At 39.1% G+C, this 72,089-nt stretch overlaps 2 protein-coding genes across 4 annotated transcripts; one reads left to right on the top strand and one right to left on the bottom strand.

Moving 5' to 3' along the window:
• BBS12 (Bardet-Biedl syndrome 12) lies at positions 38,466-50,275 on the bottom strand. Of its 3 annotated transcripts, none has more exons than XM_005691281.3 (3): positions 50,124-50,275; positions 42,850-42,912; positions 38,466-40,684 (listed from the first exon to the last, which is right to left on the bottom strand). In XM_005691281.3, exon 3 carries the CDS (start codon positions 40,666-40,668, stop codon positions 38,539-38,541), a length of 2,130 nt encoding a protein of 709 aa, XP_005691338.1. In that variant the 5' UTR covers positions 40,669-40,684; positions 42,850-42,912; positions 50,124-50,275; the 3' UTR covers positions 38,466-38,538. The 3 variants fall into 3 exon arrangements, with proteins under 3 accessions (XP_005691338.1, XP_005691339.1, XP_013825988.1); XM_005691282.3 differs by having other exon boundaries at positions 50,152-50,275; XM_013970534.2 differs by lacking the exon at positions 42,850-42,912.
• LOC102182334 (centrin-4) lies at positions 50,454-54,326 on the top strand. The gene is made up of 5 exons (XM_005691283.3): positions 50,454-50,590; positions 51,738-51,878; positions 52,749-52,877; positions 53,485-53,622; positions 53,803-54,326. Exons 1-5 carry the CDS (start codon positions 50,588-50,590, stop codon positions 53,890-53,892), a joined length of 501 nt encoding a protein of 166 aa, XP_005691340.1. The 5' UTR covers positions 50,454-50,587; the 3' UTR covers positions 53,893-54,326.

Raw genomic sequence — 72,089 nt, 5'->3', positions numbered from 1 at the left:
CGGAAGAGGCCGTTTTTCCTCCTGTATATTCTTGCCTTCTTTTTCATTAATCAATTGCCCATAAAAGCATGGGTTCACTTCTAGGCTTTCTTTTCTGTTCCATTGATTTATGTGTCTATTTTTGTGAAAGGTTGCTCTTACGAATAACAGAATTAGCCCCAAACTGGTGGGGAATTTTTTCTTGACACTTTGCTCTATCTAGCAGGGGACTTTTTGAGTCCTTCCTTCTGGTCAAGAGTGAGGGCTGGGGGTTGACAGTTTGTGTTCTTTGTTTTGCCCTTTGACTATGGATAAAACAGCCATTTTCTTTCTTTGTTGTTAAACTGTGCATCAGACTTGATGTGTGCATCAAGGCAAGAGTGCATCAAACTCAATGGAGAGAACACTGGAGCTCTGGTCTGTTCTCCCACCAGGAGATCCTGAGGGAATAGTATCTTTGAGATTATGAGATTATTGATCCTAACCAATGTAGGCAGGTTACTCCCTCCCAGCCTACAGGAAAAAGGAGCAAAGTGCAATCTTAGTGTCCCGGCTTAGGCCAAAAACTAACTGTTGTGAAGAAGAGAGTTCCTTATCGGATGTCTTATCCTCTCCAACGCCCATGCCACAGATAATTAAAGACAGTTTCAATCTCTTTCCCATCCTTTAATAATATTTATTTTAGTCCTATCTAAGCTTTTGGTTATTTCTTTATAAGTGTTCTTAGCAAGAAATGGACATTTATTTTGGTACAAACAGTACAAATTTAATCAGGAAAATACTGGTTAAGCAGAAAGAGAAGAAAATTTCCCCATCTGATACTTGGTCTGCTTATCTTTAGGAAATTTGGTTACAAAAGTCTTGAAAAGCAACATATGAATTGAGTGCTTTTTATTCCAAAAGTATAAAGGAGGTCAAATATTATGATTCAGTTTCTTATATTACTGAATTTCATTTATACCAAACTTACCCCATTATTATCCATAATAATAATAAAATATTAAAGATGGCCAACATATAAGCACTTCCTATGTGTCAAGCACTTAAGCATGACATAATGGCTAAATATATTCCTTGAAGCCTGACACATAATGGCTATACTGTGCATAAGGCTCTGTGCTCCAGCAGAGATGGCTTATAAATCTGTGTCAGAGCTTCCTATTGGCCAATATAAAAGTGGAAAGATGATCAGTTATATCACAGAGACTAAAAGATAAAAATAAGCCAATTCACTAGGAGGAGTGTGGAAAATTCCTGTTTATGTGAGCCAAGAGGAAATTCTGCCATGGTTATTCAAAAAAATGCAATACGTAGGTCACACCAATGTCAACCTTAACTAATAATTAGGTCTATAAACTAGTTCTTTATAATTCTCTGCAATGTAGGCAGAGAGCTTAACACCCAAGTTTACTTAAGTAAAAGCAACTTTATAAGAGGCCAACATGCTATGCTGTACAGAGAAACTTTTTTGTAATCTGTCTTGTTGAAGGTATGAAATTTAGTTTAATTTGAGGGATGATAATTCATTAGGAAATCCTCTGCAAATACAGTTTTCCAAAATGAGATTTTATGAGGCAGCACAGAATTCACAGGTACACTCTTTTAGGTAACTAATAGGCAGACATTCCATGTTATTATTTGAGGAAAAAATCATAAGCTTCAATCGTCAGCCAGCTGTTGCTGCTGCTGCTGCTGCTGCTGCTGCCAAGTCGCTTCAGTTGTGTCTGACTCTGTGCGACCCCATAGGCGGCAGCCCATGAGGCTCCCCCGTCCCTGGGATTCTCCAGGCAAGAATACTGGAGTGGGTTGCCATTTCCTTCTCCAATGCATGAAAGTGAAAAGTGAAAGTGAAGTCACTGAGTCGTGTCCAACTCTCAGCGACACCATGGACTGCAGCCTACCAGGCTCCTCTGTCCATGGGATTTTCCAGGCAAGAATACTGGAGTGAGGTGCCATTGCCTTCTCCGCGTCAGCCAGCTGGGGGATTTTAAACCTACTGAGAAAGCATGAGAAGCCTAACAGGGATCCATGCCTCTTTAAGGAGGTAGGATTAGGGAGTGTCTGCCAGCAGGCCAAGATTCTATAATCATTATTATGGTAGATTCTATTATTGTCTTCAAATCCTCATTCTGTACTGTAGCTTGGAGCTGGCTCTGCGACACAGTAGTTCCTCCTGTTATAAAGGTAAATTTACCTATTCTACTGGCTTGGGCAGAAGTGTTTCCCAGGTGGTGCTAGTGGTAAAGAACACACCTGCCAATGCAGGAAATGTATTGATCCCTGGGTCTTGATCCTTGGTTCAGGAAGATTCCCTGGAAGAGGGCATGGCAACCCACTCCAGTATTCTTGCCTGGAAAATCCCATGGACAGAGGAGCCTGGTGGGCTACAGTCCATAGGTTCGCAAAGCGCTGGACACGACTGAAGCAAATTAGCAAGCATGGTCAGAAGTGACAGGATGCCAATTCCAAACCTAGACCTGAAGAGATGCTGCATATTTTTGCTTGTTCTCTTGCACTTGCACTATCACCCTGAGACAACCTTACTTTGGGTAGTTACAGCCCTGTTAGTCTAGGTCTAAGAATAAACATGCTGGTAAGAGCTGTCCCAAACTATGGATAGTCTGGCAGAAGGGAAGAACAGCCAGGGGCTGCAAGCAGAGGCAGAACTACCCCAGCCACTTCACAGATCCACGGGCAAAATATATGCTTTTGTTAAACACCATGTGTGTGATTACACAGTAATAACTGACTGTTGCAATAGTGTTAGGTCAGTTTCCAGCAGATGAACAAATAGAAAAAGAAGGTTCTAAATTCTTACCCCATGGAATAGGGTAATGATAAATTTAGCTTGGAACATTTTTATCGTAAGTTTATCAAGTATCACTTCAGCCAGAAAAATATATAAGAAAGTGCTAACAAAATGTTTAATTATCATTAAACCATGCAAATTCTTGGTAAAGCCTTGAATAAAATAATAGTAGCAATCATTTTTTAGAGGCAAAGATAAGCCAGTTATTATACTAGACATATTATATCAATCATCTTTAAAATGTACAGAACATGACAGCTATAGTAGAGAAAATAAAAAATAGTAACTATACAATTAAATAGGAATTATATGTTTTACCAGTTTTGGTTTAAGTAATTTCCTGGCTGATCTGCATGAGTTCTTTATATAGTAGAGATACTGTTTTGTTATATTTGTTGAATACATGTTTTCCCAGTTTGTTTACTTTGGGGGCTTTATGATATCCAGATTTCTACATTTTCATGTAACCAAATCCATAAATCTTTCATTCAGCACTTCCTTTATCTTCTCTAACTTAAAAAGTTATCCCCACAACAAAGTCTTGATAAATATCTCCTTTTATTTTCTATGACAAAATAATTAGTTCTTTACTCCTTCCAGAATTTGTTTCAGTAGATAGCACAAGGTCAGCCTCTTAAAGGTTTTCTCCTAACTAGCTAATGAATTTTCCTAGCACCATTTATATCTTAAACCTTAATTTCTCCACTGAATTTAATTTTAAAAATTTACTATCAAATTTACATACAGTATAATTCACTCTTTTAGTGTGCAGTTTGACAAATACATAGAATTATGTAATCACTACCAGGATCAAGTTTCATCATCCTATGAAAAACTTCCCTCAGTGATCAAACTTTTCCTCCACTTCTTAATAACAGTCTTCATGAGATATAATTTACATACCATGCAACTCACCACTTAAAAGTGTATAATTCAGTGTTTTTCTTTTCACTATAATTAGAGCTGTGTAATCATCATCACAATTAATTAATTATGTTGTTATGAGTATTCTCAGTACAGCATGTGATTTACAAATATTTTTCCAAGTCTGTGACTTGTCTTTTCATTCTCTTAACAAAGCTCTCAGAACAAAAGCCTTTGTTTGAAAGTCCAATTTATCAGTTTTTTTTCTTAATGATACCACCTTTGGTATCATATCTAAGAATTCTTTGCATAACCCAAGGACACAAAGATTAATGTTTTCTTCTAAAGGTTTTACAGTTTTATGTTTTACATTTAGGTCTATGATCCATTTTAAGTTAATTTCTATAAAAGGTATGAAATATAGATCAAGGTTCATTTTTAGAATATGAATATTCAATTTCTGTTGAATTTTAATGCATCATCATGTCAGATTTTTATAATATAATAGGGTCTATTATTAAGCTATTTTTCTGAACTATCAGTATCATATTTTTTAATTACTATAACTTTATAAACTTTATACACACACACACACTATAAGATGAATCTCTGCTTCTTACCTATCTCAATCTCATCTTCAATAATGAACATGTGGAATCAACACCTCAATCATTTGTCATCCATGTCCCTAATCAACCTTTATAAGTTTATCTGTACCATCAATAAATGCATCTCAATACATGAGAAACCTGTGCTCTAGATAGATAGACTGGGTTGGCTCAGATGTAAAAATACAGTGATTTCACTGTGTAATTGCTCCCTTCCAATTTTTGTAATTCTAGCACTTAGCACAGAACAACAGTCAACAAATATTTATTGAATGAATAGTGAACATTAATACAGTCATGGTGAAGATAAGAATAATTCTTCAGAGAAAAAAATATGCCTTTATAAACGGCACAGAGGTATAAGTTTTTAAATGCCAATTACATTTATGGCTATGGATACAAACTCTCTTACGCATGGGTCACAGGAGTCCAGAAACTTGTTTTTATTCATAAAGGTAAAAGAAAGGTGTGGACTTATAAATAATGGGGACAAGGTTCACATGGCTTTGTATCAGTCTACGAGAGGTAAAAAGCAAGAGGTAAACCTTAGTATTCATGATTCACCTAAGGCATTAGAGCGCTAGTTTTTTCCTAATACAAGCTTGGGAAAAAAAGTGCTTAAATGGCTCTAAAAAGTTATACTGGCAAAGACTGGGCTAAAGCTTCTGGGACCATAATGAATGCACAGGACTTTCTTTGGAAGGGTAAAATTAGACTGGTGTGCTATGAGTCAATAGGAATCCAGGAACAACTTCAAGGGATAAGTAAGGAGGAGGTAGAAACAAGAACTCCAACATTATGGAAATAACGCTGGACTTGGAGTTATAAGATCTGAAGTAAAGTCTGCTTATCCTTTCTTTTAATGCTGGCATAGGCTAGTCATAACTTCTCTGTGCTTGCAAGCTTCCACATCAGAAGGAAGGAAATAAAGTATCTCTGAGACTTCCAGTTATTTGGTAGCTTGGGCCAATAATGGAGATCTACTCATTCCAGAAAGTTTTAGAACAGAAAGGGAGATCTCCAAATAATGAAATAAAGGGGAAACAAGAAGCCAAGATGTAGCGAGTGAGGGAGAGCTAAAAGCACTCACAGGGGCATTTGAACAAGACATACAACTAATGGGCTGGGAATTTTTAATAACAGGAGAAAACAGTTAAGGTATGTATTATAGCCTCATGCATGTTAGGTGATAGACAGAAGTTTCTTCATAAACCTAGGGGCTCAAAAGGCTCAGAAATGGCCTTTCAGCCATAAAATGGGTACCAGAAAACTCCAAGATCTATCCAGGGATAGGTACGGAGGAAGACCAATTGCATACTAAAGATCTTTGTTTGGTAGAAGGGTTGTATGTTGGTTAAACTTTATTAAATTAAATATGCATATTAAAATTTGAGTAATCACTCAACAAATAGAAATAATATGGTAACCTTCCTCTTATAGATTGATAACAAACAGTAAAAAAGAAAACAAGATTAGTATCATTAAAATGACCATACTACCTAAGGAAATCTACAGATTCAATGCAACCCCTTATCAAATTAAGGCTATACATACCTTAATTAGTTTCCTCCTGTTATTAGAAACCCCCAGCCTGTTAGTTGTATATATTGTTCTAATGCCCCTGTGAACAATTTTCACAAAATCAGAACAAATAATTTTGAAGTTTGTATGGAAACACAAAAAACCCCAAATAGCCAAAAGGTCTTGAGAAAGAAAAACAGAACTGGAGGGATCACACTCCCAGACTTAGACTATGTACAAAACTACAGTAATTTTGTGCTGCTGGCACAAAAACAGACACATAGATCAATGGAACAGAAGAGAGAGCCCAGAAACAAATCTTCATACTTATGGTCAATTAATCTATGAGAAAGGAGGCAAAACTATACAATGAAGAAAAGACAGTCTCTTCAAAAAGTGGTGCTAGGAAAACTGGACAGCTACATGTAAGAGAATGGAATTAGAACATTCTCTAATACCATATACAAAAATAAACTCAGTATGGAGTAAACATCTAAATGTAAGGCTGGAAACCACAAAACTCCTAGAAGAAAACATGCACAGAACACTCTTTGACATAAATCATAGCAACATTTTTTAGATCTGTCTCCTAAAGCAAAAGTTAAAAAAAAAAAGGAACCTAATTAAACATAAAAGGCTTTTGTAACACATAGAAAACTGTTAACAAAGTGAAAAGACCACCTACTGAATATGAGAAAACATATGCAAATGATATGATCAATAAAGGGTTAATATCCAAAATATATAAACTCATACAACTCGACATCAAAAAAATAAACAACTTGATTAAAAAGAGGGCAGAAAACCTGAACAGACATTCTTCCAAATAACACACACGGACGGCCAACAGACACATGAAAAGATGCTCAACATCACTGATCATCAGAGAAATGCAAATCAAAACCACAATGAGGTATCACCTCACACCTGTTAGAATGGCTATCATCGAAAATAACACAAATAACAAATGTTGTGAAGATGTGGAGAAAAGGGAACATTTTTACACTGTTGGTGAGACTATAAATTGGTGCAGCCATTATGGAAAACTGTATAGAGGTTTCTCAAAAAAATAAAAATATAATTATCATATGACACAGCAATTCCACTCCTGGAAATATTTCCAAATAGCCCTGAAAACACTGATTTGAAAAGATACATGCACCCTAACGTTCACTGCAGTATTATTTACAAGTGCTAAGATATGGAAGCAAGTTAAGTATCCATCAATAGATGACTGGATAAAGAACATGGGAAATATATACACACACACACACACACACAGAAACAATGGAATACTATTCAATCATGAAAATAATTAAATTTTGCCATTTGTAATAACATGGATAGACACGCAGGGTATTATGCTTAGTGAAATAAGTTAGAGAAATATAAATACTATATGATACTACTTATACATAGAATCTAAAAAATAAAACTAGTGAGCATAACAAAAAAGAAAGAGATTTACATATATAGAGAAAAAACTAGTGATTATCAGTGGAAAGAAGGAAGGGGAAGGGGAACATCGGGGTAGGGGAGTAAGAGATAAAAACTACTGTGTATAAAATAAACAAGCTACAAGATACACAGTACAACACAGGGAATATAGCCAATATTTTATAATAAGTAAAAATGGAATGTAACCTTTAGAAATTATGAATCACTATGTTGTACAAATGAAACATATATAATGTTGTATATAAACTATACCTGTTTTAAAAAGGAGAATAAAGAAAACAAGAAGTAAAGAAAATTCATGGTAAATAAAACACAGAAAAGGTGGTAATCATAAGTTCAAATGTATTACTAATCACAATAAAACTAAATATATTAAACTTATTAGCATGAATTGATGACAATAATGTATTAATGTGTGGGTGTGTGCTAAGTCACTTCAGTCATGTCTGATTATTTGCAACACTATGGACTGTAGCCCATCAGGCTCCTCTGTCCATTCTCCAGGCAAGAATGCTGGAGTGGGTTGCCATTTCCTTCTTGAAGGGATCTTCACAACCGGTGTCTCTTAAATCTCCTGTATAGGCAGGTAGGTTCTTTACCACTAGTGCCCCCTGGGAAGTCCCAACAAATTAATATTTGGATAATAAAGTAAGATTTATGAAACTTAAGATTTATGAAATGAAATTAGATGCTATATAAATTTTTATTGTTACAAAACAAAATGTTGTTCACTCTCAATCCAAGTTCAGATTTTATTAACAACTTTTTTAAAGACAAACTATCTGGAAGATACTTCCCAAGGCATTTAGAAAGTTCAGGACTCAGCTTTGCGTAACTGCTTCTCATTTCATGACTTCTTTTTCTCCCAGTGGGCTAAGAATGGCAGCCTCCTGACTAGATAAAGCACCCATGTCACTGAAGATTTCTGGACTTGTTAACTACTCACCATCTGTTTGGTGTTACTGGACTTAAGTTGGAAAAGGAGAAGGAAAATGACAAATCTGTCTTCCAATTTACTTTGTTATTTGTTCCATCCCTTTAAGAGTTCAACTCCAATCTGTTTTACAATGTAAAGGTCATGTTACAAAGTAAAACACTGAATCAAACAAAGTTTCTAACATTAAATAACATTTGGGGTGATAATAACTGTTAAAAAATACTTCAATACTGATTTCGGAACATAGCGTTTTAGAGCCTGAGAGGACTGCGGAGACTGTGTACGGTGAGTTTTCCGGTAAATTGTGAGATCCTGGGGCTGCTCTCCAGAGTCACTGGGTCCTGCAGGGCTCTTGGGGGCCACACCAGGGAGGGCAAAGGAGGATTCTGAGCAGAGGGGCCCTGGGTGCCTTCCCATAGCTTCCACAACCTGTTAAGGCTTCAACCGGGCTTCCTGGGGAGATTTTATTTGAAAAGAGTGCCACATTCTTTGTTCAACATATAATGAAACAGAGGTTCAGAGAAGGTAAGTGACTTACCCACTGTTGACAAAGCAAATAAAACACCAGGGACTAGAAATCAGCCTTTTTCTCTAATACTGTCTCTACATTAGAGACATGATTTGGTTTTTTCTTCTAACAAAGGAAACTCAGGCATTGTGTTAAGTGTTGGAACTAAAAATACAAATAAGTTATGGTCTCAGCCCTCAGGAGCCTTTAGCTCTATGGGATCAGCCAGGAGAAAGTCTTTTTAAAGAGGGATTGGAGCTATCAAAAATTTTTAACACAGTCAAAGGAACCAGAAAGATAACAAAATAACCCAAGGAGATTAAAAAAAGAAAGAAACAGACACACTTTTAGAACAGGTAAATTTTGACATTTACTGGTTATTGCTGTGAGTGACTACATTTACAACACCATCATAATATAGATCACTGAACAAATCTATGAATAGACCTTTAAGAAGAAAATAGATAATCATTTGCAAATATTGCCTAGACTAATGGGCTCCAAACTTTTCTGATCACATGTTTTGGGGTCACCAAGACCCTCATTTCTGACAATAACTGCAACTTCATGTGGTCCCAAAGATCACTCTCACTAAATAATTCACTAGAATGACTTACAGCTCTCGTTGAAAGGTGTGATAGTCACAGTTATGATTTGTTACAGTAAAAGGATACAGATTAAAATCAGCCAAGGGAAGAGGCTTATAGGGCAGAATCCAGCAGGGGTCCATGCAGAGTTTCATGCAGAGTTTCCAGTTGTCCTCTCCCAGTAGGGTCATAAATAGCGCTAACTTTTGGGACCGGTGTGTGACATTACACGTGGAGTATTGCCAATTAAGGAAGCTCACCTGAGGTGTGGTGTCCAGGGCTTTTACTGGGGCCTGGTCATGCCTTTACTGTTCAGATTCTTTGAAGGTCAAGTTGATGCTGTGTGTGCATGTGCTCAGTCCCTCAGTTGTGTCCAATTCTTGGCTACCCCATGGACTGTAGCCCAACCGGCTCCTGTGTCCATGGGATTTCCCAGGCAAGAACACTGGAGTGGTGGTAAAGAATCTGCCTGCCAATGCAGGAGACGCGGGTTCAATCCCTGGGTGGGGAAGAGCTCCTGAAGAAGGAAATGGCAACCCATTCCAGTATTCTTGCCTGGGAAATCCCATGGACACAGGAGCCTGGTGGGCTACAGGTCATGGGATTGCAGAGTTGGGCACAACTGAGCGACTAAGCATGCATGCATGTAGGCTGATGCTACTTGGCAGAAAGCCCTACTGTAAGTCACATCAGTAAACTATCTAGTGTAGCCTGAGATCACCAGGTAATAAAAACACTCTTATCAGACAGGACATTGCAAGGGCTCAGAGATGTCTCCTGGGAGCTGAGGGAAAAGGACAGGCCTCTCTTTAGATGAGGATAATTCTTACCTTTATAAATTTAGAAATTATACACAAGCACTACAGGTAAATACATCATGAACATTATGAAATACATAAAAGCAGAATTATTAAAGGGATGCACACAGAGCTAAATACTAGATTTGGAATAAGGAAGCCTAAGAGCATCCCACTCTGCCTGTCTTTGTGCCTTAGTTATTCTGTCAGTAAAAATGGGATCAACACTGTCCAGTGAACAACAGAGTCCACTATCTGTCAACTGTTATTATTAATCAACAGGTCTCTAAAAAAGAAAATAAGAGTATGAGAATGTCAGGGATGGATCTTTTCTTGGAATGGTTGTATTTGAAAAATTCAGTAAGGGTGGAGGAAAAAACACACGTGAAAAACCAACAACAAAGAAAAATACTTTGCTCTAAGGAAGTTTTTAAAGTTGTGCTAATACATATAATAACGTATTAAATGGAGCTGAAGTAGTTAGGCTAACATCTGTTACTGAAAGGGAGCTAAATGATTTACCAGAAAGTTTTAAAGAACTTAAACAAGAGAAAAATCCAAAATGGCTCAGTGTACTCACATGTTAAAATTTTATGTTGAAAATAAGATTAAATTAAGTACAATGAAATAGGAAAGACTTGTGGAAGAAAAATGACTTTATTAACAATTAACTATATGGATTTCTCTGGGCCTCAATTTCTTTGTCTATAAAATCATGAGACTGGAAGAGAGAATCTATAAAATTCCCTCCAGCTAGAAAATATTCCATAGCTAATACAGGGACTTGTTCCTCAATAAAGGGGAATACATACACACATAACCATACACACAAACACATACACACACACATATATATACACACACACAAATATATATACACATATAGGTATATATATATATTCTTAAATATGTTTTACATACATTTGCTTAATATATAAGAAGAAAAATGTGCTCTTCTGTAATTTTGTTTTTCTTACATGAAAACAAATAACATCATTAATAAAAGAGTTGACATAAGATTTGTCAATAAGTGAAGAAACAATTGGAAAAACTAAGATTTGAAAAAAAAATACTCATTATCCCTGAATCTGGCTAATATTATGAGTGCTTATAGGATAGTGATGTCCTCAGAGAAATGAGAACAATTAAGAACAAAGTAAGTTTGAAATGATGTTTGTTTCCTTTGAAAATAAATAAAACCTTAGATGTAAGACTATAAAAGCACAGTTTACAAGTGGCTAACGAAATAAGCAAGACTTCTGGAAATTCATGAAAAGATTTCAAAGGAAGTAGACTGCATGCAAAACACAGCTTATGAAACCAGTGGCAATGCTAAACTGACTCAATTTTAAAGATGTAATCCTGGAGCCAGAGGAGCGAGTGTTGAAACATATTGTTTTAGCCCACAAACATTATTGCAAAAGGAACTGACCATTTTCTAGAACCTCACAATACTGTAGTTATTCCTGGAAACGAAAGGTCTTAGAAATACAAGTAGTGCTAAAGAAATATAAAAAGAGATATGAAACTCTGGAGCATATGAACAAAGAAAGCGGGAAACAACCAGATTCACAAAGCCTGGAAAAGCAATAAGCAAAAAAGAAAGGAAGGAGAATCTAGAATTGTCAGTGTATCGGTAGCAATTAACAAAAAAAAATAGACAATAGAAAATTAAATTGAGCTTAGGGAAACACAGTTAGATACTAATTGGTAAAACAGATTGCCATAAGGTTTGCTGTAACTAAAAATACTTGAATTAGCTAATTCTCTTTGGCAAGTATTGTTACAGGAATTCAAATTTCCAAGAATAAAAAGCAAACATAAACTAAAGGTAGTTTCAAAGAGTTGGATTAAGTCTCAAAACATTATTTAGCCAATTATCACAAGATACCATTCCCAAACAGAACTGATTCTTCAGCAAGGCTGTTCAGAGAGTTCTGAAGACAGAGATTCTATAGTCTTCTTTGGTAACAAGTTAATATTAGATGACCTTTATTGTCTAACATTATCTTTATGTCTCAACAGACATGCTTTTCTCATAGGTTAAGACAGATTCTTAGTCAGTCTTTCCTGGATTCTTAAGTGGAGGAGCCTGAATATCATTTAACCTACTCTTGACAACTCACTTTTCCCAAAGCACAACTCATAAATATACAGCTCAAAAGTGAAAGGTCACAAAGTGAATTCTCCCATCACTCAGGCCATGAAATAAGAACCCTGCCAGCAGCACCCAAGACCCCTCCTTGTTTTCCTTGCCAACAACCATCCCTCCTGCCTCCTCAAAGATAACCATCGACCTGATTTCTAATGCTTTGGTTTACACGTGCCGGTTTTATAAATTTATAAAAGTGATTAAACTGTATGTTCTTTCTTTCTTAGTAAGTGTGTGCATGGCCAGTTATGTCCGACTCTTTTGTGACCCCATGGACTATAGCCCACAAGGCTCCTCTGTCCATGGAATTTCCCAGGCAAGAATACTGGGGTGGGTTGCCATTTCATTTTCCAGGGAATCTTGCCGACTCAGGGATCAAACGCATGTCTCCTGAATTTGAGGTGGATTCTTTACCACTGAGCCACCTGGGAATTCCATCTCTTTCTTAGTAGCATTCTTATTTGAGATATACTTCACACAACATAAAATCCCCCGCTTTAAAGTGTATATATGTCAGTGGGTTTGGTTTGTTTTTTAACTATATTCTCTATGTTGTGCTACAGTCATTACTATCTAGTTCCAGAACATTTCCACCACCATCCCTCCCTTCTACCCTCCTGTACCTATTAGTAGCCTTTTGTTCACTGTTAGGCTTGTGAGATCCATATGCTGTGTTTAGTAGCCAGTATTTTTTTTTTTTTTAATAGAGCCTAAGGAGTAAAACACAGGTTTTTCTAATTATTTCTGTTTCCAGGCACAAGACTAGTGGTTTCAACCCTGATTGCACACTAGTATCAATCTCAAGAGTTAAAAATCACTGATGTGTAGGCCCCATCCAAAATACATAAATGACAATTTGATGGTGTAGAAGGGGGTAGGGCTGGAGCCTTAGTGGTTTTAAATGTTTTCTAGATGATTCTGTCGGATAGCCAGGGTTAAAAACTACTGCAAACAACCAATCAGAAGACTTAACCTGACCAGAAGTGGGCTCTAGTTAACAAGACAGATTCTCTTGGGCCCTGGGGCATACTTGAATCTTGAGAGGGTGGGCCAGGGAATCTGCATTTTGACAAGGGGTCCATGTGCTTCTTGTCAAGAAGACAGCTTTAAAAATGCTGCGGGAAACCAATAATTATTTCTAAGAAAATAAATGACTTCATCAACAGAGGTTTCCATTGCCTTTGAAAAAGAAAACACAAATACAAGTTTAAAACATTTTAATACACTAAAAAGAAATTATTTTAATGTATAATTTAGCATGATGAGGAGAAAACTGTATTCCATCTGCCTTGTTTCTTTTGTTTTGCTACTAGTCTGAAATGGAAACCTGTTGGGAAGTAGCCTTTTCCACCTCCTACTCTGAGGTTAACACCGGAAAACAGGTTTACTTTTTTTAGACATCACACCAGTCTCAATGTTGTCAACAGACTGTGCAGTTCCCAGTTGCTTTTCATTCATAGTGGACAATGTACAAAGAATCTTCTTCACATCACCACATAAACACATCAGAAAATTTTAAAAACGCAACTGCCAAGAAAAATGGCAAACAAAATGGGAAAGGAGAAAAAAATTAAGAAGAGAAATCTTCCAACAATTTGAAATAGATTTCCTTACATATTGTAATATAATAGTAACAACTTCACATACAGATTAAGTAAGAACATATTGTTAGAAGCTAGAGTCAGTACTCCTGTTGGAGAGGGCTTATTTTTACTAGGGACAAGGAAAATGTTCCACATAGTACTTTCACATCCTCAGCTCTTAAAAATGTATCATTCTCTTTATTGAAGGGTATCTTCCGTTACTAAAGTGTTTTCTTATTCTACTGCCGGATTATAGACATGACCTTGTAACTGTTCACCTTACCAGCTGGACACTAACAGTAAACTAGATTCTATTATTTAATGCATTAGTCGAGTACATGAGATGGTATTTAATTGTCTGAATGTACTAAGACATTCTTAAATAAAAATTTAATATTAGTATAGTTTGGACATACAGAAAAATTGTGAAAAAACTCAGAGAATTCCCATAATCCCTAGTTTAAAGTTTTCCTTTATTATTAACATCTTATTTTAGTGTGGTATACTTATTACAATTAATGAGTCAGTACTGATACATAATTATTCATTAGAGTCCATTACTCTGATTTCCTGAGTTTTCACGCAATGTCCTCTTTCTGTTCCAGTATCCCAGCCAGGACAACACATTACTTTCAGACATCATGTCTCCTTACGTCCCTCTGTGCCTATTTCTCAGACTTTCCTTGTTTTGACATCACCTTGACAGTTCTGAGCAGTGCTGGTCATTTTTTAGAATGTCACACACTAACAAACTTTCAAAGATACCTAATTTATTCCTATATTCAATTAATGCACTAGAAAAATTTGACTCACAGCAATATTAAAAGGAAAAAATCTTTGGGAGGTCATTTACACTATTAGAATCAATTCAAATAAAACTTGAATAATTGGTCTTAGCATATATAGAGATATAATACAAGACAGAATAAAATCATGACTCATAAAATTATTGTCATTTCTGAAAACTGGACCTTAACTTTACAAATTAATAAGCATTGAAATTATTTACATTCTTCTGAGTTCCAAACATTGTTACTATTTTCACATAGCCATAGAATTAATATTACCTTAGTTCTGATTTTTAATTTGTCACCATTTATAACCTTGTTTATGTGTTAAAGCAAAATGCATAGTTGATATTTTAAAAAGCAGTATAGTACTCATTCCATCATATTAATATAAATACTCTCCCACTGTGGAATATTTTGCTTGTTTTCACTTTGTATAATACTACTATTAACATATTTGAACAAGAACAATTTAGAATTGAACCAATCTGCGTTTTTTCCAGCAAGGTAGATAAGTGCATGCTTTCCCACACGTACAAAAACACAGAGTTTTATCTTTCATATATTTTCTACTCGAGTGTACAGTGCTGCTTTAAAGTATACACTGCATTACAGAAGCAAGCTGTGCGTTTTCCAAGTCTTCTGTAAATTGCTTCTCCTTTTTAAAGTGGAATTAAATGCCAACCCTATAGATATCAGATGAAGAAAATTTTACTTACTAATATCTCTCTTAGGAGAACTGTCCTTTGGGGACATTGGGTGTTTGCAGCCAAGGGTGAATGTAAGAAAAACTCATCCTGAAACTAGGGATGATTCTATTGATTAAGGAAGACGAGAGGGTGAGAGAGAAAAATCAGGAAAGGAGGGTGTAATGAAGGAAACTGTGAAAGGTTAGCACTCCACACTCTGAAACCTGCTCTCTCTGTAACTTCCTCAGATCTTTTATAAAGTACTTTAAAAAACCCATAAAGTGTGTACAATGAATGGATAGATTAGATGTAGACACTAAGAGACACTGGAGAAGTCAAGGGCAGTGAGAAGAAAGGAAAAATTGAAGCAAAAGAATTGTGTGTGTGTGTGCGTGTTTTGGGGGGCAGAATAAAATTCTCAGAAGGCCTTTTTGCTATCAGAGTTACTAAATTTAAGCTATGGTGATCCCAACTGCTGCCCAGATTATACATATTCATACATTTAAAATAGTAAGCTTTTAATGGCCTGTCACATTTAGTTCTTCCTGTCACTTGAAAATGTTTTTATTCTTGCAGTAAAGTAAAATGTGGGCTTCCCTGGTGGCTCAGATGGTAAAGAACCTGTATGCAATGCACAAGACTGGGGTTTGATCCCTGGGTTGGGAAGATCCCTTGGAGGAGGGCTTGGCAACCCACACCAGTATTCTTGCCTAGAGAATCCCCATGGACAGGGGAGCCTGGCAGGCTACAGTCCACGGGGCTGAAAACAGTTGGACATGATTGAGTGACTAAGCACAGCAGAGCAAACAAGAATATATATTGTGTTAATACCTTCTTCTTTTTAACATCCATGAATTTAACTCTCATCCACAAAAGTGATACATATTCTATTCTTGCTTCTACGTTTTATGCTCTGGTTTCTTGCTGCTTTATATTTTATGTTTTACTTGTGAACCCATTATTACTAACTTGGCTGAAGTGACAACAGATCTATGTTAATTCTCTTTCCTATCACTGAAAAAATTCATCTCACTCTATTGTATTACTCTTCCTTTGCAATATGGTCATAATAGTGGTTTGAATCTATAATTGGCCAGTTTTTGAACACTTAATGTTCTATACATCATGTACTATAGTTTTTTGTAATCAATTTTAAAGGTGGTCCTTATCACTATCATCTTTAAAGAAGCAATTTGGGGCATTTTGGCCCCCTTTCAAGTGAGTTTCACTATCATTCAAAATCTGTCAAGGATTTAAATTTGTAACATGAATCATAAAATTTAGAGTTGGAAAGTATAATAGGGATGACCTCATTCAACTCTGTAATTTAAAAATGTGATAACAGAGGCCAAGAGAACTTGAATTACCTTCCCTAGGCCCAGCCAGTTAACAGCAGAGCCATACCTGGGTCTGTGTTGACCTTCTCAAAATATACAGTAATTAAAAAGGAACTGCTTCTTACTTTTACTGTCCTTTTACTTTAAATTATGTTTATGCTAAGCCACACTAAAATAATCTCAACTTTCTTTTTTATGATATAAATTTATTTATTTTAATTGGAGGCTATTTACTTCGCAATATTGTATTGGTTTTGCCATACATCAACATGAATCTGCCACGGGTGTTATGGACTTTAAACAGGCAGTTCAAATATTTAAAAGAACATAAGAATGAAAGTTTGCCACCTACAGGTCGAAACAAAGAAGAAATGTTTTAAGGGTTTTCAGAGTAAATCTCTGATGACCCCTATGAAGCAAAAATGTTTTAAAATACTTCTTTGAGAGAGTAGCTCTCAGTATAGCATAGGACTACTTCTATAATGGGAATTCTGCCTAATCACTGTTCGTGTGACAAGGTTTTTACTATATTCTTTTCTCAGTAGTATATGGTGCTACAGTAGCAGAAAAGAATGGTGGAACACTGAACAGTACAAATCCATAATTAGATCAGCATGAAAATGTTTCACAGCAACTGAGAACATGGTGTTTCTTTTTCTATTGGTATTTTCCTTCTCATGGCCAAGAAGTAACTGAGTGGACAATGAAAATCCATAATGATGTTGGGACAATTAGACAACCATTTAGAAAATTTTATTTTAAGAATCTTACATCATCTACTAAAACACATTTCAGATGGGTTAAATATGTAAATGTAAACGTTGAATAAGAACTTAAAATTACTAGACGTCTATATAGGTGACCATAACACACTCCTGGGCCTGGAAGTACTTTTCTAAACATAACATCAAAGGAAGAAATTTAAAATATAGACATTTTACAAACAAAAAATATAAAGAAAAACCAGTTCTTCCTTCCTCATTAATAATCAAAGAATGGTTAGTCAAAATGAGACTGCATTGTCATTCAAATTAGTGAAGCAAAATTTAAAAAATATATCCAGTGTTGACAATGGCTGTGGAAATGACACTTTCATTTACAGAGCCTTTACGAAGAACAATTTGGCAGAAATATACAAGAAAAGCTAAAATATCCACTTATCTGTTGATGCAATATCCATCTCTAAGAATCATTCAAATGATATAATCATTAAGAAGAAAGATTCAGCTATAAATACATTTTTATTGTCTTGTTTATAACAGCAGCCAAACTGTAACTGACCTAAATGTCTGATAGGATATGGGTTAAATAAATAAATTAAAGTAGGTTATTGAGTTGGAATAATATGCTTCCACTGAAACTATTTTACTGTAATGATATTTGGGATATTTTTTAATCTATTATTTGACAGAAGTAGGTTATATGGCAGTGTGTTTCATATGATACCATTTAGAGATTGTTGAAAAACATTATCTACATCCAAACACACAGAATAAGTGAAAGTCGCTCAGTCATGCCTGACTCTTTGCGACCCCACGGACTATGCAGTCCATGGAATTCTCCAGGCTAGAATACTGGAGTAGGTAGACTTTCCCTTTTCCAGGGGATCATCCCAAGCCAGGTATCGAACCCAGGTCTCCTGCATTGCAGACAGATTCTTTACCAACTGAGCTATAAGAGACCTGGGAAAACCAAGCCAGATACTAATAATGGTTGTCTTGGTGTGTGCAGGGAAAAAGACACTAAGAGTTTCCTCTGAAAACGTCCTAGAAGAATAATGCAAAGAATAATGAAGATATTAAGATAAATCTCAGGAAGGGTGAACAGGGGAAGAGGAAAAGACAACTGATAGTTAGAGAGATACAAAGAATGGGGCTTGGCTATGAGGAGACAAAAGTGTTTAGGAAGAATGAAGGTACCAGAATATGCAACAGAATTGGTGAAGGATAAAGTCAGATGCAAAGTAAGAACTTGTACAACATGAGCATGATTGAGGAGCTTGGAAATGAGGCCACAGCAGCACAGGCAAATTCACATGCCTGTGAATTCTAATACATTTCTCTTTGCTTTGCACAATGTGGATTTTGTTATCCCAGGAATCAATCTAAGAGAATTAATAAATTCTCCAGTCTAAATGAGACCTATGCTGTCTTAGAACTCCATTAAAAACACATTACTAAGTGGTCACAGATGAAAACTCATTTAAAAGTAACAAAGAAACTATAGATTTTTAAAAACTGGCTCATTGAAAAGTATTTCAAAATCTGGGCTTCCCAGGTGGCACAGTGGTAAAGAATCCGTCTGCCAGTGCAGAAGATGCAGGAGACATGGGTTTGATCCCTGTGTCAGGAATATCCCCTGGGGGAGGAAATGGCAACCACTCCAGTATTCTTGCCTGGACAATTCCATGAACTGAGGAGCCTGGAGGGGTGTACAGTCCATGGGGTCACAAAGAGTTGGACATGACTGAGTACACACACACACACACACACTGTAATAAATATATTTTTAAGTCTCAATGTTTTTACCTACAGAAGAAGTTAGAGCTAGCCAAAATTCATCTGATTTTCACCCTTTCAGTTCAGTTCAGTTCAGTTGCTCAGTCGTGTCCTACTCTTTGCGACCCCATGAGTTGCAGCACGCCAGGCTTCCCTTCCATCACCAACTCCCAGAGTTCACTCAAACTCACGTCCATCGAGTCGCTGATGCCATCCAGCCATCTCATCCTCTGTCGTCCCCTTCTCCTCCTGCCCCCAATCCCTCCCAGCATCAGAGTCTTTTCCAATGAGTCAACTCTTTGCATGACGTGGCCAAAGTACTGGAGTTTCAGCATTAGCATCATTCCTTCCAAAGAACACCCAGAACTGATCTCCTTCAGAATGGATTGCCTGGATCTCCTTGCAGTCCAAGGAACTCTCAAGAGTCTTCTCCAACACCACAGTTCAAAAGCATCAATTCTTCAGTGCTCAGCTTTCTTCACAGTCCAACTCACATCCATACATGACCACTGGAAAAACCATAGCCTTGACTAGACGGACCTTTGTTGTCAAAGTAATGTCTCTGTTTTTGAATATACTATCTAGGTTGGTCATAACTTTCCTTCCAAGGAGTAAGCATCTTTAAACTTCATGGCTGCAATCACCATCTGCAGTGATTTTGGAGCCCCCAAAAATAAAAGTCTGACATTGTTTCCACTGTTTCCCCATCTATTTCCCATGAAGTGATGGGACCAGATGCCATGGTCTTAGTTTTCTGAATGTTGAGCTTTAAGCCAACTTCTTCACTCTCCTCTTTCATCAAGACGCTTTTTAGTTCCTATTCACTTTCTGCCATAAGGGTGGCGTCATCTCAAATCTGAGGTTATTTCACTCTTTAGCTCCTAGGTCACTTTCTACTGTATCAAAACAGACTCACATTCTGCCACATGTTCTTTGTATACCATTCAGCTCCTACAGAAAAAGGTCTTCAAACTTTTCTGATCATATGACCCAATATCTACACATTTACTTGTTTATAAATAATATACATCCTATTAAACTAAAATGATATATAAATTATATAACAAAAAAATGACAGAAAACAAAGTTAAACAGAAGTAGAAAATCTAATATATTCCTCTTGCACTCCAGTGGACCTTCCTGTCTCTGTTTGCCCCTCCTCAGAGACCACTGGCTGCCATTAGGGTCTCTCTAGTCCTGCAGCCAGCCTATACCTCTAAACAGCTGTGTACTTTGGGCAAGACACAGCCTCTGAGCCTCAGTTTATCTGTAAAGTGAAGATAACAGTAGAACCTGCCTCACAGAACAACTGTGGAGATTAAGCAAGCCCGTGCCTGTAAAGTGCTCTCCATCAGGCTTGGCATGAAGAAGTCTAATGGTAGCTATGATCTGCGATCACCACTCTGCCAGGGGCAATCCTTCTTTGGATGATTGCTGAGTTAAAGTTAATTATATCTGCTACTTTAGGAATTGCAGCTGTTTCACATAAAGTGATGCATGAAGCTCTGCATCTGTCCTTGTTTTTCTCTGTCACTGCGCCTTCCCCACGTTGCCCCACGTTTGTATTTTTACTAAGTTGCAACTGTGTGTTCCCCCTGAAGGTGGGCACGCAGTTTTCTCTGGAAAGATTAGCAATTACTTTGTATTAAAAATACCTCTTCACATTCTCTTTAACCTCTTCATATTCTATTTAAGTTATGGTTGCTGTTGTTGTTGAGTCACTAAGTAGTGTCCGACTCCTTTGTGACCCTATGGACTGAAGCCCACCAGGCCCCTGTGTCCGTGGAATTTTCCAGGCAAGAATGCTGAAGTGGGCTGCTGTTTTCTTCTCCAGGGGATCTTTCCGACCCAGGGATTGAAGCCGTGTCTCCTGCACCAGCAGGCATATTTCTTCGCCACTGGAGACACTAGAGAAGCCTCACTGAAGTTCTAGCAGTGCTGATCAAGCCCAGCTGTGCACAACAATCATATGCGAAGCCTTAAAAGTCCAAATGGCTAGGACCCAACTATAGAGTTTTTGATTTGTCTAAAGCTCCCCAGGTGATTCTAGAGTGCTGCCAGGTATTGAGAACCAATGAACAAGGGGAAAAACCACCCCTTTATGTCAGCATTCTCAAGCCTGAGTGTACATTCCAGTCTACTGGGGGATAGAGACAAATGCATAGCTGATTGTAGTAGAGTGTGGTACTTGGCATTTCTCTGAATAGCTGCTGAGAAAACATAGGAGGGGGTAGCTAAACTTGACTGCGGAGGAGGAGTAGAGTCAAGAAAGATGCTAGGAATGTTGAGTTTCTGCTTTTCCCTTGGAACCCAAAACAATCAGGGTTTTACTAGATTGACATTCTAGTAGCTGGCATAGCAGAGACTCATGTACTTTTTTTTTTTAAATTAAAGGTTAATAAAATCAAAAGCTGATCCTTTGAAAAGGTAGACAAAACTGGTAAACTTTTAGTGAGACCCATCAAGAAAAGGAAGAGGGGTCAAATCAATAAAATTAGAACTGAAAAAGGATAAGTTACAATGGACACCACAGGAATACAAAGAATCATATAGTAAAGGCAAGTATATTCCCATAAAATGGACAACCTAGAAGAAAACTGACAAATTCTTCAGTTCAGTTCAGTCGCTCAGTAGTGTCTGACTCTGTGACCCCATGAATCACAGCACGCCAGGCCTCCCTGTCCATCACCAACTCCTGGAGTTCACTCAGAATCACGTCCATCGAGTCAGTGATGCCATCCAGCCATCTCATCCTCTGTCATCCCCTTCTCCTCCTGCCCCCAATCCCTCCCAGCATCAAAGTCTTTTCCAGTGGATCAACTCTTCACATGAGGTGGCCAAAGTATTGGAGTTTCAGCTTTAGCATCAGTCCTTCCAATGAACACCCAGGACTGATTTCCTTTAGAATAGACTGGTTGGATCTCCTTGCAGTCCAAGGGACTCTCAAGAGTCTTCTCCAACACCACAGCTCAAAAGCATCAATTCTTCAAAAGGTACAATCTCCTAAGACTAAACCAGGAAGAAACAGAAAATATGAACAGACTAACTACAAGTACTGAAACTGAATCTATGATGTATGAACTCCCCCAACACAAAGGTCCAGGATCAGATGGCTTCACAGGCAAATTTTGCCAAACATTTAGAGAAGAGTTAACACCTACATTTTTGAAACTATTCCAAGAAAAAAAAATGCAGAGTAAGGAACATTTACAAACTCATTCTATGAAGCCACCATCACCCTAATATAAAAACTAGACAAAGATACCACAAAAAAGAAAATTACAGGCCAGTATCACTGATGAACATAGATGCAAAAATCTTCAAGCAAATACTAGTAAATCAAATCCAACAATACATTAAAAGGATTATACCACATGATCAAGTGGGATTTATCCCAGGGATGCAAGAATTTTCATTATTTGCAAACAAATCAGTGTGATACATATCAATAAACTGAAGAACAGAAAACCATGTGACTATCTCAATACACTTAGAAAAAGTTTTTCACAAAATTCAATACCCATTTATGATAAAAATTCTCCAGAAAGTGGGCAGAAAGGGAATATACCTCAACATAAAAAACATACATGACAAATCCACAGCTAACATCATACTCAACAGTAAAAAGCTGAATTTCCTCTAAGATCAGGAACAAGCTACAGCAATCAGAGAAGAAAAAAAAAAATTAAGAAGGGACCCAAATTGGAAATAAGAAATAAAACTGTCACTGTTTGCAGATGACATGATACTGAAAATACTGAAGATGCTACTAGAAAACTACTGGAGCTCATTAGTGAATCTGGTAAAGTTGCAGGATATAAAATCAACACACAGAAATCTGTTGCATTCCTATATACTAACAATGAAAGGTCAGAAAGGGATATTAATGAAACAATCTCATTTACCATCATACAAAAAAAAATAAAATATTTAGAAATAAACCTACCTAAGGAGACAAAAGACCCAGTACTCTGAAAACTATAAGACTCTGATGAAAGAAATCAAAGAAGACACAAACAGATGGAAAGATATACCATGTTCTTGGATTGGAAGAATCAATATTTTCAAAATGATTATACTACCCAAAGCAATCTATAAACTCAATGTAATCCCTATCAAATTATTAATGGCATCTTTCACAGAACTAAAACAAATAGTCTTAAAATTTTTATGGAGACACAAAAGACCTGAATAGTCAGAGCAATCTTTTTGTTTTCCTATTTGACTGCACTATGCCACATGTGGGATCATAGATCCAATCAAACAACCCAATCAGTAAATGGGCAGAAGATCTAAATAGACATTTCTCCGAAAAAGACATGCTGATGACCAATAAGCACATGAAAAAGATGCTCAACATTGCTCATTATTAGAGAAATGAAAATCAAAACTACAATGAGGTACCATCAGAGTGGCCATCAGTACAAAGTCTACAAATAACAAATGCTGGACAGGGTGTGGAGAAAAGGGAACCCTCTGACACTGTTGGTGGGAATGTAAGTTGGTACAGAGACAATGGAAAAGAGTATGGAGGTTCCTAAAAATAGAAGTACCATATGATCAAGCAATCCCACTCCTGGGCATATATCCAGACAAAACTACAATTCAAAAAGATACATGCAACCCCATGTTCATAGAGGCATGATTCACAATAAACAAGACATGGAAACCACCTAAATGTCCATCAATGGATGAATTAATAAAGAAGATATGATATACATATACATGGGAATAGTACTCAGCCATAATAAAGAATGCAATAATGCCATCTGCAGCTATGTGAATGCACCTGGAGATTACTATACAAGTGAAGTAAGTCAGACAGAAGAAGACAAATATCATATGTTATCACTTAGTGTAGAATCTGTAAAAAATGATAAAAATGAACTTATTTATAAAACAGAGTAAGATTCACAGATATAGAAAACAAATTTATGGTTACCAAAGGGGAAAGGTGGGAGCAGGGGTAACAAATACACACTACTCTATATAAAATAGATAAACAACAAGGACCTACTGTATGGCACAGGGAATGATCCTCAATATTTTGTAATAACCTGTATGGGAAAGGAGTCTGAAAAAGAATATATATGAATCACTTTGCTGTTTACCTGAAACTAACAACACTGTAAATCAACTATATTTCAATTAAAAATATTTAAAAAAAATAAAAAAGTCAAAGAAACAACAACAACAAAAAAACCCAAAGGGGCCACAGGGTGATGCCCCTAGAGGTGATGCCTCAGATGACTGAGTAATAAAAAGCAGTGTCTAATTCATTATCTTATCTAATTCATTATCTAGCGCAGGCAGCTGCGACCAGCGCCCTAAGTGTGGCAGAGAGGAGCTACCACATGTCCGAGGTCAGGGGCAGTGGCCGAGAGTGCCAGGCTGTGATGGCGCAGGAACAGCCGAGAGGAGTTACCCCGTGTCCGAGGTCAGGGCGGCTGGAGGAGCCACCCCACGTCCAAGGCCAGGGGCTGTGGCCGGGAGGAGCAACCCCATGTCCAAGGAGCGGTGGCTGTGTGGGCTCAGGAGGGCCGAGAGGAGCTATCCCACGTTGAAGGTCAGGAAGGGCGGTGGTGAGGAAATACCCTTTGTCCAAGGTAAGGAGCAGCAGCTGCGCTTTGCTGGAGCAGCCGTGAAGAGATACCATGTCCAAGGTAAGAGAAACCCAAGGAAGATGGTAGGTGTTGCAAGAGGGCATCAGAGGGCAGACACACTGAAACCATACTCACAGAAAACTAGTCAATCTAATCACACTAGGACCACAGCCTTGTCTAACTCAATGAAACTAAGCAATGTCCACAGGGCAACCCAAGACGGGAGGGTCATGGTGGAGGGGTCAGACAGAATGTGGTCCACTGGAGAAGGAAATGGCAAACCACTTCAGTATTCTTGCCTTGAGAATCTGATGAACAGTATGAAATGGCAAAATGATAGGATACTGAAAGAGGAACTCCCCAGGTCAGTAGATGCCCAATATGCTACTGGAGATCAGTGGAGAAATAACTCCAGAAAGAATGAAGGAATGGAGCCAAAGCAAAAACATACCCAGCTGTGGATGTGACTGGTGATAGAAGCAAGGTCCGATGCTGTAAAGAGCAATATTGCATAGGAACCTGGAATGCCAGGTCCATGAATCAAGGCAAATTGGAAGTGGTCAAACAAGAGATGGCAAGGGGGAACGTTGACATTCTAGGAATCAGCGAACTAACATGACCTGGAATGGGTGAATTTAACTCAGATGACCATTATATCTACTACTGCGGGCAGGAATCCCTCAGAAGAAATGGAATGGCCATCATGGTCAACAAAAGAGTCCGAAATGCAGTACCTGGATGCAATCTCAAAAACGACAGAATGATCTCTGTTCGTCTCCAAGGCAAACCATTCAATACCACAGTAATCCAAGTCTATGCCCCAACCAGTAATGCTGAAGAAGATGCAGTTGAACAGTTCTATGTAGACCTACAAGACCTTTTAGAACTAACACCCAAAAAAGATGTCCTTTTCATTATAGGGGACTGGAATGCAAAAGTAGGCAGTCAAGAAACACCTGGAGTAACAGGCAAATTTGGCCTTGGAATGTGGAATGAAGCAGGGCAAAGATAATAGAGTTTTGCCAAGAAAATGCACTGGTCATAGCAAACACCCTCTTCCAACAACACAAGAGAAGACTCTACACATGGACATCAACAGATGGTCAACACCAAAATCAGATTGATTATATTCTTTGCAGCCAAATTGGAGAAGCTCTACACAGTCAACAAAAATAAGACCAGGAGCTGACTGTGGCTCAGATCATGAACTCCTTATTACCAAATTCAGACTCAAATTGAAGAAAGTAGGGAAAACTACTAGACCATTCAGGTATGACCTAAATCAAATCCCTTATGATTATACAGTGGAAGTGAGAAATAGATTTAAGGGCCTAGATCTGATAGATAGAGTGCCTGATGAACTATGGAATGAGGTTCATGACACTGTACAGGAGACAGGAATCAAGACCATCCCCATGGAAAAGAAATGCAAAAAAGCAAAATGGCTGTCTGAAGAGGCCTTACAAATAGCTGTGAAAAGAAGAGAGGTGGAAAACAAAGGAGAAAAGGAAAGATATAAGCATCTGAATGCAGAGTTCCAAAGAATAGCAAGAAGAGATAAGAAAGCCTTCTTCAGTGATCAATGCAAAGAAATAGAGGAAAACAACAGAATGGGAAAGACTAGAGATGTCTTCAAGAAAATTAGAGATACCAAGGGAACATTTCATGCAAAGATGGGCTCGATAAAGGACAGAAATGGTCTGGACCTAACAGAAGCAGAAGATATCAAGAAGAGGTGGCAAGAATACACAGAAGAACTGTACAAAAAAGATCTTCATGACCCAGATAATCACGATGGTGTGATCACTCATCTAGAGCCAGACATCCTGGAATGTGAAGTCAAGTGGGCCTTAGAAAGCATCACTATGAACAAAGCTAGTGAAGGTGATGGAATTCCAGTGGAGCTATTTCAAATCCTGAAAGATGATGCTGTCAAAGTGCTGTACTCAATACGCCAGCAAGTTTGGAAAACCCAGCAGTGGCCACAGGGCTGGAAAAGGTCAGTTTTCATTCCAATCCCAAAGAAAGGCAACGCCAAAGAATGCTCAAACTACTGCACAATTGCACTCATCTCACATGCCAGTAAAGCAATACTCATTCTCCAAGCCAGGCTTCAGCTATACGTGAACCATGAACTTCCTGACGTTCAAGCTGGTTTTAGAAAAGGCAGAGGAACCAGAGATCAAATTACCAACATCTGCTGGATCATCAAAAAATCAAGAGAGTTCCAGAAAAACACCTATTTCTGCTTTATTGACTATGCCAAAGCCTTTGTTTGTGTGGATCACAATAAACTGTGGAAAATTCTGACAGAGATGGGAATACCAGACCACCTGACGTGCCTCTTGAGAAATCTGTATGCAGGTCAGGAAGCAACAGTGAGAACTGGACATGGAACAACAGACTGGTTTCAAATAGGAAAAGGAGTACGTCAAGGCTGTATATTGTCACCCTGTTTATTTAACTTATATGCAGAGTACACCATGAGGAACACTGGACTGGAAGAAACACAAACTGGAATCAAGATTGCCGGGAGAAATATCAGTAACCTCAGATATGCAGATGACACCACCCTTATGGTCAAAAGTGAAGAGGAACTAAAAAGCCTCTTGATGAAAGTGAAAGAGGAGAGTGAAAAAGGTGGCTTAAAGCTCAACATTCAGAAAACTAAGATCATGGCATCTGGTCCCATCATTTCATGGGATATAGATGGGGAAACAGTGTCAGACTTTATTTTTCTGGGCTCCAAAATCACTGCAGATGGTGACTGCAGCCATGATATTAAAAGACGCTTACTCCTTGGAAGAAAAGTTAGGACCAATCTAGATAGCATATTGAAAATCAGAGACATTACTTTGCCAATAAAGGTCCGTCTAGTCAAGGCTATGGTTTTTCTTGTGGTCATGGATGGATGTGAGATTTGGACTGTGAAGAAAGCTGAGTGCCGAAGAATTGATGCTTTTGAACTGTGGTGTTGGTGAAGACTCTTGAGAGTTCCTTGGACTGCAAGGAGATCCAACCAGTCCATTCTAAAGGAGTTCAGTCCTGGGATTTCTTTGGAAGGAATGATGCTGAAGCTGAAACTCCAGTACTTTGGCCACCTCACGCAAAGAGTTGACTCATTGGAAAAGACTCTGATGCTGGGAGGGATTGGGGGCAGGAGGAGAAGGGGACGAAAGAGGATGAGATGGCTGGATGGCATCACTGACTCGATGGACGTGAGTCTGAGTGAACTCCGGGAGTTGGTGATGGACAGGGAGGCCTGGCGTGCTGCAGTTCATGGGGTCACAAACAGTCAGACACAACTGAGCGACTGAACTGAACTGAACTGAATTCATTATCTTAACATTCTGAATAAACCGTATCACAACAGAAGTAAGCAAAGCGCTCACCTTCCTGGTTAGTGCCAAGTTCCCACCACTGTTTTTCTGAAAGGTAGACACTACTGCTAGTGCTGTCACAGGAGGCCCTCGGCTGAAATTCTAGCCTCAAGAAGCAATCTTCCTAATTTCCCAGAGACTTTCATACACAGGAGAAAATAATTCTTGGCTCAGTACACATGGGTATTCTTTTTCCTTGTAGTTTTGGTATAAATATGAAATTAGCATCTGTTTCCACAACTGTCTGTGAGTTTAGTTAGTATGAGTTGATTACGCTGATGATAATTACCTCTGTTAGCCTGACAAAAGTCTGTGGACCTGTGAACCTACGGTCATGCAAAGCCTGCCACTGGATGTCTGCAAGCCACTGCCACCCTGAGAGACTCTGGATTCCTTTGACCCATTATTGCTTGCCCCGCACTAAACAGACTTTTAGAGCAGATCACTGGCATGAACTAGGGAGCCAAAAGCTGCCCCTAAACGTAAATGATTGACTAAAGGCACTGACTTTAATGGTGACTATATTAGATTGGTCTCTGCTTTACATAGAAAAGTCAACCTTTGTAAAGTTTGGCTATTTAAATCATCATCTTAAAAGAAAAATGGTACACTGCAGGTATGTTACAGAAATTTAGAAGAATTTGTGAAAGAGATCACTTTCCAGGGTTCCTGGGAGTGAAATTTACATCCTTCACTATGCTTTCTGTGGAGTTCATTTGTTCTGTGTTATTTGTACAGTTTGCTCTTGAATAACATGGGTTTGAATTATGCTGGTCCACTTACACATGATTTTTTTTTTCGATAAATACATGCTAAACTACTATAAAATCTTAGGTTGGTTGAATCCTCAGATGTGGATACAGAGGGCTGACTGCAAAGTTATATCCAAATTTTTGACTGTGAGGGCTTGGTGGTCAGCGCCCCTAATTCCCATGTTTCTCAAGGGTCAACTGTAATTTATTCCAATGCTTTTCTGAGATGTGTTAGTTGTCATTTCATAAACTGTTGTTAGCCATCTAATTTCTGAGGTTGTCATTGCCATTTAATGCTTTTTTTCCCCCCAAAAAAACTTCAAAGTAAATTATTTCTTTTAACTCATTTAGAAATATTACTTTTAATCTGCTTTGTAGCTCCATTTTTGTTTCTGGTGAGCTCTCATTTTCAAATATTATTTAATCTATTTTAACCTCTTTGCTTGTCCTAAGGCCATTTGAATGTAAATGGCATCTTTTCTCCCTCATGTTCAAACGGCATGGATTTTTGTGAATCCCACCAAGTGGGAGATTCTTGTGGAGGAGATGGGAATGGCCAGGGCCAGTTTCTCAGCTCATGGTCTCCCTCCTGTTACAAGTGAAGGACTGAAAATACAACCTTTCTGAGTAGTCCTTCTCTGCTTATCAAAGCTTAGTCTGGTTGGAAAGATTTTCTACCTCCAGCTCTGTGTTTCCAAGAGGTGCACGGACCTTGCCTTCAAGGCCACATTTATTTTCAGAGCTCTTATAGCGTCTCCTAGCCTGTGGTACCAATACAAAATGCCATTGTTTCACCATTCCCAGTGTAACACTTCTCTCACCCTTATTCCAAGTGTTCCCATCCGGCTCTATTTTACTTGCTTCCAACATTTTTTCCCCACTCAGACTGTGACTCAGTTCTCCTGGAACGAAGCACTGAAACCAAGTCCCCCTAAAACTGAGTTCCATACTGAGTTTACGATTACAATCTCTCTATTCAAATCTTTATTCCTGTTCTTGTCCCCTCTGACATCAATACTGTGCTAACTGAACTAATCAACTAGAGTCAGATGACTAAGATTGCCACTGCTGATAACATCGTTAATATACTAAAATTGCTGTTGTTGATGACATCATTAATGTACCAAAATCGCTATTATAGATATCATCATTAACATACAAACTCTGGTTGTTTTGCTAGGACAAGATGAGCTAATAGAGGCCCCTGCAAGCCATGGACTACTTGGCCAGAGAACTGTAAACCAGACACATCCTGACTCCTGAAACTGTAATTAAAATACACCACAAGATGATGATTAACCCCAACCTCTGTTCTCCCCCTTTTAAGATTCCTAATTCAACGATCCAGTCAGAGTGGCTATGAGGCTTGCCTCCCACTGCCTTGCTTGCTGCCCAACAAATCCTTACTCTGCTGAAAACTCTTGCTGCCAGAGTCTGGCTTTCTGTGCCATGAGCACACGAGCCCTTTGCTGAATGTTTCTGATATTCTTCAGAGCTTAGATCACCATAGAACTAATCAATTCTCCTGCATCCACTGTGTAAAAAAATAAAGAGAGATATCTCAATTAAATAGAGGTAGCAAAATGGAGAGCTCTCATGTCCTGGGACAATTTTGCTGTTGTTCAGCCTTTAAGTCCTATCTGACTCTTTGCAACATCATGGACTGCAGCACGCTAGGCTTCCCTGTCCTTCACTATCTCTCAGAGTTTGCTCAAACTCATGTTCACTCAGTCAGCAATGCCATCTAACCGTCTCATCTTCTGCTTCCCCCTTTCTTTTGCCTTCAGTCTTCCCAGCATCAGGGTCTTTTCCAATGAGTCAGCTCTTCACATCAGGCAGCTGAAGTATCAGAGCTTCAGCTTCAGCATCAGTGCTACCAATGAATATTCAGGTTTGATGTCCTTTAGGATTGACTGGTTTGATTTCCTTGCTGTCCAAGGGATTCTCAAGTCTTCTCCAGTACTACAACTTGAAAGCATCAGTTCTTCAGTGCTCAGCCTTCTTTATGGTCCAGCTGTCACATTCATACACGACTACTGGAAAAATCATAGCTTTGACTATATGGACATTTGTTGGCCAAGTGATGCCTCTGCTTTTTAATACACTATCTAGCTTTGTCATAGCTTTCCTTCCAAGGAGCAAGCATTTTTTAATTTCATGGCTGCAGTCACCATCTGCAGTGATTTTGGAGCCCAAGAAAATAAAATCTGTCACTGTTTCCACTTTTCCCCTTCTATTTTCCATGATTTCCATAGATGCCATGATCTTAGTTCAGTTTCAAGCCAGCTTTTTTACTTTCCTCTTTCACTCTCACCAAGTGGCTCTTTAGTTTCTCTTCACTCTATCATTAGAGTGGTACAATTTGCATATCTGAGGTTGGTTTCTCCCTAGCAATCTTGATTCCTGCTTGTGATTCATCCACCCTGGCATTTCAGCAGACTCCTCTTCTTTCCTGGCAAGGACTCTGCCAATTTAAAGCCATGCACTCTGTTTTACTACAACCTTCCTTTTCCTCCCTATGCAAGTTTTCTCCTTCCCTTGCCATGTGGGGACTTGCACATGGCTTGCCATGGTTGCAGACCCTGAATTGCAATTCTCCACTGATCCCAAATAAACCCATCTTTGCTGAACATATATCTAGCATATATATATATATATATATATATATGCCGAAGATAAATATTTATTTCAGGTCAACAACATAAACACATAGAGTTGGGGTGGTTTGCTGTTGCTTTGCACTCACCTAGAATGTGATGCCCAGGTTAGCTCTCAAACTTGCTTACACATTTTTCCATTCATATTTCCCTCCCTTTTGGAAGTACAGTTTAGGGGACTGCAGCTCACAATGACCTGTAGTTAACCCTTCACTTACCTTGCAGCTTACCGCTTCCTTTCTGCTGATTTTGCATCTGCCCAGCCTCTGGGCAGGCAGGCACACCTGCAATATATAGGAACTCTGTTGCAAGAACTTTTTCAAGATAATTTTTTGAAGAACTAGTTAACCCTGGGTCTAGGAGGAGTTATTTATCTTTGGGAAAATGGGCTATAATATAGATGTAGGGTAACTGCAAACCTCTTTGTAGTCTGCAATATTCAACAGGCATGTTGGAAAGACAGCAACACTGCTCTGGTGTTTTAAGAAATGTCTAGGGACTTCCCTGGTGGTCCAGGGGTTAAGAATCTACCTGTCAATGCAGGGGATATGGGTTCAATCTCTGGTCCAGGAAGGTCCCACATGCCAAGGAACAACTAAGCCTGTACATTGCAACTACTGCGCCCACACCCTAGCACCCAGGAGCCAAAACTACTGAGGCACATGTGTCACAGCTACTGAAGTCCACAAACCCTAGAGACTGTGATCCACAATAAAAGAAGCCACTACAATGAGAAGCCTCTGCACTGCAACTACAGAGTAGCCCTTGTTCACCATAACCACAGAAAGCCTGCGTGTAGCAACAAAGACCCACTGCAACCAAAAATAAATATGTATTTTTTTTAAGAAAATGTCTATACCTGCTTACTGACAGGGTTTCTTGAAAACCCCACTTACTTAGATGAATCATGTTTATTTGAGGGACTGTCCTCAGTTTGCAAAAACAGAAAAGTTCCATGAGTAATTAAAATTTAAAGATATTTCTCATGATTATAAGAATTAGAAAAACAGCTGATAAACCACATGGTAGCATGCAGTTTTTTTTTTTTAATACAGAAACAAAACAAACTTACAAAACTTATATTTTTAGAGTGAGACTTCTAGTTTCAGAGTATTTATTACAAGATCTACTCAGTTAATAGTATGTTCAGTTCAGTTGCTCAGTTGTGTCCAACTCTTTGTGACCCCGTGGACTGCAGCACATCAGACTTCCCCATCTATCACCAACTCCCAGAGCTTGCTCAAACTCATGTCCATTGAGTCAGTGATGCCATCCAACCATCTCATCCTCTGTCATCCCCATTTCCTCCTGTCTTCAATCTTTCCCAGCATCAGGGTCTTTTCCAATGAGTCAGTTCTTTGCATCAGGTGGCCAAAGTATTGGGGCTTCAGCTTCAGCATCAGTCCTTCCAATGAATATTCAGGACTAATTTCCTTTAGGATTGAATGGTTTGATCTCCATGAAGTTCAAGGGACTCTTAAGAGTCTTCTCCAACACCACAGTTCAAAAGCATCAATTCTTCGGTGCTCAGCTTTCTTCACAGTCCAACTCTCACATCCATACATGACCAATGGAAAAATCATAGCCTTGACTAGATGGACCTTTGTTGGCAAAGTAATGTCTCTGCTTTTTAATATGCTGTCTAGGTTGGTCATAACTTTTCTTCCAAGGAGCAAGCGTCTTTTTACTTCATGGCTGCAGTCACCATCTGAAGTGATTTTAGAGCCCCCAAAAATAAAGTCTGTCACTGTTTCCACTGTTTCCCAATCTATTTGCCATGATGTGATGGAACCAGATGCCCAGATATTAGTTTTCTGAATGTTGAGTTGTAAGCCAACTTTTTCACGCTCTTTTATTTTCATTAAGAGGTTCTCTAGTTCTTCGCTTTCTGCCTTAAGAGTGGTGTCATCTGCATATCTGAGGTTATTGGTATTTCTCCCGGCAATCCTGATTCCAGCTTGTGCTTTGATTTCAGTCAAGCGTTTCTCATGATGTACTCTGCATAGAAGTTAAATAAGCAGGGTGACAATACACAGCCTTGACGTACTCCTTTCCCAATTTGGAACCAGTCTGTTGTTCCATGTCCAGTTCTAACTGCTGCTTCCTGACCTGCATACAGATTTCTCAAGAGGCAGGTAAGGTGGTCTGGTATTCTCATCTCTTGAAGAATATTCCACAGTTTGCTGTGATCCACACAGTCAAAGGCTTTGGTGTAGTCAATAAAGCAGAAATAGGTGTTTTTCTGGAACTCTCTTGCTTTTTCGATGATCCAACGAATGAACAACAAATGAACCATCTCGCTTCTTTGATGATTCATAATAGCATGAATACATGAAAATACCACATTTGCAAAAAAAAAATTCTACTGTATGAGTTAAACATCTATGTTACTATCAGTGGCACTCATAATCTTCATGATATTTTAACAAAAACTTGAGTGTTAATAGTATAAGAAGGAGAATAAAAGTATTGATAGCAAGTAAAATATTTTTTAAAACAGTTCATTTAATATTCAACACTGTTATTATTCTAACTTTGAACAAAGTCTGTATAACTGAAATGATTATCTGTGCAAAGTTCTCACAGTAACACATGTAAGATAAGCACTAAAGCAAAAATGGTATTTTTTTCTCAACCATGAGGATAATCAAATTACATTTTCTAATACATTTAAATTAATCCTGTAAATAAACCAGACATTCTCTTTTCTTGTTTTGCTGTCACAGAAAAAAAAAAAAAGCTTCATGTCACGATTAATGCTTAGAAATATAGACTTTGGAACTAGATAAAACCTTAGTTCAAGTTTCAGCTCTATTACCTATTATCTGTGAGACCCTGGACAAGTTTCTTAACCTTACTAGGCTAACTTCCTCAACCATAAAATGGAGAGAATAGATGTCGCAAAGACTGAGACCAGACATGAGTTACGGGGTGAACTGTGTCCCTATGCCAATTAACACACTGAAGTCCCAAACTCCAGTACTTCAGAATGTGACTATACTTGGAGACATGGTCCTTAAAGAGGTAACTAAGTTAAAATGAGGTCATTGGGGTGGGCCTTAATCCTGTATGACTGGTATCCTGACCAAAAAAGGAAATCTGGAGAAAGACAGGTAGAGAGAAGATGTGAAGATAACATCTACAAGTCAAGGAGAGACGCCTCAGAAGAAGCTAGCCCTGTCCACAGCTTGATCTCAGACTTTCAGCCTCCAGAATTGTGAGAAAATAAATGTTTGTTGTTTAAGTGACCTAGTATGTGTTACTTTGTTGTGGTGACAGTAACAAATTGGTGCAATGTATAAAGAATTCAGAAGGGTGCCTGGAACCTGGTCAGTAAACAGTAACTTAATTACTATTATTTTCTTAGAGCTCTTCTAATACTCATTTCCAAAACTACACACATAAATTCAGGTCTTGTAATGTTCAATTTATGGCTAAGTAGCGAAAGAGACTTTGTTGGGATAGGCAGTCTGCCATGGGCTCTGGGCACCACTGCATGTTTTTGCTAGGTATCCAGCTCTCTTTTTCCAGGCCATTTCTCAAGGCTGAGTTTGCAGTGAGCAACCATGAATGATGATGTAATATCTTTCTCCAAAAAATAGGCTTACTTGTGCTTACTATAAAAGTTATGAATTGCTTAAGCTCTGTGTTCCTCTCCAGTAATACAAACTACTGTGTGTTCAGGCATTCATCACGGGCTCTTTATGTCACCCTTGAGGGACTTGAGAGCACAGTGGACCAACATAAACTAACAGGAAGCTCCGGTTACTTGTATAAAATCCTGTGTCTCTGATCCAGGAGTCTCGAGTCTTCTGCCAGTGTCTCATGAAATTTTAATAGGATAACTTGTTAGCTTGTAACCAGGGCAAAATTCAAGACCCTGTGTACTTCTTGCCAGTTTTGACTTGAGAGTGCCATGTTTCTCTGGAAAAGATGAGCCCCAGTGGGTAGGGTTAAGAGATATGACTCCCTGGGCTCCAACAGTGAATGTTTTCACTCAAGAAATAGGAAAGGGGGAAGGGACTATGGGCTGCCTACTGTACCTGAAAATCAATGTTTGGAAACTAAGTATGTGAGAGAGGTGGGAATAAAAAAAAGCCCCCCAAATGGTGTGTTGGTGGTCGCCCTCTCACCTTGAGTGGGAAGAGGAAGAAAGTGAACACGACCACAAGGTAGCATGCTCCACGGCATAAGGAAGAGAAGAAACTGGCTGCAGCTGCTAAGTCCCAGAGCTGAAAGGAACGCTGTCAGCAATGAAGAGATATAACCGAGTAGACACAAAAGAACAGTTTTCTGAGCACAAGTTGCGCAGCTGATCAAAATCAAAAGTAAACACAAAGCACTGCTTCCTGGCATGGAGCGCTTCTCTCCCACTAAACTTAATACATCTGGCACCTCCCCGCTGATCTCAGCAGCTATTAAGGAAAAACACGAGTGTGATGGGGGAACTCTGGGGAAGAAAGGAACTTGAACCTTGATGGCTGTTAGATACAGGTGTCCAAGTAACATCCTACCCAGCAGTCCCTGAGGAAAGTGGGTACTGGGCACAGGGTGGCCAAAGGTACCTAGGGCTGCAGGGTACTGGGGAGATGCGGCGGCATGCAGAGGGCAAATAGAAAGATCCCTGGAGCCTGGGTACTCTACAGATACTGGCAAGAGAACAAAGGAAAAGTTGGCCCTAACACTGAAATGAAGAGCCAGGAAAAAAAAAAAAAACCTCCTTGCCTGCTGCTCTCTCTTTGCCCCTTTCTGAGCTCCCAGTCAGGGAGATCACATCATCTCCTGGCAACTGTTAAAGCCCCTAATATAAAGTGTTAACCTTCTTGGTCCATGTTCCCATGGAGGAAAAGTGATGAAGGCAACTGATAGGACTGGAGCAAATCTTACAAAAAGCAAAAAAGTGACCCTGTGGGTGGGGGCCAATGGCCCAATTCACTGTACTATTATTATAAAAACACACAATTGGCATTAGTGTGTTATGTGCTTGGGCTTCCCTGGTGGCTCAGAGGTTAAAGCGTCTGCCTGGAATGCGGAAGAGGTGCTTAAACTTAAATGCTCATGAAGTACCCAAGAAGATTCCACCATTCAGGGTATTGCTACAAGCAGAGAAATGAGACAGGCTTCTCGCCAATCACCACCATGCCCTACCTCATCCTAACCCACCAACAGGCTGGAACTGAGTGAGTGCCTCTACACACTGATGCCTCCAATGTTCACTGTACAGGTGGTGTTTAGATATTACAAGGTTGACAAGTTAGAAGCCTCCCTCAATGGCCCAAACTGTGGCAGTTTTCTTCCTGACTATGGCATTATCTGATTAACAAAATTCAGAATGCTGTTTGCCAAGTAAAGTTCTTTGAGACTATTTGGATAGATTCATAGCACTCAGTCCCTCTGGGAGTCAAACAAACAAATGCCATCTCCATGCCCACCACAAAGAAGGCTCAGCTCCTTGGTAAGCCTCTTATTCACTACTGGAGGCAGGACGTGATGCCACCAATGGCAGCTCCCAGATAAGAACACATCACAAACACAGGGACCAGGACAACCTTGTTTCAATCTGACTGATCTATATGCTTTTCTTAATGTCTGAGGAGCCTTGGATTTTGCCATGTGTGACAACTGAGGCTGCAATTATTGGGTGACAATACCTATCTGACTTAAATTTGTGGTTAATTCAAATTAGGGAAGCCAGGTTCACTGAGATTCTGTTTGCTCAAGCTTGGTTGCTCAGTCGTGTCTGACTTTTGCAACCCTCCCTGGGTGGCTCAGGTGGTAAAGAATCTCCCTGCAATGCAGGAGACCTGGGTTAGATTCCTGGGTTGGGAAGAATTCCCTGGAGAAGGGAATGGCAACCCACTCCAGGATTCTTGCCTGGAGAATTCCATGGACAAAGGAGCCTAGCAGGCTACAGTCCCTGAGGTCACAAAGAGTTGGACATGACTGAGCAAGTAGGCATATATGATTCAAATCAGGTTTCACAACAAATCCTGAAATATAGTGACCTGGGCCTGTTGTGGGTACATGTGCTCATATGTAGGGAGTGTGGGCCACAATGCTATCTCCACCAGGGATGGGGGCTGCTTTTGGCCCATGTATAGCCTCCTGTAATTTTTGCAATGACACCGAAGATAAGTGAGTCAGTCAAAGCTCCCTTGCATGGGTCATTATGGACAGCAAATTATAGACTACATTCTGGCTAATAAAAAGACCTACTGGACCTCCTTGGAATTGACATTTGACTCAATTCAAGATGCTGGGGAACATAGCTGAGGTCAATACTGCAGACTGATTTTATCCTGCTGCTCAGAGTCCATTTTGGTAGCTTTAATTTAGTTGCTATATGAGACCAGTTGAGTGGATTAGGTATAGAACAAAGTAACCTCTTTGCCAGAGTAATCAGAGTAGCCAACAGCCATGAAAATTCAAGTCTGGCTGAGAATTGTTGAACAGTGAGTTGTTGGAGGAGGCTCTCCCCCGTGGGCTCTGAGTGACACTGCACATATTCTCAGTGTGCCATGGCCTAGCTTTAACCAGCTCATGTCTCAGGCTTGTTGTTTACATGTTTCAGGCATGAGGAAACAACTCCTGTTGCACAAAGAACAAGTGTTTCTGCTTACTATAAAAGCAGTGGCGACCCCAAGCTCAGGGTTCTTCTGCCCTAACACACACACTGAGCGTGCTGGTTTCCATCAGTGGCCCTTTTGTTGCTCTTGTGGGACTTAGAGAAATGGGGACCTCACATAGACCAACCCAAAGCTCTGGGTACTGCTTTTGCTGTGAATAATAGAAGTCCTGTCTCTGATCCAAGCATCTTGTGTATTCTGTAGCATTCCATGAAAAGTAACAGGCTAACTTGTGAGATTATAAGTAGGGCAAAATCTCATATCCTGTATAGTTATTGACACATATCAATTATCTTCTTCTTGGTAAAAGCTGACATTTCAGACACTGAGACTTAACTACTGGAAAATTTATTATTAGCATGACATGTTACCAAAGACAATTTTCCAAAGACTCAGCCAATAACTTTACAAAAATAAAAAGCCTTCTGCTTCCTGTGAACTTTTCTGTGTGTGTGCAAGTCCAGTGATAATTTCACTGTCTGTCTGAAGTACTAACAGTACTAAATCCAGAGCTCGGCGCCATGCCTCAATCTTTGGTGTAACAACGTCATAAACTCTTGGAATTGGTTCCAGCTTATCTGAAATGCCTGAATTTAAAATTACACTATTAAGTTTACTATATTCATTCAAGATGTAGGATGAAGGAGAGCCAGAGTCTGCAGCATTTTGTAGATGACACTGAATGGACGTAGCAGCTTCAGAGTCTGATGAGTAAACGGCAGTGTTACGCAGGAGAGTTGAGAGGTAACTGTGCCATCCATCTGCCAGGCATTTAAGCACCGTAGGTCTGTATAGTGCTGCAGATGAGGCCAGCCAAGAGGAAGTGTTATGCAGCCACCCTGAAGAGTCTTGATCTCCTTTATTCACAGACTGTCCCGCGAGACTCTGAAGATGGGCAAGACACAAAATTTCAACTGCGCCACCTCCAAGAAAGACCTTTTGCTCTTTCAGAGCGTAATACAGACGAGAGGCACAAGTCCAGAACCTGTCTTCTTTGGTTTGCATCTGGGCTGTGACTGGGCTAGTCAGCACTACTGTAACCAAATTCATTCCTTCTGTTTTTAACATGACTGCCGTTCTGCTGATCCCATCTACAGCGTCTGAGGGAACGCTTCTCCACATGGTTACAGAGACCCCACTGCCCACACAGTTCTCATTCACGTGTGTGAGGTAGGCCACCTGCGCTGCTCCCGAAGCCTCTGCGAAAGCCTGCAGCACACTGCCATGCACTGATCCAATTACCAGCCGCTTACTATCTGTGCATTTTTCAGCTAAGTGTTCAGACACATTTCCTCGTGCCAGGACAAGGTTCACGTTGAACTTAATTAACACCCGTAATACATGATCTGTCCACAGTTCTTCTGAGCTGTCTTGTTGAACCTTGACGCTTTCTGACACTGTTTTAATATTTGCAGGCTTATTAAATCCCAGATGGCGGTAATTCTCAGTGAGGTCACCCTCAACAAGAACTACACGGACCAGCTGATTCTGCAATTCCTTGACCAGATTAGCACTGGACATTGACACAACGGTGATGTATCCTGGACAGACACAAGACAAAGTGTCAGGTAAGCCCGGTAAGCAGCAGGTGAAGATTCTTGAAATGTCAAAGGGGAATAGCACAGTACGGCTGCCTCGCTGAGTGCCTGCATTCTGATGCTGCAGCCGTACTGCTTCGTCCACTAGCCTCATGCTGCTGGGGTCTCCGTGACTCAAACCCACCTCCAACTCTGCCAGATCACTACATCTGTAAGTCTTTGGAGCAGCTGCACTAAGTTGTTCTAGAAATCCACCTGACTTGCTTATCCACTGATGACGATCTGTCCTACTAAAATGTCTACTGTGGGTTAGGACTGACTTTCGGCAGTGGGTGTCTGCAAGCAGGTTGTTTTTCAGAGTTTGAGGAGTTCGTGATGTGTTCTCATCTGCTTCAAACTTAGCCTGAAGCCTAAACAGTTGAGGTGATTTAACCAGTCTCCCAGAAAGACTGCAAAAGGCCAGTGACTGAGAGGCAACATCTTTGAGATCATGCTCTTTCTGGACCAAACCAGTACCTGAAGGGATCTGTAGAGAAGGGTACAAGCTGACACTAAGTCCAGAAAACGTTTCTGTGCTGTCTATATGGTCATATACACTGTGGACAGGTACTTGAAGGGATTCTACCTCTTCAATGCATGAATTCAAGCCTTCTGACATCACAGACACTATTAACGAAATGGGGACACCCAAATGAAGACATTCTTCGGCAGCACTGCTCCATGCACCAACAAGAAACAAAAGAGTACTGGTTCCAGTTCTGTATGTGTTGTTTTGTGCCTGAATTGCTTCACTGAGAAGTTGTCCCACTGCACTGGTTAAATCCAAACTTTCAAGAAGCCTTACTGTTGAGCTAATTAACACACTTTCATGGCGCTCTTCATCTATAATAAATTTGGATGATTTTACTGGGCCTAGGAAAGTCCTTCCTGTTTCGGCAAATGAGGAAAGTTGTTGCAGTCCTGTGTGCCTTCTTTTGTTTATGACCCTGCAATCCATCACCAAGAATCATCATCTGCAAACAAAATGAAAACTTGGAACTTTATTCAGGGTAATTCAGGGTTCTAAAAGATGCTTATTAAAAGGAAAAATAAGATATAGTTCCTGCTTTTGACGAGTTTCTGATATATGTGAGTGAGTGAGTGAAGTCGCTCAGTCGTGTCCAACTCTTTACGACCCCGTGGACTACAGCCTACCAGGCTTCTCCATCCATGGGATTCTCCAGGCAAGAATACTGGAGTGGGTTACCATTTCCTTCTCCAGGGAACCTCTAAGCCACCAGGGAAGCCCCTCTGATATATGTAGTTTCCATTAAATACAGCCAGTGCAATAACACAGCATTAATGATAAAAGCATGGGTGTGTGGAGAAGGAACACTTCATTCAACGGGGGAAGCGGATTATAAAGCAGGCAAGAGGCAATACTTCCAGAAGAACGTAATGCTGCACATGAATAATCTGAAATAACTAGCAAGCTCAAGAAGTAGTAGTAAATGCACTGTATGTGACAAAAACAATTTATTGGGGTAACACACATAATTTAGTTTCACAGGAATATAAAGCAGGTAGTAAGACAAAGCAATAGAAGCAAAGAGGCTGGATCATGAAAGGTAGTAGGTGCCATGTCAAACCTGATCCTACTTATCATGGGAAATATGGAAGTGTTTTAAGCGGAGAAGAAGAAACACCTTGATGTAGTGTTTGAAAGCACATACTCTGAATCTAGAAGTCTGGGTTTGAACTTGTCTCTACTGCTTAAACTGTGTGGCCTTCAGCGAGTTTCTTAACATCTCTGCCCTGTTTTCATATCTGAAAAATGAGGATAATAACAGAATCTACTTCACAGGGTTATTATAAGGTGTTAAGTGAGTAGACAGTTCTTAGAATAGTCCCTGGCACATAATTAGTGCTTATGAGTACTTGCAATAATAATAATACATTTATAACATAAAATTAAGTAAAAAATATTAAAAATAAAATTAAAGAATATAAAAATAATAACTTTATTATTATTAGTGCTCTGGATATATTACCAGACTGGTAACAGTGTAGACCACTGACTGGATGGGTGCCAGACTGGGGGCACGGAGGCCATGGTATCCAGATGACAACTGTGCAAGAGGGATGGAAGTGAAAGGATGGATTTGGTTATTGATTAGAATATAAAGGTAGGGGGAGCAAGTACTATTTAAAAGGAAGTTCAAGAGCAATTAGACTTTTTCACATAATATTTCAGAATTCACATCTAAAATTACAGGAAGAAGTTATAAGAGGAAGTCTTTAGTCCAATAAAAAAACTTTTTAACAAAGTACCCTCTAATTGAAAAACCATCTGTAATAAAATAACCTGAGTTGTGAGGTACGAGCACTTAAAGTACTAAAGCTAAAACTGTAGATAACATACACTTCTCTTCCAACTCTAAGCCTTTAATTTCTTTAACTATATATTTTTATCACAATCTTTTAAATTCAAAATATCAAAAAGTAAACAACTCTCAGAGTTTTGCTTTTCCTCTAAAGCTGGTCTTGACACTGGTATAGTACCTATACTACTGAGATACATCTCTGAAGCTGAAGAGTACCACAGTTCAGACACACCACAGGATCAGCAGGAAGCCACAGCATAACTGATGCTCAACAGCAGCTTCCTACAGGCTTTCAAGGGCTAAGGAGAAAAGCCAGTACAGCCAAGGAAAATATATTAATATAACAAATTGTTTGAACTTGGCTTCAAAACCTCTTCTGTGAAATTTTCAATTCTGTAAATAAAAATAAAACTCTGATATATTCAGTTATGTCTCTAGGGAGCATGCTGAGACCCATCCTGTCTTACAGTTCCCTCATTTTACCATATTTCTGCTGACCTCTACCCCAGACAGGGAAGACTGAAGGCAAGAGAAGGAGGGGCAGCAGAGGATGAGATAGTTAGGTGGCATCACTGACTCAATGGATATGAATCTGCACAAACTCCGGGAGATAGTGAAGGACAGGGAAGCCTGGCGTGTTGCAGTCCATGGGGTCAGACAAAGAGTCGGACATGACTTAGCGACTGAACAACAACAAACCCATGTATCAATTCTCTACTTATCCAGTTTAAATTCCCATTTGCCAGTTATTACAATCACTCTCCAGTATATTATCCCTCAAAGCTTTTGTCTTTCTTTTGGTTCATCTTACTCACCTTGCAAAACCACTAATCTAGATGAAATCCAACTCTGTCAACTCCATGCTTACATTGAGGCAACTGAAAATAAACAGAGAAACAGACAACCATGCTGACTGGAGTCATTTTAAGTTCATGACTTCAAACTGTAAGTGGCCCTTAATACTGCCTGGCAACCCATTTTTGTAATCCATTTTTAAAAATTATTATTAGGTTCTATTTTTAAAAGTTTCATTTACCACTGAGTACAAAGGATATTTCATATTTCTTCTAAAAGCTTTATGGTTTAAAAAATTCATGTAACATAAACCTAGCCATTTAAAAGTATACATTGCAGCAGCATTTTGAACATTCAGTGTTGTACTGCTACTGCTGCTGCTAAGTTGCTTCAGTCGTGTCCGACTCTGTGCAGCCCTATAGATAGCAGCCCACCAGCCTCCCCCATCCCTGGGATTCTCCAGGCAAGAACACTGGAGTGGGTTGCCATTTCCTTCTCCAATGCATGAAAGTGAAAAGTGAAAGTGAAGTTGCTCAGTCATGTCCAACCCTCAGTGACCCCATGGACTGCAGCCTTCCAGGCTCCTCTGTCCATGGGATTTTCCAGGCAAGAGTACTGGAGTAAGGTGCCATTGCCTTCTCCAACAGTGTTGTACAATCACTACCTTTATCTTGTTCCAGAACATTTCCATCATCCCCCAAGAGAAAACCCTGTGGTGTTAAGTAATCCCTCCCTGTACTCGCAGCCCCAGCAGCTACCAACCTGCTTTGTTATCTCTACAGACTTACTTATTCTGGATATTTCACATAAATAGAATCATATAACAAGGGACCCTTGGTGTCTGGTTTCTTTCACTTAGCATCATGCTTCTGAAGTTCATCCACACTGGAGCATATGCCAGTATTCCATTCCTTTTTAAAATATAAGTAGGTCAGTGGCTATCATTTTGTTTATCCATTCATGGACATTTGGATTGCTTCTACTTCTGGATTATTGTGAAAAGTGATACTAAAACATCTGTGCACAAGTGTTTGAGTATCTGTTTTCAATTCTGTGGGGTAGGTACACAACTAGGAGTGGACATTTGCTAATTCTGTATCTGTTTCTGCGGAACTGCCAAACTTTTCTGTAGCACCCAAACCATTCCACTTTCCTACCAGTAATGTACAGGCCTTTAAATTTCTCCACACCCTTGCTCTATTAGTTTCCTAAGTCTGCTTTACCAAATTACCCACAAATGGGTGGCTTAACTACTACACATATTTACTATCTCATGGTTCTGGAGCCTAGAAGTCTGAAATTAAGGTATCTGCAGGGCCACACTCCTTCTGAAGGCTCTAGGGAAGAATCCTCTGTGCCTCTTCCAGCCTCTGGCTGTTCCCAGAAGTGCTTGGCTTTGCCAGCACGACGCCAATCTCTGCTTACCTTTCGCACTGACTGCTTCAGAAAAATTTGTTGAAAAGATAAGCTTGAAAAGCCAAAACTTGCCGTTTGCTTTTGTTTTTCATTTCTAACACACTTTGGGAGCTTACTAAGTAGGAGGCAGTTTACCTCCATCACAGAATGTAGTCCTCACAACAACAATATGATTAACCTATTACTGTACTGTAATTAACACACACATATATAAATATACTGCCATTAATCTATTTTAATTATGTACAAAATGAATAATAATTAAATAATATATTAAATTTTACAGCTAGTAAGTAAAAGGTTGAGAACTAAAATACAAGTTTGTCTAATGCCTAAGTCCCAGGTTATTAACTACTATACAATATTGCTTTCTGGGGGCCCCTCTACCCAGTATGATAGTAACTCACTCTCTTTTGTAGAATCTTCCACTGCACTTCCCACTTCAAAGCTTTTATGCTTTCTTCCAAGCCTTGTTCATACCCTTAACATGGATAGGCCTTTTCTTTTTTTTTTCTCTCTTAGGTGTCAGTGTCTCTGTTTATGGTTTCTGTACTATGCTTTCTATACTATGTTTGTTTACTTGGCTCTGGGCATGTGGGATCTTTAGTTGGAGCACAAGAACTCTTAGTTACGGCACAGTTCCCTGACCAGGGATCGAACCCAGACCCCGTGCACTGGGAGCTCAGCGTCTTAGTCACCAGACCACCAGGGAAGTTACGCTATACTATGTTTAAGTCACAGAATGTCACTGACTGTAACCATGCTGTGCTCAGTTGTGTCTGACTCTTTATGAATCAGAAATGGCAACCCACTCCAATATTCCTGCCTGGGAAATCCCATGGACAGAGAAGCCTGGCGGGTTACACTCCATGGGGTCACAAAGAGTTGGACATGACTGAGCGACTTCACTCACTTTAATCCTTTCCCAATACAGTCTAATCATTTCATCCCACTGCTTAAAACCTCCAACCTGGAAAATAAAGCTTTTATACCTGTCACAAGAGTCCCTTATAAAAATAATCTGAAATCCTTTCACTCCTCTGTTCAGAATTCTGCAAAGCCTTCCCATTTTACTCAAGCGAAAGTGAAAGTTAAAGTCCTTACAGTGTGCTAAGAATCTGTACTCCCCTTTACCTCTCTCTGTCTCCTACTACTCTATCCCTTGACCACTCTGCTCTGGCCTCCTTTCTGTTCCTGGAACATGTAAGGCATGCCTTCTACCTCAGTGTTTCTGTTCTGCTGCTTCTATCTTTCTGGGATGCTCTGTTCCAAGAAATCTATGGTCTCACTTCCTTTATATTTATGCAAATATCCCCCTTTCAACGAGGTCTATCCTGAATACGCTATTTAACAATGCAAACTCCTCTTTTCCCTTATGGAAATTCCTACATTCTGGACTCCCTTTATCTGCTCTAATTTTTTTCCCATAACATTCAGTTCAATTCAGTTCAGTTCAGTTCAGTCGCTGTCGTGTCCGACTCTTTGCGACCCCATAAACTGCAGTACGCCAGGCCTACCTGTCCATCACCAACTCCCGAGTTCACCCAAACTCATGTCCATCGAGTCGGTGATGCCAACCAGCCATCTCATCCTCTGTCGTCCCCTTCTCCCGCCCCCAATCCCTCCCAGCATCAGGGTCTTTTCAAATGAGTCAACTCTTCGCATGAGGTGGCCAAAGTATTGGAGTTTCAGCTTTAGCATCAGTCCTTCCGATGAACACCCAGGACTGATCTCCTTTAGAATGGACTGGTTGGATCTTCTTGCAGTCCAAGGAACTCTCAAGAGTCTTCTCCAACACCACAGTTCAAAAGCATCAATTCTTCGGCAATCAGCTTTCTTCACAGTCCAACTTTCACATCCATATGTGACCACTGGAAAAACCATAGCCTTGACTAGACAGACCTTTGTTGGCAAAGTAATATCTCTGCTTTGGAATATGCTATCTAGGTTGGTCATAACTTTTCTTCCAAGGAGTAAGCGTCTTTTAATTTCATGGCTGCAGTCACCATCTGCAGTGCTTTTGGAGCCCCAAAAAATAGTCTGACACTGTTTCCACTGTTTCCCCATCTATTTCCCATGAAGTGATGGGACCGGATGCCATGATCTTCGTTTTCTGAATGTTGAGCTTTAAGCCAACTTTTTCACTCTCCTCTTTCACTTTCATCAAGAGGCTTTTTAGTTCCTCTTCACTTTCTGCCATAAGGGTGGTGTCATCTGCATATCTGAGGTTATTGGTATTTCTCCCGGCAATCTTGATTCCAGCTTGTGCTTATTCCAGTCCAGCGTTTCTCATGATCTACTCTGCACAGAAGTTAAATAAGCAGGGTAACAATATGCATCCTTGACGTACTCCTTTTCCTATTTGGAACCAGTCTGTTGTTCCATGTCCAGTTCTAACTGTTGCTTCCTGACATGCATATAGGTTTCTCAAGAGGCAGGTCAGGTGGTCTGGTATTCCCATCTCTTTCAGAATTTTCCATAGTTTATTGTGATCCACACAGTCAAAGGCTTTGGCATAGTCAATAAAGCAGAAATAGATGTTTTTCTGGAACTCTCCTGCTTTTTCCATGATCCAGTGGATGTTGGTAATTTGATCTCTGGTTCTTCTGCCTTTTCTAAAACCAGCTTGAACGTCAGGAAGTTCATGGTTCACATATTGCTGAAGCCTGGCTTGGAGAATTTTGAGCATTACTTTACTAGCGTGTGAGATGAATGCAATTGTGCAGTAGTTTGAGCATTCTTTGGCATTGCCTTTCTTTGGTATTGGAATGAAAACTGACCTTTTCCAGTCCTGTGGCCAGGCCTATCACCTTATAAAATAGTACAGTATACTTACTTAATTTACTATCTATTGACTATGTCCCTCTCTTGGAAAAGTAATTCCTAGCAGGGCAGTTTTAGTCAGTGATGTACCCCATATACTGAGAACACTGTCTGACATATTACAAGTACTCAACAACTATCTGACAGGCAAATAAATGAACGGTTTTCACCACATTTATTACCTCACATTTGAGTACAGAAGTGAAACAAGATTAAACAGATGCCATTGTCAGCATTCCTCAACCATAAATTTAAGGTTCAGCCACCCTTAGAGTCAACATAATTCTTACTTGGCACTTAGTTGAGGCCCTTTAACTGCTTCCAAAATGTTCCTCCTTTACGTGGTTGTCAGAATTAGCTTTGAAAAACACAAACCTAATTAGATCATTCTACTGCCTAAAAACATTTATCTTAGAAAAAAGAATCTTTATTCCTAGCTTGATATATCTGACTTCCAGCTAATTTATAAGACTAATCTCTTCCACCTTTTCTTATAAATCCCATGATCTTACCACACTACAACACACATGTACATTCATTTTTGCACATGTTATACTCTACTCTGAATATCCTACCCTTTCTTCACCTTGGCAAATGCTATACATCTTTCATGACCTAAGGCAAACGCCTCACTTTTTTGGTACTGCTGCTGCTAAGTCACTTCAGTCGTGTCCGACTGTGTGACCCCATAGATGGCAGCCCACCAGGCTCCGCCATCCCTGGGATTCTGCAGGCAAGAACACTGGAGTGGGTTACCATTTCCTTCTCCAATGCATGAAAGTGAAAAGTGAAAGTGAAGTCGCTCAGTTGTGCCCAACTCTTAGCTTCTTCCAATTCCTCAAGGAGTAGTAGTATCTCCTTCTTGGGCTGCCAAAGTACTTTCTATATACATCTACTAAGGCACTTAGCATCCTGAACTAAAAATGGTATGTTTATGTCTGTGCCTTTCTCCCTCACTACTCTCTAGGTTCCCTGCCTTCTTTCATCTTTATACTCTACACTCAGTTTCTTTCAAACTCACCCAATAAATGGCATAGTATGTGATACACAGAAAGCATTAAATAAATTTAGTAGATTTAAGAGTGATATGGGTTTAATATTTTTTCTAGATTAATATTATTAATGTTCTAGAGTAAAATTAGATTAGTAAAAGCTATTTTTCAATGCTGAGTACTTCCTAAGACCTAGAAACTGCAATCTACACCCATAATTGAAAAATCATTTTCACTATAATATCCCAAATATAAAAGCCTAAATTATAAAATGATGCAAAAACAGGTTAACACATTACTCAGTCTTTTAATTGCCATGAGATCAAACTTGATCCAGCAAAGTCTAAAAATTTGAATTGTTTCTACTTGGTCATTATTCATTTCTGATTTCAGAAATCCCTTTAATACTAGTTGTAAAGATGAAGTGTATGCAGATGTGTAAACGGACTTTTGGACTCAGAGGGAGAGGGACAGGGTGGGATGATTTGGGAGAATGGCATTGTAACATGTATACTATCATGTAAGAATCGAATTGCCAGTCTATGTCCGACACAGGATACAGCATGCTTGGGGCTGGTGCACGGTGATGACCCAGAGAGATGTTATGGGGAGGGAGGTGGGAGGGGGGTTCATGTTTGGGAATGCATGTACACCCATGGTGGATTCATGTCAATGTATGGCAAAACCAATACAGTATTGTAAAGTAAAATAAAGTAAAAAAAATAAATAAATTAAAAAAAAAAAAGATGAAGTGTATGTTCTTGAAACCAATCAAGAGCAACTTTCTCAGTGAGATTAATGGCCTGAAATATCCATATATAGTATAGTGAAGTGACTGAACATTTTACTTAGTTCACAAACTATCTTGAATTTGCATCATTTTAATTTCCACTGGGGTAACTTTACACATAAAAATCACTTCTAACATTAGAACAGCCTACCTATTTTCCAGAATCCTAATGAGTTGTTTTTTTTCCAGTCAATGATTACAGTGCTTGTAATGTGCCTGGGATATAATGTAAACAAAACAAGATGTTGGCTTTGGAAAACGTGCCGTTTCTACTTACTGAAATAGAAGTGATTTGGGAGATTACTTCAAGAATATACTTTGCACATTTTTCTTTCCTTACCTTCAAGAAGATAAGGGAGATAAAGGGAAAACCCTGTGCAAAAGTTAATTCTTCCTGAACCCAGTGTTGGAGAATCCAGTATGATTTTTGGAAGTTACTCTAGAGAAGGCACTGCAGGAGGTATAGAGTCCAGCCGTGTAAGCAAATAAGCGTTAGAAGTTTTAAGAGACTATCACCTCATTCCTACCCCCCAAACTTAAGCTGGCCCCTGACTAGATTTAGACCTGGGCTGAACCAGTAAGTCTGGCCCTCTGGACAAGAATTTGCTTTGGACGTCTAAATCTCGACGGTTACTGAGTCAAATGGATTATTAGGCTACCTATGCTGGACTCAAGTGAGGATCTATGCTGGAAATGGTTGGAAAACCGGCCAAATTTGGCAAAAAAAAAAATCTTCCCAATGGAACAGTTGAATGTGATAATGTGGTGGTGGTGGCAGCGGTGGTGATGGTGGTGGCGGTGGCGGTGGCGGTGGCGGTGGCGGTGTGTGTGTGTGTGTGTGTGTGTGTGTTTTGGGGGTGGGGGTGGGGCAGTAGAAAAGGCTGATAGCGATTACACGTGAGTCCAACGTGCAAAGAAACGCTACAACACAGGTAAAAACTCTTTCCTATGCTGGGAGTTTTCAGGTGAATCCCAAGGGCCCAAGCACACAGCACGCCTCTCCTGGAAAGAAATGTTGCCAACTAGGTGAGAATTCCGGCAAACCACGGAGGAGGGAAGCGGTTACAATAGTCAAGGCCCGCACACTGTGGAGGCTGAGGGACGTCTAGCGGCGCAAGCAAAGGGCAGTCCCCTTCGACTCTAGTAATCTGGCCGGATGGTAAACCTAAACCTGGACCAATTTACCAGGCCCTAGAGCCTCATCCTTTCCTCCAGGCCCCAAAGGGTCAGAAAAAGAAACAAGAGCTCCCTCACGTCTCCACCAAAGACTTACCATTTGGTAGAAACACCTCCCTACTAACCTCGCTCTCGTCTCCATCCCTACGAGACGCTCGCCGACGTCAGGCTGGCACTGGGAAGCCAAAACGCCAGGGTAAAGAACCTTCCCTTACGCCTCGTATTTTGCGCAAGCGCGCAGCGAGCCCAGCTGAGCGGGCTGGTAGTTTTGGTTGCTAAGAAACCAGAGGGAAAGTTCCGCTTAACGGTCGGCGGGTAAAGGCAGACCATTACGCTACTGGTAGAGACCAGAGAGAGGGGGCGGGCCTCGAGGGTCTTCTTTTCTGACTATTGGGTGAAATAACTGTCAGTCAGTGGGGGCAAAAAGCCTGGATAGGCGGGGCTGCAGGAGAGATCAGCGAAAGCGGCCTTAGCAACGGTTTGCTGGCTGTGAGCTACTGTTGGGCAGCTCGGCTGGCGGGTAAAGCTGGGAGGTGCCCGCCGGGGGCGCCGGTTGGAGACATGGTGAGTGCGAGAGTGCAACTTCTTACTGGGGCTGAGATTGAAGTTTCTCCCTGAAATAAGGAAGTTTTGTTTGGTTTTTGAAATGTATTATTCGCCTCCTTTCTAAATTATCCTCGAGTGTCATTAGTAACCCCTCCATTCGTCGCCGAATAGAAGCGCACTGTCCGTAGCTCTAGGAACGGAAGAGCGGTTCTCCAGTTTATTTTTTCCCCTCTTTAACCCCAGCAACCGTCTTACCAAAGGCGTTGGAGACAGGAACCACTCGCTAGCCAGAAACGAGTTGAATACAGAGAATAAGAGGCTTTAAAACTGTTGAAGAATATGGACCTCTAGGAAAGACATCCGGAACTCTGAAAAACTGGCCGGGGAAACTACGACCTCTGCTATTGGAACTACTGAAGACGACACCAGTGTAGCTGCCGTCCAGGGATGAAGAATGCGCTGCTACCACGACCAACTCTTAAGATATGTGAAGCTGGTGTCTAGATACACAGCGACATGGAATCTCTGATACTACTGCCTCTTATCCCAGAGCTGAAGACAGGATACTGAAATGAGGCTACAGCAGAAAATGGCAGGAAGCGGGAAGATGACCTCCATCTTCCCTGGATATTGATAATTGGTCCAACCTTTATTCTTCTCCAGATCCCTGGAGTAATTTTTTTAACCTGAAAAATGTATTTTTTTCATTTCCCAGTCTGCAGTGTAGAAAAGTATGTGAGAAGGTGGGAAAAGATACGATGTTTCAATTAACCATATCTCACACATTTTATTATGAGACATACAGGCACAGATGAAAGTAAATATGTCTTAAACACTGCTGTTCGATATACCAAGTAAGGCCAATTTTTTCCCATATAACATCTACTATTCTGGCATGTCTTCTTTGCCTTTTCTGCTTCTCAAAGGGCACTAAGTTGAAAGAAAAACCCAAGATGTTAAAAAGAACCAGGCTTTCCAGCAAGATATATATTTATAACTAAAAGCATAAATGTTAGCAAAGGGAAAGGGGAAAATTCTTGAGGTTCATTATATGGAATAGGATGCTTGACTATGTCTATTATATTTAGTTAGTCCATTAATTCTGGTTCTGGTACTTCGCCCAGTTACACAGTTTATCTTTCACCCACATGTGTATTTATTACAGGCATCCAGACCAAGTTCAGACCAATGGAAAAAAAATGCAGCAAAAATTGAATTGAATGAAACTCAAAAGCAAGAAATTAAAGAGGCCTTTGATTTATTCGATGTTGATGGGTCTGGAACCATAGATGTGAAAGAACTGAAGGTTCTGAAATTACTTCTAATTCTGAAACATTTGAAAAACCTTATCATTGATTTGTTGCAATCTTTAAGTCTTTCATTAACAGTAGCTTTCTGAAAGCTTGATATAAAATCTCTTTTAAGTGCAGACACCTACCTCTTTAGTGTATAGACCTGGCTTGCACTAACCGAAAGAGTATCTTGTTAAGCATTTTACTCTTGTTTTATGAATGAGTAGGTCAAAGCCTTGTGATAAACAACCTGCTTCCCAATTCAGGAGACATAAGAGGTGGAGGTTTGATCCCTGAGTCGGGAAGGTCCCCTGGAGGAGGGCATGGCAACCCACTCCAGTATTCTTGCCTGGAGAATCCCATGGAGCCTGGCGGGCTACAGTCCATAGGGTCACACAGAGTCAGACATGACTGAAGTGAGTTAGCACTCACGCACACAGGCCAAAGCCCATCATGAGATTGGAACCTAAGCATGCTGACCTGACTTTCTAGGTTTAAGCTGCTGCTGCTACTAAGTCACTTCAGTTGTGTCCGACTCTGTGCGACCCCATAGACGGCAGCCCACCAGGCTCCCCCATCCCTGGGATTCTCAGGCAAGAACACTGGAGTGGGTTGCCATTTCCTTCTCCAATGCATGAAAGTGAAAAGTGAAAGTGAAGTCGCTCAGTGGTGTCTGACTCTTAGAGACCCCATGGACTGCAGCCTACCAGGCTCCTCCATCCATGGGATTTTTCCAGGCAAGAGTACTGGAGTGGGGTGCCATTGCCTTCTCCAAGGTTTAAGCTAGTCCAGAGTAAAAAAGAGAGACTCTAGTAATTAACAGGTAATCTAAGAGCTAGGAATGAGACTGTGGCCTATTATAACTTATCTACTTTCTATTTCAGATTGCAATGCGGGCCTTAGGATTTGAGCCAAAGAAAGAAGAAATTAAAAAGATAATAGCTGAAACTGACAAAGAAGGAATTGGCACCATTAGTTTTGAAGAATTTTTTGCCATAATGAGCGTAAAAATGGTATGGTAGTGATTTTGTTTTTCAGTGAAATACAAGCAATAGCCTTCTACATTTTTTGGCTGGAGCAATCAGAGGAAAATATACCCATCTTTAAAGATGGGTAGTGTTTAGACAGATAGGAATAATAAGATTAAACACATTTTCAGGGTAGTAATGAAGACTGTCCAGTGTGGGAAGAGGATTTTTGTTAGGAAATAATAAGGATATTTGGCTGGATAGAGAGAATGGGGCCAGCATTTTGAAGCCTTGAAATCAGCAACTTATTGCCTCTTTTTCTCAGGCAGAATCCTAGAGAGCACTGAATGAGACAACATCCCTATTGTCTTGGAGCTTACATTTTTGATAAGGGAGCTCAGTTACCTGAGGTCAATAAGAGATAGATTCTCTTTGTCATTCTGTGGCTCTTCCACTTAAATAAACCCTGAGTTTCAGTACCTTGAGGGCAGATGTGAATGCACTGGAATAACTGCCAAAAGTCAGAAGAGCAGTAAATAAAGCTCAGTCTACCTGCTATATTTCTGTTTTAGACCTCAAACACCTATGCATCTAGACTGATCAAATAAATAAATGAAAGACTAATGACATTTAGTTGTTTCTGTTTTTAAAGAGTGAAAAGGATGAAAAAGAAGAAATACTGAAGGCTTTCAAATTATTTGATGATGATGATACAGGAAGTATATCACTGAACAATATCAAGAGGGTTGCTAAGGAACTAGGGGAAAATTTAACAGATGATGAACTTCAGGTAAACTTCACTTATTTGTATAATTATAATTTATAATTATACAATTTATATAATTTTTAGTTATATCCTTACTTTGGTTATATTAATTTAAAATTTGGTTTTGAGTGTGTATTTGAATGTTCATTTATATCATCCCTTTTTAGTAGATTTCACATATCCTATTTACCTTTCATTTTACAGGAAATGCTTGATGAGGCTGATCATGATGGGGATGGAGAAATAAACAAGGAAGAATTTTTGAAAATGATGCAAAAGACCACTCTTTGTTAATGCTGTCTTTTGTGCCTTCTGGAAAGTTGTTAACAAGTTTGTATTGTTGTAAGTTCCATAATAGCTGAATGTATTCATTTTCAGTGTTTAAGTTTATATACACAAACTCTTGATGTCTAATCCATGTGAGAAGTTACATGTTGCTACCAATATGTTGTTAAATCTATAACATCAAGAAATAAAATGTAGTGACTTCCTTAAACTATGAATCTGAAGAACAGTATTAATTACAAGTGCTGTTTTTGGAGCTCCAGGTTCTAAAACTTAGATTTTCTTTTAATTTATGGAAATTGGCCCCACATCATATGAATTTGGCAATCCAGCCACTACTTTCCCTATTATTTTCCTTTTGTGCAACTCTAAAAATGAACATTTGCTTTTTAACTGATTATTCAGATATGTAAAGTCTTAAATAAAACTGTCTGGGAGCTTCATTATTTGCTAATTTTCTTCTTATAAAGAAATTTAAAACAGCACTAATATCGTCCAGATTTTCCTACACATTTCTTTAATAGCTATGTCCCTAGGACAGGTGCTGGAGATTTTACTTATGTTGTCTCAGTTACTATGTAGAAGCAGTACTAAACTCACACACGCAGTATTAACTCCATCCTACTACATATGAGAAAACTACAGGTCAGAGAACTTAAATTTTAAAATTTCTAAAGATCTCAGAATTCACTTTTATCCCAGAACAAATTAAAACTTACCTGGTTTTCCACATTTTCCTTCCTCTCCTGGGAGCAAAATCAAATCCAACAGTAGAGAGACAGTTTAAGAACCTTCCATCAAGGTGGTTGACATTAGAGTGATGCTTACTAAAAGAAAAATCATCTCAATCACTAATCAACATCAAAGATTTTTGGATTGTCTGCTAGTAGAAAGGGTTATGAAGGATCCAATGAATTAGATGTGGATCTTACCTTGTCTAAGTTGGCTGGTAGCTCCTGTGGTAGGCATCTTCTGAAGTGGTTCTCAATGACCCTAGTTTCCTGGTATACCTGCCCTTGTGTAATCCCTTTATTGAGTGTGGGTGGAGAAGATCTAGTGAACAGAATATGGCAAAAATCATGGGCTGTTTCTTCCAATATTAGGTCTTAAAAGCCTGTGACTTCCCTCTACTGGCACTCTCTTGCCTTGTTTTTTGTTTTTTTGCTTGCTCTGGTGAAGCAAGCAGCTGTGTTTTGATATGCCCTATGAAAAGGAACACATGGTAAAGAGGTAAGCATTGGAGGAACTTAGGCTTTCAGTCTGTCAACAAAAAAACTGAATCCTGCCAGCAACCATTTGAAGGTGCTTGAAAATAGATCCCTCCCTAGTTGATCTTTGAGGTAGACTGCAGCACCTGTTCGCACCTTCAGTACAACCAGTGAGAATCCCTGAAGCAGAGGATTCAGTTAAGCCATGTCTGAACTCCTGAACTTCAGAAACTGTGAGGTGATAAAGGTTATTTTAAGCTACTAGGTCTTGGAGTAATTAGTTACATAGCAAAGAATAACACAGTCCCTCATCTTGAAGCTCCGGTGTTGACATCTTACCTGTTGAATTGTTTAATATACAAGTAACCATGCTGCTTTACATTTCTAAAAGAATGTTAGGAGGCCTGGAAGTCTTTGGGAACAGACTTCATAATTTTGCTGATAAGAAATTGACTGGCAAGATCGTAGTGTGCCACGTACCATGTTTAGGCATCTTTCATAGAATCAAACATCAATGGACCAGGGAATTCCTGTATTCAGAGCTAATGGTTTTGTTGTTGCAGTAATCTTGCCAGGGGAAATGCCACTCTCCTACTAATTAAACCTCTGGGGTTTCAGAATTAGCTCTCATTGCCACTATCAAGATACAGTACAGATTATTTTAGTCTGGGACTGGACTATATCGGACTTCCCTGGTGTCTCAGATGGTAAAGCATCTGTCTACAATGCGGGAGACCCGGGTTCGAGCCCTGGGTTGGGAAGATCTCCTGGAGAAGGAAATGGCAATCCACTCCAGTACTATTGCCTGGAAAATCTCATGGACAGAGGAGCCTGGTAGGCTACAGTCTATGGGATCGCAAAGAGTCAGACACAACTGAGCGACTTCACTTCATTTCAACCAAGTAACAATTACAACTATCCATACTAAAGAATTGATGCTTTTGAACTGTTGTGTTGGAGAAGACTCTTGAGAGTCCCTTGGACTGCAAGGAGATCCAACCAGTCCATCCTAAAGGAGATCAGTCCTGAATATTCACTGGAAGGACTGATGCTAAAGCTGAAACTCCAATAATTTGGCCACCTCATGCGAAGAACTGACTCCCTGGAAAAGACTCTGATGCTGGGAGGGGTTGGGGGCAGGAGGAGAAGGGGACGACAGAGGATGAGATGGCTGGATGGCATCACCGACTCAATGGACATAAGTTTGAGTGAACTCCGGGAGTTGTTGATGGACAGGGAGGCCTGGTGTGCTGCAGTCCGTGGGGTCACAAAGAGTCAGACACAACTGAGCGACTGAACTGAACTGAACCAATACTAAATCAAGAGAAGATTAATTAGACTTATCACATGAGAATATAACCATATAGGCACACCATTTATTAGGATGCTTCTGTTTTCTGATTACTCACTTTCAACCACATATATGAAACTCAGCAAATTTTCTCCCTCATCTTTGTAGCCTGATGCCTTAGTCTGTTTGGGCAGCTATAACAAAATACCACAGAATAAACCATAGAAATATATCTCTCATGGTTTGGAAGTCTGGAAGTTTGAGATCAGGCGGGACAGCATGGTCAAGTAAGCGCTTTCTCCATTGGAGGCTTTTCATTGGAAGAGGTTAGGGAGCTCTGTGGGATCTCTTATAAGAACACTAATCCTATTCATGAGAGGTCTGGCATCATGACCTGATCATTTCCCAAAGGCCCCACCAACTAATAGCATCACCTTTGGGGGTTAGGATTTAAACATATGAATGCAGAATTGGGGGGTGGGGTGAGGCACACATAAACATTCAGACCATAGCAGTTGGATATTAAGAGAACTTCAGCCCACAAATGAGCGGACTCCTAAAAATTTTCTATTAAAGGTTGTTCCTGCAACCCTGAGGCTGACACTCAAATGACCCTTAACTTAGAGCCATTGATTGTTATAAATGTTCTGGAATTCTGATTGATATTTTAGTTGCTAACAAGAAGGTTGTTGGCAGTGAAAGTAACTACTGGGCTTCAGGCAGCACTAAAATAGGGGATGATTTCAAGGCTGGTGCTGATAGAATCTTGGCAACTATAAAAACAGACTAACAACAAGCACATCAAAATGGATGAAAATGCATATTGGATGGATCACAATCAGGCCTGGGAATAAGCGGCAAGCCAAGGAAACAAGAATATGTAGCAAAATCTAAACAATTCTTTAATTATTAAATAAATTGAATCTGAAAATTAAAATGTTTCTACAAAGAAAACTGCAATTCCAAAGAGTGTGTTGGTGATTTCTGCCACTTAATGAAGAGAATATTTAATTTTTCCAGAGAAAAGAAATAGAAATAACTCTTCCAAACTTGGTTTGTGAGGTCAGCAAAACTTTTTTACCAGAAGCTACAAGGACAATGCATTTTAACCAAGTTAGTTTTGTTTCAGAAAAACAAGATTTGTTTAGCATTTGAAATTTGATCAATGTAATTAATGTATCACATTTTAGAATAAAAACCAAAAATCATGTAATCATTTCAGTAGGGAAAAAAGTGTTGCACCTGATAAAGTTTAAACTCTATTATTATAAAAACTGTGGCAAACCAGGAATAGGAGAGAATTTCTGTTAACTGTATGAAGGTATCCTCAAAACCTTAAAACATCATCTTAATTGCAAAACATTCTAATCTTCCTCTCTGAGCTGAGGAATAAGAACAGAATATCCTTTATTGCTAACTTCTGTTCAACACTGTACTGATGAGCTAGTCAGCAGAGGAAGAATAAAGTTCCTTTTATTTGCAGATGACATGATGTATACACAGAATATTCAAAAGAACTTAGACATAGCTGGATGCAAAGTGGTTATATTAAATGCAAATATAAATACAATTGTATTTTCACATACCAGGTACAAATAACTGGAAAATGAACAGTTTAAGTGACTAATATAAGTCTTTATAAAAATTTATATATAAATTTATAAAATAAAATATAAATGTATATAAAAATCCCATGGGTAAATCTAATGAAGATACAGAGGTCTTCTATATAAAAATTTATTAAAGAATATGAAGACAAATTAAAGAAGACTTTAATAAAAAGAGGAATATTAAATTCTGCTCATGGATTAAAAGACTCTATATTATAAAGATGCCAGTTCTCCCAGTATTGATTATAGATATAGTGCAAACAAAAACCTAGCCTGAGTGGAACCTGACAAGCTGAATCTAAAATTTATAGAAATCCAAGAGGTCAATACACACTTGAAGAACAAGGTGAGAGGACTAGCTTGCCTGAATATCAAGACTTACTATAGAGCCACAGTCGGTGAAATACTGTGTGATTTTTTGTTTGTTATTAGCCACACCTGCATGCCGTGCAGATCTTAGTTCCCTGACATGGTATCGAACTTGTGTATCCTGCAGTGGAAGTTCTGAGTCTTAACTACTGGACCACCAAGGAAGTCCTATAAAATAGTATGGGGTTGATTAGGAAAGAGGAATGAACCAATTGAATAGAACAGAAAGTCCTGAAACAGAATAATACATTGATTTAAGAGGAATCTTGACTGTGCACATCAGTGAGACATTTTCATTATAATGAATGGTTCTGAGTCAACAAAATATCCATAGGAATAAAAGAAAACATGATCTCAAACTCCCATCATACATTAAAATTAAATGTAAATGATTGCTGATCTATATATGGAAAGAATATAAAGCTTTCAGGAGATAATCTAAGAAAATATCATCATAATCTTGAAATCAGATTCTTAATTAGGATACAAAAAAGCACTAACTTTAAAGGAAAACATTGATAAATTGGACTATATTATAACTAAGAACTTCTCTTCATAAAAAGAAAATATGAAAGGACTTTGTCGGCAGTCCAGTGGTTAAGCTTCCAAGCTTCCACTGCAGGGCTTTGGTTCAATCCCTTGTTGGGGAACCAAGATCCCACATGCCACATGGTGTGGCCAAAAGAAATTAAAAAAAAAAAAAAAACAGGACAGAGAGAATCTGAAGATGTAAGCTACTAAGTGGAAAGAGATATTTTAAATAAATATACCTGACTAAATACTTGTATGTAGAATATATATAAATAACTGCTTTAAAATCAGGAATAACAAGATGTGCTCTTGTACTCAGTCATGTTTGGCTCCTCTGTCCATGGGATTTTTCCAGGCAAGAATACTGGAATAGGTTGCCATTTCCTCTTCCAGGGGATCTTCCCAACTCAGGGATCGAACCCACATCTACTGAGTCTCCTACATTGGCAGGTGGATTCTTTACCACTGAGCTACCTGGGAAGCCCCAATAAAAAGATAGCCCAATTTAATACAATGAGCAAAAGACTTAAAGCAGACATCATAGAAGAAGACACCCAAGTGATCAAAAACCCATGAAAATTAATCAAAATAAGGAATGTTTTATGCTGAATAATGGCTTCTCAGGAGATATCTTTGTTCCTGAAAAATATGAATGTTATCGTCTTCTATGACAAAAAAGGACTTTGCAGATTCAACTAAGGATCATGAGATAGATTTCCTATATTATCTGGTGGGCCCTAAATGTAATCACAAGTGTTCATGTGAAAGAGAAGCAGAAGGACATTCGACACATAGAAGAGTAGGCAATGTAACAATGGAGGCAGAGTGACATGGCTAAGGAATGCTGGCAGCCACCAGAGATTGAAGACTTAAGGAGTGGATTCTCACCTGTTAGCAGTGTATCCCTGACAACTTCTTAATCTTGATTCAAAAACTGATTTCAAATTTTTGGACTCCAAAACTGTGAGAGAATAAATTTCTGTTACTTTAAGCCATCAGGCTTATGATAATTTGCTTCAACAGCCACATGAAACTAATACAAGGGCCATGCAAATTAATGTCACCATGCTGCTGCTAAGTCACTTCAGTCGTGTCCGACTCTGGGTGACCCCATAGATGGCAGCCCACCAGGCTCCCCTGTCCCTGGGATTCTCCAGGCAAGAACACTGGAGTGGGTTGCCATTTCCTTCTCCAATGCAGGAAAGTGAAAAGTAAAAGTGAAGTTGCTCAGTCGTGTCTGACCCTCAGCGACCCCATGGACTGCAGCCTTCCAGGCTACTCCATCCATGGGATTTTCCAGGCAAGAGTACTGGAGTGGGGTGCCACATGAGAGCATTATAAATCTACCAGAATGGCTAAAACTGAAATAACCAAAAATTCAAAGTATTGACAAGAATGTAAATCAACATGAATTCTCAACTATGTTAAGAGTGTAAAATGCTTCAACTGCTTTGAAAACAGGTGGCATTATTCAATAAAGAGGAACATATGATCAGCATGCATTCCTAGGAGCATATCCAACAGAAATGTGCGCATGTATGGGCCACAAGACATGTAAAAAATGCTCATGGTAGCAGTATACATTATAGCCAAAAACTAAAAATACTCTAAATGTCCATTTTGAATTTATTTTCTTATTATTTTTATTTTTTTACTTTACAATACTGTATTGGTTTTGCCATACATTGACATGAATCCACCACAGGTGTACATGAGTTCCCAATCCTGAACCCCCTCCCACCTCCCTCCCCATATCATCTCTCTGGGTCATCCCAGTGCACCAGCCCCAAGCATCCTGTATCCTGTATTGAACATAGACTAGTGATTCATTTCTTACATGATAGTATACATGTTTCAATGCCATTCTCCCAAATCATCCCACCCTCGACCTCTCCCACAGAGTCCAAAAGTCTGTTCTTTACATCTGTGTCTCTTTTACTGTCTCGCATACAGGGTTATCATTACCATCTTTCTAAATTTCATATATATGTGTTAGTATACTGTATTGGTGTTTTTCTTTCTGGCTTACTTCACTCTATATAATCGGCTCCAGTTTCATCCACCTCATTAGAACTGATTCAAATGTATTCTTTTTAATGGCTGAGTAATACTCCATTGTGTATATGTACCACAGCTTTCTTATCCATTCATCTGCTGATGGACATCTAGGTTGCTTCCATGTCCTGGCTATTATAAACAGTGCTGCGATGAACATTGGGGTACACGTGTCTCTTTCAGTTCTGGTTTCCTCTGTGTGTATGCCCAGCAGTGGGATTGCTGGGTCATAAGGCAGTTCAATTTCCAGTTTTTTAAGGGATCTCCACACTGTTCTCCATAGTGGCTGTACTAGTTTGCATTCCCACTAACAGTGTAGGAGGGTTCCCTTTTCTCCACACCTTCTCCAGCATTTATTGCTTGTAGACATTTGGATTGCAGCCATTCTGACTGGTGTGAAATGTGTGGTCTTGATTTGCATTTCTCTGATAATGAGTGATGTTGAGCATCTTTTCATGTGTTTGTTAGCCATCCGTATGTCTTCTTTGGAGAAATGTCTATTTAGTTCTTTGGCCCATTTTTTGATTGGGTCTTTTATTTTTCTGGAATTGAGCTGCAGGAGTTGCTTGTATATTTTTGAGATTAGTTGTTTGTCAGTTGCTTCATTTGCTATTATTTTCTCCCATTCCAAAGGCTGTCTTTTCACCTTGCTTATAGTTTCCTTTGTTGTGCAGAAGCTTTTAATTTTAATTAGATCCCATTTGTTTATTTTTGCTTTCATTTCCAGTATTCTGGGAGGTGGATCATAGAGGATCCTGCTGTGATTTATGTCTGAGAGTGTTTTGCCTATGTTCTCCTCTAGGAGTTTGATAGTTTCTGGTCTTACATTTAGATCTTTAATCCATTTTGAGTTTATTTTTGCGAATGGTGTTAGAAAGTGTTCTAGTTTCATTCTTTTACAAGTGGTTGACCAATTTTCCCAGCACCACTTGTTAAAGAGATTGTCTTTACTCCATTGTATATTCTTGCCTCCTTTGTCGAAGATAAGGTGTCCATAGGTATGTGGATTTATCTCTGGGCTTTCTATTTTGTTCCATTGATCCATACTTCTGTCTTTGTGCCAGTACCATACTGTCTTGATGACTGTGGCTTTGTAGTAGAGCCTGAAGTCAGGCAGGTTGATTCCTCCAGTTCCATTCTTCTTTCTCAAGATTGCTTTGGCTATTCAAGGTTTTTTGTATTTCCATACAAATTGTGAAATTATTTGTTCTAGCTCTGCGAAAAATACCGTGAAAAATACTGCTGGTAGCTTGATAGAGATTGCATTGAATCTGTAGATTGGTTTGGGTAGTATACTCATTTTCACTATATTGATTCTTCCGATCCGTGAACATGGTATATTTCTCCATCTATTAGTGTCCTCTTTGATTTCTTTCATGAGTGTTTTATAGTTTTCTATATATAGGTCTTTAGTTTCTCTAGGTAGATATATTCCCAAGTATTTTATTCTTTTCGTTGCAATGGTGAATGGAATTGTTTCCTCAATTTCTTTGTCTACTTTCTCATTATTAGTGTATAGGAATGCAAGGGATTTCTGTGTGTTGATTTTATATCCTGCAACTTTACTATATTCATTGATTAGCTCTAATAATTTTCTGGCGGAGTCTTTAGGGTTTTCTATGTAGAGGATCATGTCATCTGCAAACAGTGAGAGTTTTACTTCTTCTTTTCCAATTTGGATTCCTTTTATTTCTTTTTCTGCTCTGATTGCTGTGGCCAAAACTTTCAGAACTATGTTGAATAGTAGCAGTGAAAGTGGGCATCCTTGTCTTGTTCCTGACTTTAGGGGAAATGCTTTCAATTTTTCACCATTGAGGATAATCTTTGCTGTGGGTTTGTCATATATAGCTCTTATTATGTTGAGGTATGTTCCTTCTATTCCTGCTTTCTGGAGTTTTTATCATAAATGGATGTTGAATTTTGTCAAAGGCCTTCCCTGCATCTATTGAGATAATCATATGGCTTTTATTTTTCAATTTGTTAATGTGGTGAATTACATTGATTGATTTGCGGATATTGAAGAATCCCTGCATCCCTGGGATAAAGCCCATTTGGTCATGGTGTATGATCTTTTTAATATGTTGCTGGATTCTGATCGTAGAATTTTGCTAAGGATTTTTACATCTATGTTCATCAGTGATATTGGCCTGTAGTTTTCTTTTCTTGTGGCATCTTTGTCAGGTTTTGGTATTAGGGTGATGGTGGCCTCATAGAATGAGTTTGGAAGTTTACCTTCCTCTGCAATTTTCTGGAAGAGTTTGTGTAAGATAGGTGTTAGCTCTTCTCTAAATTTCTGGTAGAATTCAGCTGTGAAGCCGTCTGGACCTGGGCTTTTGTTTGCTGGAAGATTTCTGATTACAGTTTCAATTTCTGTGCTTGTGATGAGTCTGTTAAGATTTTCTATTTCTTCCTGGTTCAATTTTGAAAGTTGTACTTTTCTAAGAATTTGTCCATTTTTCCCACGTTGTCCATTTTATTGGCATATAATTGCTGATAGTAGTCTCTTATGATCCTTTGTATTTCTGTGTTGTCTGTTGTGATCTCTCCATTTTCATTTCTAATTTTATTGATTTGATTTTTCTCCCTTTGTTTCTTGATGAGTCTGGCTAATGGTTTGTCAATTTTATTTATCCTTTCAAAGAACCAGCTTTTGGCTTTGTTGATTTTTGCTATGGTCTCTTTTGTTTCTTTTGCATTTATTTCTGCCCTAATTTTTAAGATTTCTTTCCTTGTACTAACCCTGGGGTTCTCCAGTTCTTCCTTTTCTAGTTGCTTTAGGTGTAGAGTTAGGTTATTTATTTGACTTTTTTCTTGTTTCTTGAGGTATGCCTGTATTGCTATGAACTTTCCCCTTAGCACTGCTTTTATAGTGTCCCACAGGTTTTGGGTTGTTGTGTTTTCATTTTCATTTGTTTCTATGCATATTTGGATTTCTTTTTTGATTTCTTCTGTGGTTTGTTGGTTATTCAGAAGCATGTTGTTCAGCCTCCATATGTTGGAATTTTTAATAGTTTTTCTCCTGTAATTGAGATCTAATCTTAATGCATTATGGTCAGAAAAGATGCTTGGAATGATTTCAATTTTTTTGAATTTATCAAGGCTAGATTTATGGCCCAGGATGTGATCTATCCCAGAGAATGTTCCTGAGCACTTGAGAAAAGGGTGAAATTCATTGTTTTGGGGTGAAATGTCCTATAGATATCAATTAGGTCCAACTGGTCTATTGTATCATTTAAAGTTTGTGTTTCTTTGTTAATTTTCTGTTTAGTTGATCTGTCCATAGGTGTGAGTAGGGTATTAAAGTCTCCCACTATTATTGTGTTATTGTTAATTTCCCCTTTCATACTTGTTAGCATTTGTGTTACATATTGTGGTGCTCCTATGTTGGGTGCATATATATTTATAATTGTTATATCTTCTTCTTGGATTGATCCTTTGATCATTACATAGTGGCCTTCTTTGTCTCTTTTCACAGCCTTAGCTTTAAAGTCTATTTTATCGGATACGAGTATTGCTACTCCTGCTTTCTTTTGGTCTCTATTTGCATGGAATATCTTTTTCCAGCCCTTCACTTTCAGTCTGTATGTGTCCCTTGTTTTGAGGTGGGTCTCTTGTAGACAACATATATAGGGGTCTTGTTTTTGTATCCATTCAGCCAGTCTTTGTCTTTTGGTTGGGGCATTCAACCCATTTACGTTTAAGGTAATTATTGATAAGTATGATCCCCTTGCCATTTACTTTATTGTTTTGGGTTTGGGTTTATACACCCTTTTTGTGTTTCCTGTCTAGAGAATATCCTTTAGCAATTGTTGGAGAGCTGGTTTGGTGGTGCTGAATTCTGTCAGCTTTTGCTTGTCTGTAAAGCTTTTGATTTCTCCTTCATATTTGAATGAGATCCTTGCTGGGTACAGTAATCTGGGCTGTAGGTCATTTTCTTTCATCATTTTAAGTATGTCTTGCCATTCCCTCCTGGCCTGAAGAGTTTCTATTGAAAGATCAGCTGTTATCCTTATGGGAATCCCCTTGTGTGTTATTTGTTGTTTTTCCCTTGCTGCTTTTAGTATTTGTTCTCTATGTTTGATCTTTGTTAATTTGATTAATATGTATCTTGGAGTGTTTCGCCTTGGGTTTATCCTGTTTGGGACTCTCTGGGTTTCTTGGACTTGGGTGATTATTTCCTTCCCCATTTTAGGGAAGTTTTCAACTATTATCTCCTCAAGTATTTTCTCATGGTCTCTCTCTTTGTTTTCTTCTTCTGGGACTCCTATAATTCGAATGTTGGAGCATTTCATATTGTCCTGGAGGTCTCTGAGATTGTCCTCATTTCTTTTAATTCGTTTTTCTTTTTTCCTCTCTGATTCATTTATTTCTACCATTCTATCTTCCATTTCACTAATCCTATCTTCTGCCTCCATTATTCTACTATTTGTTGCCTCCAGAGTGTTTCTGATCTTATTTATTGCATTATTCATTACATATTGACTCTTTTTTATTTCTTCTAGGTCCTTGTTAAACCTTTCTTGCATCTTTTCAATCCTTGTCTCCAGACTATTTATCTGTGATTCCATTTTTATTTCAAGATTTTGGATCCTTTTCACTATCATTATTCAGAATTCTTTATCAGGTAGATTCCCTGTCTCTTCCTCTTTTGTTTGGTTTGGTGGGCATTTCTCCTGTTCCTTTACCTGCTGGGTATTCCTCTGTCTCTTCATCTTGGTTATATTACTGCGTTTGGGGTGGCCTTTCTGTATTCTGGCAGTTCATGGAGTTCTCTTTATTATGGAGTTTCCTCACTGTGGATGGGGTTGTATCAGTGGCTTGTCAAGGCTTCTTGGTTAGGGAAGCTTGTGTCGGAGTTCTGGTGACTGGAGCTGGATTTCTTCTCTCTGGAGTGCAATGAAGTGTCCAGTAATAAGTGATGAGATGTCAATGGTTTTGGAGTAACTTGAGCTGCCTGTATATTGAAGCTCAGGGGTGTGTTCCTGTGTTGCTGGAGAATTTGCATAGTATGTCTTGCTCTGGGGGCTTCCCTGGTCGCTCAGAGGTTAAAGTGTCTGCCTCCAATGCGGGAGACACGGGTTCGATCCCTGGGTCGGGAAGATCCCCTGGAGAAGGAAATGGCAATCCACTCCAGTATTCTTGCATGGAGAATCCCATGGACGGAGAAGCCTAGTAGGTTACAGTCCACGAGGTAGCAAAGAGTCGGACACGACTAAGCGACTTCACCTCACCTCACCTCTTGCTCTGGAAATTGTTGGCCCTTGGGTGGTCTTGGTTTCAGTGTAGGTATGGAGGCATTTGATGAGCTCCTATCGATTAATGTTCCCTGGAGTCAGGAGTTCTCTGATGTTCTCAGGATTTGGACTTAAGCCTGCCTGCTTTTGGTTTTCAGTTTTATTTTTACTGTAGCCTCAAGACTTCTGCATCTATATAGCATTGATGATAAAACATCTAGGTTAGAGATGAAAAGTTTCTCCACATTGAGGGACACCCACAGAGGTTCACTGGCTCGTAGGATATACCCACTAAGGTGACATTGGGTCTTTAAAGAGGAATTGGAGCCCTTATCCTGGTGTGGTTCTCTGAACTTCTACTCCTGAGGATTCCGAGAAAAACACCCTGACAGCCAAGGCTGAGGAAAAGTTTCCCTATGGGGCACTTCACCGTTTTACTGCATTCAAACCTCTCAGCCTTTGGGATGAAACACTCAGAAGGCTGAGAACGCCAAAGTGACCGAGAGGAAAACACAACTTTCAGGAGGGCGCTTAGCTTTTTTTCCCATAAAAATACATTTTTATAGTTATCTAAAAATACTCTAAATGTCCATCAATAGTAGAATGTATAAAAATATACTTAGTTATCTAGCTAGCTAGCTTATGATAATGAAAACAGCAAAGTCACCTATATGCAGCAGCATGGGAGAACTGCAAAAAGCATTGACTGAAAGAAGCCAGGAACAAAAGTATATGTTCTCCGTAAATGCAATTTCTCTAAAGTTCAAAACCCAGGCATATCTAAACTCTAAAGTTAGAAGTCACAATAGTGATTACCTTGGGGAAGAGGGAAGAAGCAGTAGATAGGAGGGAGCTTGTAGAGGATTTCTTAAGTGTTGGTAACTTCATATACCTTGGCTTGTGTAGTCATTACACAAGTGCTTACATCGCCTCAATCCACTGAGATGTTTATTTGGTTTGTGCATTTGTGTGAATGTTGTACTTCAATAAAAAAAAAAGTTGAAAAAAACCATTCATGTCCACACTGTTAGGCATCATAAGTTTGTGTCACTTACACTGGTAATGTGGAGAGAGTCCTGTGTGAGGGAAGTTATTAGCCAACATGTTGATAGACTAGAGCAGGTTGCTAAACATTCAGCTGCAGAAGGATCTAGTGAACCTTCATTTGTTGTCCACTCCTATTAAGCATCAGAGCCAATACTGGAAAGAAACTGTTTGTAATGAATATGAAAACCTTTTTAATTAAATATAGCTCTGTTGAATCTTAGTTAGATCCCTTTTTCAATACTAACATTGTTTATTGATGCCCTATTTTTTACTTAATTGATCTTGCTAGAGGTTTTATTAGAACTGTCAAAGAACAAACTTTTGAGTTTGTTTATCCTAGTATATAAACAAGGAAATGGCAACCCACTTCAATATTCTTGCCTAGAGAATCCCATGGACAGAGGAACCTGGCAGGCTACAGTCCATGGGGTCGCAAGAGTTGGACACGACTTAGTGACTAAACCACCACCACCACCCTATTGTATCTTTTCTATTCTGTTAACTCTAGCTTTATTGTACCATTTCACATCAGTCAGAATGGCCACCATTAGAAACTCTACAAATAGCAAATGCTGGAGAGGATGTGGAGAAAAGCCCTCCTACACTGTTGGTGGGAATGTAAGTTGGTACAACTATGGAGTTTCCTCAGAAAACTAAAAATAGAATTATCATATGATCCAGCAATCCCACTTCTGGGCATATATCTAGACAAAACTTTGATTAAAAAAGATACATTCACCCTCATGTTCATAGCAGCACTATTCACAGTAGCCTAGATATAGAAACAACCTAAATGTCCATCCACAGATGAGTGGATAAAGAAGATGTGGTACGTATATACAACAGAATACTACTTGGCCATGAAATAAGGCCCTTTACAGCAACGTGGATGCAACTAGAGATAATCATACTAAGTAAGTCAGACAGAGAAAGACAAATGCCATATGATATCACTTACATGTGGAATCTAAAATATGACACAAACAAACTTACCTATTGGAGAAGGAAATGGCAACCCACTCCAGTATTCTTGCCTGGAGAATTCCATGGACAGAGAAGCTTGGCAGGCTACATAGTCCATGAGATTGCAGAGTTGGACATGACTGAGCAATATCAAACCTATCTATGAAATAGAAACAGACTCACAGACATACAGAACAAACTTGTGGTTGCCAAGGGGGAGGAGGCTGGAGGAGGGATGGACTGGGAGGTTGGGGTTAGCAGATGTAAGCTTTTTATATATATGGGATGAGTAAACAACAGTTCAGTTCAGTCGCTCAGTCGTGTCCAACTCTTTGTGACCCCATGAACCACAGCACACCAGGCCTCCCTGTCCATCACCAACTCCCGGAGTCTACCCAAACTCATGTTCATTGAGTTGGTGATGCCATCCAACCATCTCATCCTCTGTCATCCCCTTCTCCCACCCTCAATCTTTCCCAGCATCAGGGTCTTTTCAAATGAGTAAACAACAAGGACCTACTATATAGCAAGAGAATTATAGTCAGGATCTTATGACAAATCATAATGGAAGAGTATTAAAAAATAATGTATATGTATGTATTATATAACTCAACAAATTTGCTATACAGCAGAAATTAACACATTTTTAAAATCAAATTTTTAATTGAAGGATAATTGTTTTACAGAATTTTGTTGTTTTCTGTCAAACATGAATCAGCCATCTAAAGTGAAAGTGGAAGTCGCTCAGTCATGTCTGACTCTTTGCGACCCCATGGGCTGTACAGTCCATGGAATTCTCCAGGCCACAATACTGGAGTGGGTAGCCTTTCCCTTCTCCCGGGGATCTTCCCAACCCAGGGACTGAACCCAAGTCTCCCGCATTGCAGGCAGATTCTTTACCCACTGAGCCACATATCCTCTCCCTCTTGAAACTCCCTCCCATCTCCTTCCCCATCCCATCTCCCTAGGTTGTTACAGAGCTCCTGTTTGTGTTCCCTCACTCATACAGCAAATTCCCATTGGATATCTATTTTACATATGGGAATATACAAGTTTCCATGTTACTCTCTCCATACATCTTACCCTCTCTTCCCCCTGCTCTTTTCCATAAGTCTTTTCTCTATATCTGTTTCTCCATTGCTTCCCTACAAATAAATTCATCAGTACCATCTTTCTAGATTCCATATATATGCATTAGTATACTATATTTATCTTTCTCTTTATGACTTAAAGTCATAGAGGCTCTAGGTTCATCCACCTTCTTAGAACTGACTCAAATGCATTCCTTTTTATGGCTGGGTAATATTCTATTGTATATATGTACCAGAGCTTCTTTATCCATTCATCTGTTGATGGACATTTAAGTTGCTTCCAAGTTAGAGCTATCATAAATAGTGCTGCAATGAACACTGGGGTACATGTGCCTTTTTCAATTTTGGTTTCCTCAGGGTATATGCCTAGGAGTGGGATTGCTGGGTCATATAGTGTTTTTTTCTCAGTTTTTTAAGGAATCTCCATATTGTCTTCCATAGTGGCTGTATCAACTTACATTCCAACAGTGCAAGAGGGTTTCCTTTTCTCCACACCTTCTTCAGCATTTATTGTTTGTAGACTTCTTGATGATGGCCATTCTAACTGGTGTGAGTTGATACCTCACTGTAGTTTTGATTTGTATTTCTCTAATAACAATCCCTGGGTTGAGAAGATCCCCTGGAGGAGGGCATAGCAACCCACTCCAGTATTACTGCCCGGAAAATCCCCATGAACAGAAGAACCTGGCAGGCTATACATACAGTCCATGAGATCACAGAGTTGGACACGGCTGAGCGAACTAAGTACAGCACAATAATGGGTGATGCTGAGCATCTTATGTGTTTGTTAGCCATCTGTACATCTTCTTTGGAGAAATGTCTATTTCGGTCTTTCTCCCACTTTTTGATTGGGTTGTTTGTTTTTCTGGTATTGACTTGTACGAGCCGCTTATATATTTTGGAAATTAATCCTTTGTCAGTTGTTTCATTTGCTATTATTTTCTCCCATTCTGAGGGTTGTTTTTTCACCTTGCTTATAGTTTCCTTTGCTGTGCAAAAGCTTTTAAGTTTAATTAGGTCCCCCTTGTTTATTTTTGTTTTTATTTCCATTACTCTAGGAGGTGAGTCATAGAGGATCTTGCTTTGATTTATGTCACTGAGTGTTCTGCCTATGTTTTCCTCTAAGTGTTTCATCAGAAATTAACACAAAGTTGTTAATCAACGATATTTCAATTAAAAAAAAAAGGAACAAGGAAAATAGTGATTCTTTTGGTATAGCTGAAAAAAAAATATGTCCACAAGTTCTTTGATATGCCTCCTATCAACAGGAAGACTTTTAGTCTTCCTTTGAATATGGGTTGCCCCTAGTGACTTGCTTCCAACCAACAGAATATAATGGAATGACACATGACTTCTGAAGATAGATTAGTAAAATGATATAGCTTCTGTCAGGCTCTCTAAGCATCCAGCCCAGCCACCATGCTTTGTCAAGCAGCCATGTGGACCAACCACAATTAGGTATTCTGGGCATGACCCCGCGGCATTTCTAGCCAATAGCTAGTATTAACTAACTAGCCAAGCAAGATAGAGAGCCTTTAGATGGTTCCACAGTCCAGAATTTGAGCCATACTAGCTGATTCTGAGTGGAGACAAGATGTCCCCACCGAACCCTGTCTAAACTACAGATCTGTAAGCAAAGTAAATGCTATGATTGCTCTGAACCAGTAAATTTTGGAGTGGTTTGTTAAGTAACAATAGAATACAACATACATCTTAGACTTACTACAGTTTACCTTTAATTAGTGCTTTTACCAATTCCCCCCATGTAGAATTTTATATTAAATTATAATCAAAAGTTTAACTCCATTTATCTCTCTCTTTTATTGTGCTGTCGTCATATATTTTACTTCTATACATATTCAAATCCCCACAAGATATTATAAACCAGTCTCTATTCATTTAGATTACCCACATACCTTTCTGGTGCTCTTCATTCCTGATGGTTCCAACCTGAGATTATTCTCTTAAGCCTGAATAACTCTATAGTATTTGTTAACATAAATATCTACTGGTGATAAACTTAGCTTTTCTTTGTCTGAAAAGGTCTTAATTTTTGCCTTCTTTTTTTGAGTAATATTTTTATTTTGTATACAATTCTAGATGAGAAGGTAGGAAGGTTTTTTGCTCTTTTACATTTTCGTGCCATTCCATTTTGTTCTAATTTCCATCATTTCTGTTGTAAAGTAAGCACATGCTTTATTGTTGCTTCTTTGAAGGTAATGTGTGGGTTTTTTGTTTCCCCCTCTGAGTACTTTAAGATGCTTCCATTTGTCTTTGTTATTAGCAGCTTAACTCTGATGTAGCCAGGTGTGGTTTTCTTTATACTTTTATTCTACATGAGGCTCATAGCATATCTAGATTCTGCAGTTTAATGTCTTTTGTTAACTTTGAAACATTTTTAGCTAATATTTCTTCAAATATTGTTTCTAAACTATCATTTCCTCTCTATTTCCAAAACTCCAATATGCATGTTAGACTGTATCATTATTCTTCATATAACTCTTACACTCTTTTTTGTATTTCCTATCTCTTATTCTCTCTTGGCTTCAAACTATAGTTCAGTTATTTGTTTTCCAGTTTGCCAGAAGTTCTCTGTTCTGCCATATCTAATAGATTGCAGGTTTCTGTTAAAATTCTTCATATTTTCCTCTGTTTTATTGAACCCATTTATTATTTTAATTTTAAATCCTCTGTCTGATTACTTCAATATCTTCATCATCCCAGGTTTTTTTTATTATTGTTATTTTTAATTGTGGCATTTAGTTACTTGGTGTTTTTTTAGCCAGATATTGTAGATAAAAAACTTG

Source organism: Capra hircus, chromosome 17 (assembly GCF_001704415.2).
Source record: "Capra hircus breed San Clemente chromosome 17, ASM170441v1, whole genome shotgun sequence".
In the NCBI taxonomy this organism is placed as follows: domain Eukaryota; kingdom Metazoa; phylum Chordata; class Mammalia; order Artiodactyla; family Bovidae; genus Capra; species Capra hircus.
This window is presented reverse-complemented; position numbering and strand designations above follow the sequence as displayed.

What these genes read in the sequence shown, in the direction of transcription:
- BBS12 (XM_005691281.3), bottom strand. Translation starts at nt 40,668, where the DNA reads ATGGATTGCAGGGTCATAAACAAAAGAAGGCACACAGGACTGCAACAA.
- LOC102182334 (XM_005691283.3), top strand. An exon ending in TAGATGTGAAAGAACTGAAG is followed by an intron (nt 51,879 to 52,748) that starts GTTCTGAAATTA and finishes TTTCTATTTCAG; the next exon opens with ATTGCAATGCGGGCCTTAGG. An exon ending in TAACAGATGATGAACTTCAG is followed by an intron (nt 53,623 to 53,802) that starts GTAAACTTCACT and finishes TTCATTTTACAG; the next exon opens with GAAATGCTTGATGAGGCTGA.